Source organism: Mustela lutreola, chromosome X (assembly GCF_030435805.1).
Source record: "Mustela lutreola isolate mMusLut2 chromosome X, mMusLut2.pri, whole genome shotgun sequence".
In the NCBI taxonomy this organism is placed as follows: Eukaryota; Metazoa; Chordata; class Mammalia; order Carnivora; family Mustelidae; genus Mustela; species Mustela lutreola.
This window is the reverse complement of record NC_081308.1, coordinates 52,831,578-52,903,666: the sequence shown is the minus strand read 5'-3', so window position 1 is coordinate 52,903,666 and position 72,089 is coordinate 52,831,578. Positions and strand designations below refer to the sequence as shown.

General features: G+C 42.0%; 1 protein-coding gene across 2 annotated transcripts; it reads left to right on the top strand.

The window, feature by feature from the left end:
* The first annotated feature begins 32,725 nt into the window (after positions 1–32,725).
* LOC131820772 (conserved oligomeric Golgi complex subunit 2-like) lies at positions 32,726–68,100 on the top strand. 2 transcript variants are annotated; one of them, XM_059156491.1, is made up of 4 exons: positions 33,303–33,653; positions 64,303–64,464; positions 65,637–65,699; positions 67,908–68,100. In XM_059156491.1, exons 1-4 carry the CDS (start codon positions 33,582–33,584, stop codon positions 67,929–67,931), a joined length of 321 nt encoding a protein of 106 aa, XP_059012474.1. In that variant the 5' UTR covers positions 33,303–33,581; the 3' UTR covers positions 67,932–68,100. The 2 variants fall into 2 exon arrangements, with proteins under 2 accessions (XP_059012473.1, XP_059012474.1); XM_059156490.1 differs by lacking the exon at positions 67,908–68,100 and having other exon boundaries at positions 32,726–33,653; positions 65,637–65,976.
* Positions 68,101–72,089: the final 3,989 nt, after the last annotated feature.

The following is a 72,089-nucleotide window of genomic DNA, read 5'->3' as shown; positions in this document are numbered from 1 at the left end:
CTACTGATCTGCCGTTATGAATGAAATAACTATAATCATCTGTTTGCATATCCTGGTGAAAATATTCATTTAGTTCCATGTTGTATTTCTAGGAATGGACCAATTTTTTTTATTTTTATTGTTAAGTTTTCTAAATATTGTCCAACTTACCTCAAATGTTTTTATTATGGGCACTGTCATTCTTTCACATTCTTGCAAGACAGTTTTACTGTTGCCCAATATGGTAAGTGTGTAATAGTATGCCATTCTAGGTTTTAATTTAATTTTAATTTAATTTAATTTAATTCCAGATTCATAATAAAGATAAGCAGTTTTTATATATGAGCGGCCATTTGGATTACACTTTCTGTAAAGTACATGCTCAAATCTTTTGATATCTTAACATTGTGTCATACTGACTTCTTTAATAGCAGATTTTCTGAATGAACTTTTAGCGGTGTAGGTCTTCTCTATTTTATTTTGAACTTGTTTTCATTTCAAAATCTTTATATTTATTTCCATAATCTGCTTTTATTTTGCTTTGTCTATTATCTATATATTTATATATTTATGTATTGATTAGCAAGCAAGGGAGCGCGAGCGAACGAGCGAGAGCGCAGGGAGGGATAGAAAAAGAAGAGAAAAGAATCTTAAGCAGGCTCCAGGCTCAGCACAGAGCCCAACTCTGGGCTATATTTCACAACCCTGACATCATGATCTGAGCCAAAATGAAAGGAATAAAATAAAATTAAGGTGTTAAAAAAAAAGGAAAAAGAATTGGAGGTTTAATTAAGCGAACCACCTAGGCACCACTGTGGTATCTTAAATTAGCTGTCATATCTTTAATGTTCTAGAGTATTCATTTGGTTCATTTATAAAATCTTTCTCAATATCATTTTTAGTGTCAGTTTTTTGTTCAATTTGCTTCCCCTCTCATTTCTTTGAGCAGAGTAATCAAGCCATTTTACAATCTTTATTGATCATTTTAATATCATACTTAATCCCATTTTGTCTATCAAATCTTGTTAATGGTTTTTCTTTGCGTGCTTTGTTACATTTTGCTATGTTCAAGACATTATATTTGAAACTCTTATTGAGTAGGGATAATTAAGAGCTATCATAATGGTATGGTCCTCCTTGGCAGGATTTTCTCTTATATCTGAGACTCTACAAGACAATCATACTCCAAATTCAGTGGCTGACTTTCTCAGTTTACACAGAAGGCAAGGTAGGCTCTAGTCTTATTTCTGCTTCTCCTTGTGCTTTGGGGATCTCAACTTAAATTTGGGTTGTACCAAAGTCCTCAAACTTGATTGCTGCTGGATTTTGAATTTTGTTTTTCTAGTATCAAGAGTCTATTAAAAACACAGCTCAGTGTGTTTTAGCAGTTTCAAATGCTCTCATAGATAAAATGGCTTCAGGGCATATATCTCTAGACACTCATTGTATTTCGTATTTTGGCCCAGTAATCCCTCACTTATTTTTATAATCATTCTGATATTTTTAACTTTAAAAGCTATTTTGTCTGGATTTTTAGTTGTCTTAAGTAGGAGTTTTTAGATCACCATTACTAGAAGCAACAACAAATATACATGAAAATATCTGCAGAAGTTTATCACATCTTTATGGCAATGAACTTCCATAAGCTGAGGCATCCTTCTCTAATCACTTAGACAAACTCCAATTTACCTTTTAAAACAACACAAGAATTGCTTCATTTAAGAACATGTTCAGGGATGACTCTTCCCCACTGTTCTTACTAACATTCCCACACACTCTTTGCTACCCACACCTTGTTTATGATCTTTCATTAGGTATATCAGCCTCACCAGGATTTTGCTCTAGTGTATTTTTGTCCTTTAGAGCTTTAATTAAATATTAATTCCATAGAAAGTCTGTCCCTTTTCTTTCAAACCTGAGTTAGTTATTTCTTCTCATCCTTTGTCAGAAGTTACTTTATTAGAGAAACTTACAGCTGTATTGTGACTTTGGAGCCTTTACAGTTTTTTGACTGGAAAAATCACCCACCCCTGAGATCTTTATGCAGCTTCATAGCTGATATTATTCAGAAATCTGTTCTAAACAGACTTTTTAAGGGAGTCCTTTTTGGACCACTCAGTTAAAAAACCTCTTCTCAATCACTGCTCTTTTTAAAATGTGCTTATTTTGTTCAAATATGCATCACTATTAAAGAAAAAACCAGTACAATTTTTTTAAGTTGGCTTACCTATTATCTATCTCTCCCATTAAAATGATTCCTCTGTCGATGGGCATCTAGGTTCTTTCCATAGTTTGGCTATTGTGGATATTGCTGCTATAAACATTCGGGTGCACGTGCCCCTTTGGATCACTACGTCTGTATCTTTAGGGTAAATACCCAGTAGTGCTATTGCTGGGTCATAGGGCAGTTCTATTTTCACCATTTTGAGGAACCTCCATGCTGTTTTCCAGAGTGGCTGCACCAGCTTGCATTCCCACCAACAGTGTAGGAGGGTTCCCCTTTCTCCGCATCCTCGCCAGCATCTGTTATTTCCTGACTTGTTGATTTTAGCCATTCTGACTGGTGTGAGGTGATACCTCATTGCGGTTTTGATCTGTATTTCCCTGATGCCCAGTGATATGGAGCACTTTTTCATGTGTCTGTGGGCCATCTGGATGTCTTCTTTGCAGAAATGTCTGTTCATGTCCTCTGTCCATTTCTTGATTGGATTATTTGTTCTTTGGGTGTTGAGTTTGCTAAGTTCTTTATAGATTTTGGACACTAGTCCTTTATCTGATATGTCATTTGCAAATATCTTCTCCCATTCTGTCAGTTGTCTTTTGATTTTGTTAACAGTTTCCTTTGCTGTGCAAAAGCTTTTGATCTTGATGAAATCCCAAGAGTTCAATTTTGCCCTTGCTTCCCTTGCCTTTGGCGTTCTTCCTAGGAAGATGTTGCTGCGGCTGAGGTCGAAGAGGTTGCTGCCTGTGTTCTCCTCAAGGATTTTGATGGATTCCTTTCGCACGTTGAGGTCCTTCATCCATTTTGAGTCTATTTTCGTGTGTGGTGTAAGGAAATGGTCCAATTTCATTTTTCTGCATGTGGCTGTCCAATTTTCCCAGCACCATTTATTGAAGAGGCTGTCTTTTTCCATTGGACATTCTTTCCTGCTTTGTCGAAGATGAGTTGACCATAGAGTTGAGGGTCTATTTCTGGGCTCTGTATTCTGTTCCATTGATCTATGTGTCTGTTTTTGTGCCAGTACCATGCTGTCTTGATGATGACAGCTGTGTAATAGAGCTTGAAGTCCGGAATTGTGATGCCACCAACTTTGGCTTTCTTTTTCAATATCCCTTTGGCTATTCGAGGTCTTTTCTGGTTCCATATAAATTTTAGAATTATTTGCTCCATTTCTTTGAAAAAGATGGATGGTACTTTGATAGGAATTGCATTCTGTAGATTGCTTTAGGTAGCATATTCATTGATCAAGAAGATGTGGTATATATACACAATGTAATACTATGAAGCCATCAAAAGAAATGAAATCTTGCCATTTGGGACAACATGGATGGAACTAGAGCATATCATGCTTAGCGAAATAAGTCAATCAGAGAAAGACAACTATCATATGATCTCCCTGATATGAGGAAGTGGTGATGCAACATGGGGGTTTAAGTGGGTAGAAGAAGAATCAATGAAACAAGATGGAATTGGGAGGGAGACAAACCATAAGTGACTCTTAATCTCACAAAACAAACTGAGGGTTGCTGGGGGGAGGGAGGTTGGGAGAAGGGGGTGGGATTATGGACATTGGGGAGGGTATGTGCTTTGGTGAGTGCTGTGAAGTGTGTAAACCTGGTGATTCACAGACCTGTACCCCTGGGGATAAAAATATATGTTTATAAAAAAATAAAAAATTAAAATGATTCCTCTGGGCTGGGGTTTTGTTGTGCTCATCTTAGGCCAGGCACTCAATAAATTGTCTCTGAATGATTGAATTGTTTGACTCCCTTGCTAGATTCTCAACTTCATGAGGCCAAGGATTGTTCTATTCAGTCCTTCTTTATCCTCAATGTCTGTTATATTGCAGTCACTTACGTGACTAATGGGAAAAATCACAGAAAGAAAGAGTTAAAACTACAGAAAAACCCTGTAGGTTCAATAACACAAAGCTTTCTAAAATTATTTAGCCCAGGAATTGAATACTGGCTGCACTTTTGATTATTTTTTAAATGATATTGAATTTAATTTAAATGGAAATACTTGAATGGTAGAATAATAAAAAAATTATAAAAGGAACTTGTTCCTTAAAGTAAGAATTATATAGGACTTGCTTTCAGTAGCATACACATTTTCACAATATTTATTCTTCCAATCCAGGAGCATGGAACATTTTTCCATTTCTTTGTGTCTTCCTCGATTTCTTTCATGAGTACTTTATAGCTTTCTGAATATAGATTCTTAGCCTCTTTGGTTAGGTTTATTCCTAGGTATCTTATGGTTTGGGGTGCAATTGTAAATGGAATGGACTCCTTAATTTCTCTTTCTTCTGTCTTGTTGTTGGTGTAGAGAAATGCAACTGATTTCTGTGCATTGATTTTATATCCTGACACTTTACTGAATTCCTGTACAAGTTCTAGCAGTTTTGGATTGGAGTCTTTTGGGTTTTCCACATATAGTATCATATCATCTGCGAAGAGTGATAGTTTAACTTCTTCTTTGCCGATTTGGATGCTTTAATTTCCTTTTGTCTGATTGCTGAGGCTAGGACTTCTAGTACTATGTTGAATAGCAGTGGTGATAATGGACATTCCTGCCGTGTTCCTGACCTTAACGGAAAAGCTTTCAGTTTTTCTCCACATTGAGAATGATATTTGCGGTGTGTTTTTCTTAGATGGCTTTGATGATATTGAGGTATATGCCCTCTATCCCTACAATCTGAAGTGTTTTGATCAGGAAGGGGTGCTGTACTTTGTCAAATGCTTTTTCAGCATCTATTGAGAGTATCATATGGTTCTGGTTCTTTCTTTTATTGATGTGTTGTATCACATTGACTGATTTGCAGATGTGGAACCAACCTTGCAGCCCTGGAATAAATCCCACTTGGTCGTGGTGAAGAATCCTTTAAATGTACTGTTGAATCCGATTGGCTAGTATTTTGGTGAGAATTTTCGCATCTGTGTTCATCAAGGATATTGGTCTATAGCTCTCTTTTTTGATGGGATCCTTGTCTGGTTTGGGGATCAAGGTGATGCTGGCCTCATAAAATGAGTTTGGAAGTTTTCCTTCCATTTCTATTTTTTGGGAACAGTTTCAGCAGAATAGGAATTAGTTCTTCTTTAAATGTTTGGTAGGATTCCCTGGGAAGCCGTCTGGCCCTGGGCTTTGGTTTGTTTGGAGATTTTTAACGACTGTTTCAATCTCCTTACTGGTTATGGATCAGTTCAGGATTTCTATTTCTTCCCGGTTCAGTTGTGGTAGTTTATATGTTTCTAGGAATGCATCCATTTCTTCCAGATTGTCAAATTTGTTGGCGTAGGGTTGCTCATAGTATGTTCTTATAATAGTTTGTATTTCTTTGGTGTTAGTTGTGATCTCTCCTCTTTCATTCATGATTTTATTTGAGTCCTTTCTCTTTTCTTTTTGATAAGTCTGGACAGGGGCTTATCAATTTTATTAATTCTTTCAAAGAACCAGCTCCTAGCTTCGTTGATTGCTCTATTGTTTTTTTGGTTTCTATTTCATTGATTTCTGCTCTGATCTTTATTATTTCTCTTCTCCTGCTGGAGTTAAGGCTTCTTTGAAGTGTGTAAACCTGGAGATTCACATACCTGTACCCCTGGGGATAAAAATTATGTTTATAAAAAAATTTTTAAAAAAGAATTATATAGGGCATCTCTTCTAGAAGCAAAATTTTCAAATTTCAAACATCTGAAAGCATAGAAGGAGAAGTAAGAGTGTGAATTGTACTTCAATGCTCTTTTCTTTATATTCAGCAAACAGCTCCATTCACACCTTTCCAATTTTTTCAACTCTTTTGACAAAGCCTTCAGAGGAGTTACTGCTGATGACAATCATCACAGCCTAACAGGAGAAATTTTATAAAGAAAAATAATAGCATGTTTTTCCCAAATTGTTAAGCATATGGTGAAACTCTGTCGGATTCAAAGGAGGAATGTACAATTCCATGCTCTATATAATAATAACTTATCTTAATAGTGACTTTGCAATTTTTTAGATATATCCATTTACTGAAACCGCTAACAAATAATCAAAAATTTAAAAATTAACAGGGGTTCGAGACAGGAATTATCTAATCTAAAATAGCACATGTTCACAGAATACACAACACATATCCCAAGTACTACTATAGGTTTCAAGTAATAGTCAAAACAATAGTAAAAATGATTCAGACCCTACCAGTCAAATCATAAATGGGACCTTAATTGTATATCCTTATCTTTAGTTCAAAGCGAGTAATTGGGTGCTGAAGATACATTATAGAACTAATATGTTATAGAATTCCTCTGAAATGAGTCATTTATTCCATCACTTTTCCTTCACAGCTGCTGACCCATGTTTTGGTTCCTGGAAATAGCTGCTACCCTGTCATACTTCTTAAAAGCACATATATTGATAACTCTACTCATTCCTCCATCCTTCTGTGACTGTCACTGTGTTAAAATGTGGAGCCAGCTGACTCACTTGTGGTGGTAACTTGTAGAAATAATAAAGTAGATGAGTTTGCAAAGTATTTTGTTATTTCTAAAAATGCAAAAACCAAATTACATTGAAATCATAAGGGGTGTTTCAGGGAGAGCTGTAGGATGTTGCTTCTTGTGTAATCCACAGAGATTAGCTCCAACACATATTTAAACTCTCCTCTAGGAGCAACCTCAGCGGTAAAGCAAGAAGATAAACAGATGTATACACACCCTGGCTCAAAATTTTCACTTATGTTTGGCTTCCTAGTCTCCTCGTGTTACTTATTTATCTTAACTTCTCTCTGAAATCAGGGAACACAGAATCTCAATCAGTTGACATTTTTCTACTGAATTACCCAATAGTCTGATCATACCCCTAAGACTTTTTTAAATTAGTTAACTCATAATCCCAAATCTGCTTTGCCTCCTCAGCTCAGTACACTGTAATTTGATTTCAAAATGAGGACAGTTGTCAGTAATGCCACATTCCTTAATCTATTTTACAATTCCATGTACTTAGAACTATGAAAATATGTTAATAACATCCATTCCAATAAGCCACCCTAAATTTATTATCATGAAACAAGACCTCAAGAAAGAGAATTCAAAATCATCCATGTATTTGCAATGTATTGCAATAAAGCCTTTATCAATAGACTTCCCTGTGCACACGGTGGTCAAATTGCTGGTGAAAGCCAGCCAGATCTATTACAAGCTTTCTCATGGCTTCTAGGGAACCCAAGTGAGCCTTTATTGATACTGGGAAGGGATAAAGCAGGGTAGGGATAAACAGTGATGTAAGAATTGGCTAGACAAGGGTAATGACTCTCATTACAAAGTGAGTATTTTAAAGCAAAAGAGCCTGTTGGGAATATTGTTTTATAAAATAGTGGTATTTTTTTACTAACTTTTTAAAATTCAATTAGTTAACATATAGTGTACCATTAGTTTCAAATGTACATTTCAGTTATTCATCCATAGCATATAATAGCTAATGCTCAGTACTTACTGTTATAGCTTCTTGAAAGCAGAATTTTAACCCACTGAGCCACCCAGGCGCCCTTGAAAGCAGAATTTTAGATCATATTTTCTGATTACTTCCATGTAGTACAACACATTTCTGCTAGCAACCTTCAACACATACTGTTTGTTAGAGGAATTTCTTTAATAATAAATAAATAGGAATTTATTTAAATTCATAAATATATAAAATAAATAGGAATTTATTTAAATTGATTTAAATATTGCACGCTGTTTCATTGTTCATAAATAAGGTGATGATAGTATAGCCATTAGTTGGTAACACTGATATATCACTTTCTTTTTACTTCTCAGTGCATTCTCTTTACACAAAATAGATACATATTTTAAAAGAATCTGAATCTGTGGCAAACTTTTAAAAAAACCCTAAACAGTAAAGTTTATCATTTTAAGTAATCTCAATTATCGTCCTCAATTGTGCTAGTATATCCTTCTATCTAGGCCAGATATTGTATGAGGGATTTTAAGAGACATACTTTTCTAAATTTCACTTTTCTCATCTGCAAAATGCTGATCATTATCCTACAATAAAATACACTTACAATTTTTTGATGAGAATTTATTTATTTATTTATTTATTTTAAGATTTAATTTATTTATCAGAGAGAGTGGGCGAGAGCGCAAGCACAGGCAGACAGAATGGCAGGCAGAGGCAGAGGGAGAAGCAGGCTCCCGGCCGAGCAAGGAGCCCGATGCGGGACTCAGTCCCAGGACGCTGGGATCATGACCTGAGCCAAAGGCAGCTGCTTAACCAACTGAGCCACCCAGGCATCCCTTTTGATGAAAATTTAATCTGTATAAACAATATATTTGCTGTAATGCGTGGTTCATGGAAACCATCTTATTTAATTATAAGCAACAACAGTATTAGAAATTAAGTAAATGTGTCTATAATATTTCAAGTTTTAACACATAATTCCAGTGCTTTGCCTTATTTTCTCAAATCCCTTTACCATTTTCACTGACAGAGTCAAATGTACTTTTTCTACTAGTAGCCAGCTCTTTGTCTTTTGTCAGATAAATGCCCTTGTGAATTATTTATAATAGAGATATTAGCAATAATAATAATAATAATAATAATAAATAGCAATGAAAATGTTAAAAAAAGTATTCTTAACTAATTAGGGTTCTTAGGCATCAATTAGAGGAACCACCTCTGGCAAGCAAATTAATCTGCAAAACATTCCCAGAATTAACAATCAATCTGATACAGGGTTGTCCGTAGACTGAAAGTTGAAGCAAAAGGACTAGGTTTGGAAAATAGGTAGGACAGTGAAAAAAATGATCAAATTTTTGGGCAAAATAAATTCTTAGGTGTCCTTTCAATGGAGTCCTGGGCATTATGTAGCAGAAACTCTGGAGATTATCTCAATCCATTGGAGTCACACCGTTTATTAGCTTGCTATTGACAAAGTGCCCAGCCTGTGTCTGTTTTCCACTACTGTCAGGGTTCTAGAAGTTCACGCACTGCCCACCACTGACAGTAGGGGCATCTCTCTGTCCAGATTTTCCCTTTACATAAGGAGGTCAGTTACAGGAGATTAGGGCCCACTCTAACGACCTCATTGTAATGTGATTGCATCTGTAAGGACTCTAGTTCCAAATAAGTTCACGTTCTGTGGTACCAGAGATGAGGACAGCAGCAAGGTTTCTGGGGGAAATGCAGGTCAGCTCTTAACAGTCCACTCTCTGGCACCCCAAATTCGTGTCCTTCCCATGTGCAAAATGCCTTCACCCAATGCCCCCCAAAGCACTAATCATTCCAGAATCAACTCAAAATCTGAAATCTCATCCGTCCTCCTCCACTCAAAGACCCAGATCTCACCCAGGCCATGGGACCTGAGGACTGCATCCAAAAGCCACAATCTCCTTGTAAAGCTGCCCATCAGGTCCTGACATCACCCTCATTAGTCCCAGAAGCCGAGGGCCTAGAGTTCCCCGAGACAGTTTCTCAGAGGAAGTTTGAAGACCACCTCAGAGGACGTTCTTTGGGAGTGAATGAAGAGGGAAGGGGGTCAGAGCCTCCTGCCATTCCCAGGGCACCCAGAACCCAGAGAGTGAGGCCTCGGGTGCTTTCTAGTGACCGATTCAAGGCAATTCTTCGAATTTGGGACTTCAGAGTTAACTTAGTTTTCATTTGTGATTATTATTTTTGTGTGGGGGCCATAGCTTTTCTTTTGACCTATGGCTGTTTTCACTCCCGGTTCTGAAGAAGCCCCTAAATCCTAACCCTGTTGAGGACTCCGAAAGCTCTCAGAGCAGCAGTGCTGGGGGACAGTGTGGACACATGGTTTGGTTTCTCCTCTGGCCTGATTCTGCGGCAGCCCCGCTCTGTCCTCCTCAGACTTCAGAGCAATAGCTGAACAAGTGGAGAAAGGACCAGGGGGTCAGGAAGGTGGCCACCGAAGAGTGACTTCTCTGGAGTGTGGCTGAGCTAGCGAGTGAGCGTGTTATTCCAGCTCTGCCTGCAGTCGGGATGGAGCTGAACAGGGGCCAGGGAACGGGAGGAGGAGCAGAGAGCGGGGACAGTGGAACCAAAGAGGAGATTCAGACGAGTGAAAGTAATTGGGAGGACAGAGAAGAAAATCTAGAAGACAGGCATGTAAGAAAGGAAAAGGGAGGAAGTGGGCATTGGGAAAGGGCACCACCAGGGAAGGAGAGAGGGGAAGGGAAGAGGAAGGAAGAGAGGAAAGGGGAAAGGGAGAAGGGAAGGGTCAGCATGCCAGGGCTCCCCCTGCATCTGAAGAAGAGGTGGCTGGTCAAACAGGGTGCTCACTCCTTGGTCCCAGTTTCTGCTCCCAGTGCTACTGGGATTTGCAAGGAAGGCAGGCTGTCCCCTGGGACCCACTGGAGCCCACTGGAGCCCACAGGAGGGTGGGAGAGGTAAGATGCCACCGGGTCCTGTCCTGAGCTGCTCCCAGCTGCCAGCCTCACCACATGGTGCAAGAGGGACCCCAGAACAAAGGAAGGACACAGGCCCGCATGTCTGCCGGTGGCTCTGGGCACTTAGCTCATCGCAGTGAACCACACCGCCTCCTCCACCCAGGCTTCCAAAGCCTCCTTCTTCGTTCCTGGCTTTCATGTCTGTACGAACATGAGCCAGATCTAACTCATCTCTGACAGACAATTCTGACTCACCCCGTGTCAGATTTTTATTAGTGGCTGTGATAGAGTAAGACAGCAATGCTCCAACAAACGGACTATTTCCTCCCACGTGACCTCAACAGTCTTATACATTTTCTTAGCGAAAAACTCTTGTCTCCTTCCATTAAGCTCATAACGTGGTCTAATAGTATACATGTGCCTTCGTTACATGCAAAGCGATACAGAGGTCCTTTTTTAAAATTCTACAAGGTAAAGTCAATGAACACATCTAACTTGACGAATAAGTCTCTAAAATGTCAATCCAGGCAAAGCTTTTTCTGCCTACAGTTTGAAGCCTACGTGGTGACATTATTAAAACGCTTTCAGTCCCTCAGTGAGGTTCTTAGAAGCTAGCCAGGGCTTACTACATGCCAGGCACTGTGTTCAGGTGTTGGAGCTAAATGGATGGAGAGCTTGAAGGCTGGCAGGGGAGGGACATCCATGTCACAACCACAGCTAGAAACGGAGGCCAGTGGTAGAAAAGAGAGAGCAGGCTGCATGGAGAGTGTGTACCATGGGGCTTGTGAGCTCACGAATAAGTGGGAGTACCTGGAGTGGGGAGACAGGGGAGAGGAAGAGGGTCTTCCCATCAATGGGAATCACCTGTGCTTGGAGGCAGGTGCCATGAGGGGTCTTCACAGGAAGAGGGAGGCAGCGTGGTTGAAGGGCAGAGAGACAGGGCAGAACAGGCATCAGTCAGTTGGAGGGGTAGGAAGAGACGGATGGGAGGATTATGGATGCCTTTGGAGGACTGAGAATTTGTTAGAAGATCAGTGCAGATTTCTATGGAGACAAATGCCAGGAACTGATAGGTCTTTGAAAGGTCACTCTGGCTACCTTTTGGCAAAGCGGTTGGTAAAAGGCACGTGCAGGTGTGAACACACCAGGTGGGAGGTGAGTGCAGGGAATCAGGTGAGGGAGCATGGGAACTTGGTCCGGGGGTATATAAGGGAAAATAGCCTTTAACGAGTTCCGCAAATTGGCACCAGCTGTGGCTTCATTACAGCACTGGAAGGGGTAGGTGGGTGTGTCCTGGAGGTTACAGAAATTACATGAGAAAGGGAAGTCATTTTAGATCTTTTTTCCAACTAGAGGAACTCTCACCTCATTGATAGAATTCCAGAGTGGGAACGGATGGACATGAGGACAACTTTGAAATGTCTGAATATGTTCTTCAATATCTTTGCAAGTGACGAGGAGACCTTGACCTTAGGAGCCCTCGGCCCTCTTTGTAGCCAAAAAGATTTCACCTACAGATTTGGGTTCTCCCTTTTAAAGTCAAGGAGACAGTCCTTCCAAAGGACACCTCCTATCATTTTACCCTCTCATCATACCTCACGTGCTGGGATCTCCAAGACCCTCTGTTCCAGGTTGTCCATATGCACTTTGGTGGGGCCGGTCGTGCCAAGAACACCACCACAGGAAATCTAGAGCCTGTAGTGCTACTAATAACATCATCTAAGATTGTATTTGCTGCCCTCATGGCTTGTTCCCACCATGACTCACTGAAGCTTTTTACACGTTGTATCCATTAAGCTATAGTTCCCAAAGCTCATCATCTCTAGTGCCATTAATTTTTAGGGGACCAGGCCAGTCGCTTTTCTCCCCACCCCTCCCCTCTCAACCATTGTTTATTTCTGTGAAGGCTTTTCCTAGTTTGTTTCAGGGCAAGAGCACTCTTCATGGGGAAAGGGGAAAGGGCATGACCTGAAGAGAGACTTGTGGACTCTTCCCTGAGCCCAGAGCTAGCCTCAGGGATCAATCTCAATAGCCTGAGATCACCACATGAGCCAGAACCCAGAGTTGGGCACTTCACTGAGGGTGCCGCCCAGGTGCTCCTCAGCTGTTGTTGACCCGTTTCTGGAGATGGGCGCCTGTGTGGCTCGGTTAGTTCAGCGACTGCCTTGGGCTCAGGTCATGACCCCGGACTGGCAGGATCTTGTCCCGCCTCGGGCTCCCAGCTCCTGGGGGAGTCGGCTTCTCCCACTGACCTTCTCCTCTCTCATGCTCTCTCTCACTCATTCTCGCTCCATGAAAGAAAGACAAGCTTTCCAAAAAGTGTCTGGAGCCTTGTTGGATGGGCTTGAATGTGGTGGATCTCAGTGAGTTTTCTCATCGCATGCAGACACCTTGAGGATAGCCATGTCTTTCTAAAAGGATCCCTTGTTGTTGTTCTGCCATGGTTTCTTTCTCTGTTCACGGATCGGGTGTCTTTCCATTGTCTCTTCTCAAGACCTCAGAAAATCAGCCTTTGAGGATTCCTTTGGGTACGGTCTAGCCCTTTTCATCTTTTCTCTTTCCACAAAATCTATACTACACTCTGCATCCGCCTATGTAGAGTTTATTTTTCACTGACCTATCCAGGTCTTTTCTTTCAATAGAATTTCAGTCCTTCATTCTGCAGGTCATTGTTGAAAAGTTAAAGGTGAAGTCTACTAACTCGCTAGGCGTATTTTCTTTTTCCTATCTATTCCTTCCTACCTTTCTATCTATACACATAGATATATATAGTAATACATATACACACACACGTATGTGTGTGTGTGTGTATGTGTGTGTGTGTGTGTGTTTATGCATATAAACTATCCCAGTCCTAAACTCCAGCACCTGGGAACATGTCCTTTTTTGGAAATAGGGTCCCTGAAGATGTAACTATCTAGGATGAGGTCATATTTGAGTAGACTGGGCCCCTAATTCAGGAGGACTTGTGTGCTACTAAGAAGAGAGAGTGTGGATACACAGATATGCACTGAGGGAGAAGGCCTGGTGAAGACGTCCAAAGCCAGAGCAATACTTCAAGCTGGAAAAGGGGCCTGGAACAGATCCATACACAATACTTACAAAAGTAGCATGTCCTACCAACATTGTAGCCTCTAGAAATGTAACACTGTCCACTTCTGTGGTTTCAGCCTCCAGGCTTCTGGTATCTTGTAATAGCAGCCATAGAAAAACCATTATATATATATAGGTAAAAGAATGTATATTAGGTAATATTAGAATAAGAATAATATTAGGTAAAAGAATGTATAATATAATATATAATATATATATTATAAATATTATAAATATTATATATACATATATACATATACATATATATGTATATATAATATTTATAATATATATAATATATATAATATATATTTATATATATTTATAATATATATATAATATATATATTTACACATATGTATATATGTATATATATACATAATATATACATAATATATATATAATATATACATAATATATAATATATACATAATATATACATAATATATATGTATATATGTATATATAATATTTATAATATATATAATATATTATATATATTTGTAATATATATAATATATATATTACATATATGTATATATGTATATATATACATAATATATACATAATATATATGTATATATGTATATATGTATATATGTATATATGTATATATAATATTTATAATATATATAATATATATATATTATCCATTCTTTTACCTAATAAAACATTTTTGTTCAGAATCTCAGTCTTCCTTCCTCAGTCTTCCTTCCTTCCAGTAGAATGTTATTCTCATTCTTTTGGTGCCTCCTGAACAATTCGACCACGTCTACAACTTCAATTTGCATGAAAGTTATTCTTACCTAAAGTCTTCCGCCATTTCTTTAAAAACAGTTGGCATCTTTTTGCAGTTTCCAGTGTTTTTGGTTTGAGTATCTGTTTATAGGCTGATAAAGGTAACTTTCATCCTACTCTTTCCTTCTGAGTTTGTTTTTTTCTGGGAAAGTATATTTTCTACTCTTTAAAAAGAAGGACCTAGAAAAGTGAAATGGTTCTTCTTTGTAAGTCTACATTCCCTTTCCCCATTTTCTGTGTACTTTATGAGACCACAGATTTGGCAGCTGACAGCATGTATCAGCCTTTAAAAAAATTAAATTTAATTTAAATGAAGTTAAATTAAATATATTTAATTCAATTGAAACTTGAAAATACAAATGAAAATTTACAATTAAAAATATAAATTAAATGCATTGGAAGGGGAGGTGAGACTAAGACCTCTGAGAGACTAAGGACTCTGAAAATCAACATGAGGGCTTTGATGGGGCGAGGGGTGGGAGGTAGGGGGAACCAGGTGTGGTTATTAGAAAAGGCCCAGATTGCATCATGGAGCACTGGATTTGGTGTAAACCAAGGAATACTGGTATGCTGAAATAAAAATTAAAAACAAAAGAGAAAAATGAAAAAAAAACATATATAAAAACATTTAAAGAAAAAAACAGATTTTTAAAAAAAGATCTATGAGGGCTTTAAGTTGTGTAAACCTGGTGAATCACAGACCTGTACCCCTGGAGATAAAAATATAATCTATATTTATTTAAAAAAATAATTGAAATAAAATAATAAATAAATAAATGGGGATGTATGAAGGGATGAAGCAAAGAAAATGCGAGACCATGGGCATCATTTGAGGGGCTCAGTCGTTTCATGAAATGTCAATGGTTTTTCTACTCTAATGAAAAGATGAACTTGGTTAGATTGCATCAATACCCACATCCACACAGAACGCTGTGCTGCTTCGAGGAGGGACAGAATCAGCTCACGAAGGCAGAAACAAAATTCGGAAGTACTGAAAACCTAAAATTGAACAAGATTTCTACCAACCGAGAAGGGGACATCATAGCGAGTATAAGCAGGGACGGGGGAAACACTGAAGGTACAACAACTGGATAAAAAACAAAGAGTGAAATGTGTATAGAAACATATTCTAAGAGAATGGACAAAGTATGAGAATCAGGAAGTAAATTCCTCCACGTCATCAGATAGAAGTTAAAAATTCAGGAAAATTCAATGCACTCCTGGGACATACAAACAAAGCTTGAAAATCCTATTGATGAGAACAGCAAAAGGAGGACTGACCTGTTGTCAGGAACCTGTCTTTGATCTGTCTCAGGATGTCTGTGTTTAAACGCACAGTTAATGATTGGGTTGGTGGTTGGCATGAGGGGATGGTCACTGAACAAAGGCACCCCACCTATCCTCTGCTCTCTGACTTCCTCCCTCTTCTCCAGGATCCCTATAGCATGTGACAAGCAGAATTAGCTCACATAAAGCTATCAAAGAACTCTCTCATTAACTTAGCCCCCAGGTGTCAAAAGAAACAGCTTAAGTCCCTGAAACATAAAATGAAGATGTGTCCCCACCTTAACGATGTAACACCCCTTCCCTCACATGCTGCACACCATGGGAAGCTCTAATCACATCCATTAGGGACCTAGTTGCTTAGCATATATCAAAGGAATAGGACAGAAGTGAGGAAAGATAATTATGTTTAACAAATGAATTAAAACAATTATACAACCACCCACTGAGTACAGAGCTTTGAGCTCTGCTTCAAATAGGATATGAAAAGAATCAGCTGAGAAATTGTATTGCAATCAAAACTGGCCAGCACTTTCAGAGACCTTTTTTCTGCAGGATCAGAATGCAGACATTATTGGTTAGAGAAATCTAAAAGGTGCTCTCTTATGAGATATCTTATGAACCTACAGTAAATGATTCCCAGTAACATTAAAACCCAATAATAACTGTTTCAAGACATGAAAACCCCACTTCTGATGGTCAGTGGTATTGTTTGTCATGTTTGTTGTAATTTGCAACAGCCAGCATCCTTTGGACACTCTTCCTACCTCTGAGGAATTTTCCCATGTTGACTTTCTACCCCAAGAGAAGCCAGAAATTACTTTGCAAATGATACAAGGTCTGCCCATCAGATGCACCCACAGGAGGCTCTGATGGGAGAAGAAGAAGCAAGCACCAAGTAGGTAGGATCTGTTTCTAAGGATGTATGCAAAAGACTGGAGTTCTCTGAGCAGCCATGCCCACGGTTCCATCCAGGGGTCAACTGTTGGGGTATCACTGCACTATCTCCCCTGGGCAGTCCTACGGTGGTACAGCCCCAGAACCTGGCATTGGCACTCCAGGCATCTTCAAGGCCCTTGATAATGTTCAATAAAGTTCTTTTCTGTTCAAACTAATTACATCATTGACTGATACACATTTTGCTTTTCAGAAGTAAAGAATAGGGGAAGAACTCATAAGTGCTTTGAAAACTGTAAAAGACTGTACCAATCTATGGTAGCAACTACAGTGCTTGGCTTTTAAAGGCAAGAAGCAGCAACCTAAGCTTGCAAATAAATAGGCCACTCACAAGCTTGTTGAATGTTTGGAATTCTACAAAGTAAAACATGGGTCATGGGATTAATGTTGTAGACGTCCCTTCATAGCCAGATGGATGATGAGTTGGGTTTTCAGAAGTTTCCAAAGCTACTCTTAGAGTAGGAACTAACTGAGGCTATTTCTGTCCCCACGCTCCGACACTGGACACTTGTCCTTTGGGGGGCAGATATCAGGAAGCACCAAGTTGGTTGGACGATGCAGGTTTTCAGTCCAGTCCTGGCTTAGGTCCCAGCCAAGAGACAGCGTGGCCCACCAGGGACATCACCCACACTCCTTCCTTTGTTAAGCTGAATAATCTTCCATTGTAATTTATTTATTTATTGCATCGCAATTTTATTTATTTATTGCATTTCATTTATTGATATAATAATATAACATTATGATAATATTTCATATATTATATGTAGTATATCATATCATTGGCTCTCTCCCGTCTCTTCCCATAAGGGCACTAATCCCATTGTTAGGGCCCCACCACCATGACCTAATAATCTCTTAAAGGCCTTATCTGTAAATGTCATTACACTTGGATTAGGGTTCCAACATATGACTTTTTTTTTTAATATTTTATTTATTTATTTGACAGACAGAGATCACAAGTAGGGAGAGAGGCAAGCAGATAGAGGGAGGGAAGCAGGCTCCCTGCTGAGCAAAAAGCCTGATACAGTGCTCGATCCCAGGACCCTGGGATCATGACCTGAGCCAAAGGCAGAGGCTTAGCCCACTGAGCAACCCAGGCGTCCCTCCAACATATGACTTTTGAGAGGGGACACAAACATTCGGACTATAGAGGAGCTATATTTTTTAAATTATTTTTTAAGAAACAGGAATAATTAACCAAAAACCATTAATGTAAAAAAAATGATAAAAGTACATTGTATTACTGTAGATTTATTTTGTAACTGCTAATATTCACTTAATATAATCAATCACCTGGGATGATTAAAAAATGTGGATTCAACAGCCCTGCCTGACAATTTGAGTTGGCATCTAAACTGTATCTGTGTTTTATTTTGTGTGTACGTGTATTTTGTGTCTTGAGAATAATCTGATTACAGAGATAAGTAACTGTAGATAAAGGCTGGCTCGTGACAATTTGCCTTAAAATCTCAGAGCACCCCTTAATTTAACCCAAAGTCTTGAAGAAAAGATGAAAAAAGCCTTTGCTTCAAAGTTGAATCACTAAGAAGGTCAAATACGTGTTCAGATTCCTAAACAGAAACATGCACATTTTATTATGGCAGCAGAAATTTACACAGTGATGGGTTAGTCCCTCACTTGCTATTGTATAACACTATCCGGTCCCGGAGGAAATTCCAGGGAGGAACATGAATTGAGCTACGCCCATTGGGGCAAAATAGTGCACATTCAGCATCTTCGCCTGACGTTTTAAGGGTTACCAGAAGGAGACACTTTGGGCTAAAAACCAACCTGTGCTTTGCTCCCCAAGCAGTCTCCACAGCACACAGCTGCAACCATGCAAAGGAAGGTGCTTCTTTTCCTAATCCACACCCAAGCACCATACAAAGATAATAAGACACCATACATTCAGCAGTGGGAGGGGTCCTTGTGTAATCAGGCATATTGTTTTGATTTTCTATGCACGGATATTTACAAGCCTGAATTTCTTAAAAGAGCAGTCAGAGTTTAAATTTTCCTGGTTAATTGCGTATTTGGAAGGTCGAAGATAGGCACAATAATGCAGAGAAAAAAACGTATTCAATAATCAGTATGAGGATGAATGAACAATGGCTTTATAAGTGAATGTGATGGTGGAAATTCAGGATATATAGCACACCTCGAGTTTTGCTGTCATCATTTTAATAAAAAAATATGAATAAAAATATTTTTAAGACACGTGAGTAAAGACTAGAAGTGCAGTCCTTACAGGCTACCCACATCAAATGAGGTCACACATCCATTACATCGAAATTAAAATGGCTTCAAGTTCTCACCCTCTTCCCTCAAAGGAATCTGAAGGTTGAACATTGCTATGCTGTCACTTGGGATGCCATTGTTGGCGCTGTCACCTTGCAAGGACAGAAATATGCACTGGTTATTATGGGATCAGAAGGAAGAGTCACAGAAACCTGATTTAGGGGAAGAGGGTGAAAAAAATATCAGGGAAGAATAATTGAACTCTGCATTAGAAACTATTGATACAGTCTACGTTAACTCATTGAATTTAAATAAAAGAAGTTTAAAAAGAAAAAAAAATCAGGGAAGATGAGTAACCGTCCTTTATTTTCCATATTTTGATACTTTGACCATCATGAGTGCTTGCTGAAGCTGGAAGGACTGCCCCTCCAGGGTTGGTCAGCTCCTAGAGAGAGTTACCCCTCAGCTGGGAGTGAGGTTTTTAAATGCAAAGCAATGAATCTAGAGTCTGAATTCCTGACCACCTTCTCTGTGGAACTGTTACTCAGGGTCCGAATCACCCCAGGGCCAAGTACCAGACAACCAGGGACAGCCGTTATACCCCAGCTCCTGCTGAAAGTGTCCAAATCAGCCAGTCCCAACCTACCATCCCTACTTCCCCCATTCCTTCCTACAGAAACCACAATAAAGGCTCTTATCCTCAGTCCCATCCTGACGGAACCCGGTGCTCCCCTTTGTCCTCCCCCACCCCTCCCTGGTGGCTGCGCCAGCCCCCTCCTTCTGGGATTTGTGAGTAACCAATTGTCTTTTCAACAGCAGTGATCTCCTGGTCTGTTGGCCTTGCTATCCCTAAATGACAATAAAACCCCTAAGTCCAAACAAAGACTTCCTGGAGGAGGTGATGTATGAGGTGTATGATGTGTGAAGAATGTCTGGAAGTATTATCTTTGTATAACAAGCCAGAAAACAGGGTTTTAGGCACAGAGAGCAGCAGGTGTGGCCAGATGCAGGTAAGAGAGAGCCAAAGCCATCCACGAATTCACAGGGGCTCACTGTGGTTCAAGCACAGAACCTGCGGAAGGAGCAGGGAAAAGTGGAATCGAGGAGATCATGTAAATGGTGGAAACTGTGGGCTATGTGTTGTGCCTGACCGCTGTACTTTCTCATCTTCCTCTTTCTGGGTACACAACGCCGTTCACTCTGGATAATTTCCCCTGTGCTTCACAGTATGAAGGTTCCTCAAAGAGGTAAATAGAATTACCCTAGGACCCAGCAATCCCACTAGTGGGTATTTACCTAAAGATACAAATGTAGTGATCCAAAGGGGCATGTGAACCTGAATGTTTACAGCAGCAATGTCCACAATAGCCAAACTATGGAAAGAACCTAGATGTTCATCAACAGAGGAATGGATAAAGAAGATGTAATACACACACACACACACACACACACACACACACACACACACACACAGGAATACTATGCAGCCATCAAAAATGAAATCTTGCCATTTGCAATGACTTGGATGGAACTAGAGGGTATTATGCTAAGTGAAGTAAGTCAATCAGAGAAAGGCAATTATCATATGATCTCTCTGATATGAGGAATTTGAAATGCAGGGTAGGGGATCATGGGAGGTAGGGAAGGAAAAAATGAAACAAGATGGGATGGGGAGAGAGACAAACCATAACAGACTTAATCTCACAAAACAAACTGAGGTTTGCGGGGATGGAGGGGGTATGGAGAGGGTGGCTAGGTTATGAACATTGGGCAGGGTATATGATATGATGAGTTCTGTGAAATGTGTAACACAGATGAATCACGGACCTGTACCCTTGGGGGCAAATAATACATTATAAGTTAATTTAAAAAAATTTCACCTGTGCTTTATGCAGTCTGAGGGAGGATGGGCACACATATAAACCCATATAGTGATTGGTCCACCTGACACCAATAGGACCAATCTGAGTCTCCCTGGGATTGATATGTAAATGACAGGAAGACAAGGTTCTCTCTTTAGGCGAGTGACTGGCCTTGCTGGATGGGATTCAGGAGCTGGCAATGGCCATCTTCCTGGACACTTGAAGAGTCCGACCAGAGAAGAAAGCAGCCATATGGAGACAAGTAAACATGAGACATGGACAAAGAGAAAAGTGTTTTGCCGGTTTCCAGTCCCTAGTTCTTGATTCTGAAATTTTAGTTCTGCAGCTCTTCTTTTGACTTTTTAAAAAGATTTTTTCTTTATTTATCTGACAGAGATCACAAGTAGGCAGAGAGGCAGGCAGAGAGAGAGGAGGAAGCAGGCTACCTGCAGAGCAGAAAGCCCGATGTGGGGCTCGATCCCAGGACCCTGGGATCATGACCTGAGCCGAAGGCAGAGGCTTAACCCACTGAGCCACCCAGGTGCCCCGTCTTCTTTTGGATTTGTATGAACTTCTGTGGTATCCACCCCTACAGGAACCTGGACATTCCTTTGTTTTTTGTTTGTCTGCTTGCTTTTCCCTTTTGGTTCCTCCAGTTTTCTTTGGATTGCTGCCACTTGCAAGCAAAGGGTCTTGTAAAAATACCACACCAAGGAAATTCACACGTCCTTAGGAGCTATTGAGTAAGTTCCTGTAGGGGGAAGGACACAATGAGATGCACATTTTAGAGTGATCATCTTAGAATAAGTTTAGAGGATGAATTGGTGTGAGGAGGGGAGGGAAAGGGGCATATTCCTGAAGATGAGATGACAGGTTGGAAGGCCGTTATGGTCATTCTGGCAAAGTATGGTGAGTGCCTGAAACAGAAGAGAAAAGGGGGCTGAGGAAAGATTAAACTTACACAAGGTGAGAAGACTAATGAGACTTTATGAAATCTGAGTTTGTGAAATCGGATATTGCTAGGCTTTTAGCACACTTACTTTGGGACCTAATCTTCAAAAATATTTAAATATCTCTGGTGGTAACAACACCATCGTCTTTCCAGTGATTAAGAACTCTGAAATCTTAATCTGGCCTGGGCTGTAGAATGTCAGCTGCGGCTTGAGCACAACGAAAAGCCATTGAAGGGTTTTACACTGGCGGGTGGAGGGTGGTCATGGGATTCCTTTTGCATTTTTAAAATGTCATTTTTGGCTGCTGTGTAAAGAATGGATAGAGAAAAGGCAAAAATAGAAACAAATCATTCTCCAATATTTCCGGAACATCTACTATGTGTCAGGTACTGTTCTAAACCCTAAAGACAGAATGGTTAACAAGAGACAAAATAAATTTGATGTCCTCTTGGAGTTTTCATTTTAGTTGTTGAGTGAGAAATGAAGCAAATAAATATACATACATATCAGGGGTTGATGTGGGGTAGGAAGGAAACTAAGCTGAGTGAGTGGACATGGGGTGTGGGGGTTTAGGGGAGCAGGTTGGTATTTTCTATGGGACTGTGTCAGGGAAGTCTCCCTCATTTGAGGAAAGACCTGGAGGAAATTAAGGAACGAGCAGTTGTGCTGTTTGGAGAAGAGCATCCCACACAAAGCAAACAGTAAGCCCAAAGTGGGAGCACATCTAGTGTGTTAAAAGAATGACACGGCGACCAATAATGCTGGGCAAAAAATGAGCAAGATGGCAAGTGGTAGGAGGTAGGTAAGGAAGGTAGTGGGGTCAGATCACATAAAGTCTTGAAGGCCATTGTAAAGATTTGCCTTTAACTTTGTGCCAGATGAGAAGAGCTTGGATGGTTTTGAAGAGGTGAAAGACCCCTCTCCCCTTGCTAAAGGCTTGTTTAAGTAACCTGATGTCCCCAAAGCACCCCCTATCCCCTTGCTGAAGGCTTGATTGTTCCCATAGCCGGATGGCAACACATACCAGGATGTCTATTGTCTGTGATCACCTGGTCTGTCAAAAGAAAAGACAGATGAGGAATAGAGTATACCTGGGACTTTCCAGAGTGCTGAGCCAAGGCCCACCAGAGCAAACCGTTGTGTCCTTGCCTTAAACCCAGTGCCTGACAATGCTTGATTTAAGTTAACCAATCAGATCCCTGTAACCAAGCATCTGCTTCTGTAAGCACGCTTCCCGCCACCCCAACCTTGCCCTATATAATCTGCTCCCCAACTTAGCCCGGCGCGCTCAGCCCACAAAGGCTGATGCGTCCGCAGGCGCCTGTGTAACCAATAAACCTCTTGCAACTTGCATCCAGTGGAGGCTTGGTGTCTGCTTCTTGGGTGCGGATCGAGGGTCTTTCAGAGGCTTGACTTGATTTAGATTAGAAAAGGATCAGGGCGCCTGGGTGGCTCAGTGGGTTAAGCCTCTGTCTTCAGCTCAGGTCATTGTCTCGGGGTCCTGGCATCGAGCCCCGCATTAGGCTCTCTGATCATCAGGGAGCCTGATTCTCCCTTTCCCACTGCCTGCCTCTCTGCCTACATGGGTCTCTCTCGCACTCTGTCAAATAAATAAATAAAATCTTAAAGAGAAAAGAAAAGAATCACTCAGGCTGCTGTGTGCAGAACGGACTTGCGGGGTTGTGAAGTGGGGATGCTACTTGCATTAATGTAGACTGAGATTTCTATACTGCTGGCATTTGGGGCCATATTAATTTTTGCTATGGGGAGCTGTCCTGTGCACTGACCACTAGATCACAGGAGCGCCCTTTCCCAACTCCCAAGTTGTGACAACGAAAAGTGTGTCCAGACCCTGTCAAAATCCCCTGGGGGGGGGAGCAGGTGCACAAAACTCTCCTGGTTGAGGACCACTGATCTGGGTGAGAGGGGGTATTGGCCCAGACCAGAGTAGTAGATGCAGGGGTGGGGAGAAGGGGGGAGATTCTGGGTGTATATTGAAGACAAAACACGCAGGATTTATAAATATATTAAGTGTGGAGTGTGCGGAAAAGACAAGAGTTGGGATGATTTTACAATTTTGGGAGCCTGAGGCCCTGGAACAGTGACGTTACCACTTGCTAAGATGGGAAAGACGACGGGAGAAGCAAGTTTGATAGGCAACAGGTGTTTGGTTCTGGAGATGGTGGCTGAATCCACATGGGGATGCCCAACCAGCAGCTGAACACACGAGTGTGGCATTCATGGGTGAGGTCTAGGCTTGAGGCACAAATATGAGCACCGTTAGGACATAGGGTTCAAGCTCTGAGAAGAAGTGGGCTTACCTATGCAGTGAGTATGGACAGAGGTGTGTTTGGCAACATGATAAGGCAGCTTCATGATATCTGTCCCCTGGTATTTGTCCTGTGAGTATGGATTGGAGTGTGTATGGGACTTAGGACTTGCTTTTAACCAATAGAATTTGGCAAGGAAAGAAGATGTCACTATTATAATCTCATTATATTAAATCAGACTGTTTTACTGATTGGAGTGAGAGGCTGTCCTGGACTTGAAGAAGCAAAGAGCCAAGTTCAGAATCACCTGTGGAGAGAGTTATATGGCAGGAAACCGCAAGCAGCCTCTGGGGGCTGAGGATGGTTTCCAGTTAACAGCCTGGAGAATCTCCCTGGCCCGCCCCAGCATGGGTTGCCCCCCAAATCACACAGCTACAAGGAAATGAGTTCTGCCAACAACCCGAGTGACTTTGGAAGCAGAGCTTTCCCTAGTGGAACCTGCACGTGAGAACACAGCTTGGTGGGCGCCTTCTCTCCTCCTTTGAGTGAGACGCAGAGCCGAGGACCCTGGTTAAGCTGTGTCTGGCCTCCTGACAGCTAGAGATGGTAGGATAGTAAACTGAGCTGTTTAAAGTTACTAAACTTGTTATTATTTGTTATGAAGTAACTATTAAAAACAAAACAAGAGGCCCAAAATGGAGTTGCTTATGCTAAGCCCCATGTCCCCCAAACCAGACTTAATTATGATTTTAGCTGTCCCAGAAATGGAATCTGAGCCCAGGCAAGCAGACACCACCTGATCCCCACTCCCTCGGACACCTGCCATCCCCAGAAGCCAAGTCACCTGGACATAACCAACCTGCCTTGTTTGCCTGATGTGAATTCCTTGCTCCTCCTCTCTTCTGCCTATAAAAGTATTTCATTTTGTACTGCTCCTCCGAGCTCCTTTCAGTCTGCAAGCAGGATGCTGCCCATTTCGTGAATCATTGAATAAAGGCAATAGGTTCTTTAAAATGTACTCAGCTGAATTTTTATTTTTTTTAACACAACAGAAAACTCAAGCAGAAGGTCCGAGTCCCAGAGCACAGGACTGATGTCTAAAGGTCAGGAAGCTCAAAAAAACCCAGCCAGGAAAGGAGCCATCATCACTGACCAGTGTGGAAGAGGAAGGGAGAGCCAACATCACGATGAAAAAGATAGAATATTTCCAGAGAAGTGGAGGGACTTCTATGTCTATAGGACTGACAGGTTGAGTCATTTGGATCTGAGGGTTAACCATTGGGTTTGGCAACTTGGTGGTGATTAGGTATCTTGTAAAATATCTGTGTAGGTGTAGTCGTGGGACCAATGACTGTTAACAGTGTCTGAAGTGCAAAAAAAATTTCAGGGTTTGGATTCAAATGGGAGCAGTGGATATAAAGAGCAGTGAGCAAGTCTGACTTCTGTTTTGGAGGTCAAATCAGTTGGTTTTGCTGATGGATTAGATACGAGAAAAGGGAAAGGGGGAATTTATCCCAGGGGCTGAGGCTTTAGCCAGTAGGTGGTGGGGATGCTGTTTACTAAGATGGGGAGACTGGGACAGGATCAGGTTGAGGAGGGAGCAGGATAGAAATCATGGTGAAAATAAGACTCCTGTTACATATTCATGGAGAAATATGCTGCAGGCAGCTGGCCATGTGATTCTCAGCTCCAAGGGCGGGTTAGAATTAAAGACGTTAACTTCAGAGCCTTCAGCTTCTACAAAGAACTTAAATCAATGATGCTGAATGGAATCGGCTAAAGCAGTGGTTTTTAAACTGGGGCTGGGAGGCAAGGAGTTTTGCTCCCAGGGCCGATTGAACAATATCTGGCGACATTTTTGGTGGTCACCACTTGGCGGGGGGGTGCTGCTGGCATCTAGTAGCTAGAAACCAGAGATGCTGCTAACTGTCCTGCAGGGCACAGGACAGCCCCACAGCAGAGAATCACCCACCAGGTATCAATAGTGCTAGGTTGAGAAAGCCTGATCGAGGGAGAGAGAGAGAGAGAGAGTGAACTCATAGCTACAGAAGACCCAGAATCAAGCTCTTCAAAGGGGCGGAGATGAAATAGAAAAGCAAATTGAGAATACAGATCCAGGATGGTAGGAAGAGAAACCATGTGATTAAGAGGGCACTAAGGAAGCGGGAACCTGGAGACACTGAGTACATCCACGTTTGCTAGTAATAGGCGTGTATGGTGCATGGACCGCCTATGAGAATTCACACACCTTGCACATTTTTAAGTGGACATCTGAAACTTTTTAATCATAAAATTTTCATCACAATATATGTATATTTTATTAACTAGGTGTTGAAAATATTAAACATTTAAAAAATGAGATAGAGGGAATCTGGGTGGCTCAGTCACTAAGCAGCTGCCTTTGGCTCAGGTCATGATCCCAGGGGAAAGGCCCACATTCCTGATCAGCAGGAAGCCTCCTTCTCCCTCCCCTGCTCTCCCTACTTGTGTTCTGTGTGTGTGTGTGTCTCTACCAAATAAATAAATAAATCTTGAAAAAGAAAATGAGATAGGAAAGGATCGACTTCATTGGAATAACATTTGCTGCTCCAAGTTGATTTTATTTTTTTAAAGCAGAACAGTCTCATTTTCTGTTATTTTATTTCCCAAACCACACTGGAATGGAATGAAACCATTAAAATCCTTACTTGTGCTTTTTCCTATTATGTCCCTAAAAATATGTTGTTTAATTTAAATATGAAGGAATGAGTGTCATTAACCAAAACTGATTGTTATTCTGATGTCAGAGCACTTCCAACATCTGCCCAAATCCCCTTTCCGATGTTAACCTTTACCCTAATAAGGAGAGGAAGCCCTAAAGGCAGAGCCCCAGGACTGCCCACAGAAGGGCATTATTTGAAACAAAACTGGTATTTCAACTTTGGTATCAGCCCAAGTCCTACACTCTAATAAGATCTGAGAGGAGTGTCTTGATCTTCCAGGAAGGAGAGGAGTATCCTGATATCAGACCCAAGAATGGGCATATCACCTATCCTACAGAGCATACATGGAGTTTGGATCTGGAAATGGACTCCCTTAAAATGATCTGCACATAAGGATTCTTTATAGAGATTTTTCAACTACCCTTGGGGACATGGTACCCTACACCCACAGGTGTAGACAAATATTTTACAAGCTATGCTGGGAATGAGGTGGGGAGAGAAATATGGAGGTTGTTATAGGAAGATAGAAGGTTAAAGGAAGTCTTTGTTTTGCGTTTTTTCCTTTTGTTTTTAAGAAAAAGGTCATTTGTCTTCTGACTGGAAGGATCCATTGGAACAAGAACTTGATATTGACCCTGGAGTGAAGTCCTGGAGAGGGCTGGAGGGAACAAATCCCAGGCATAAGGAAGAACAAACCCCAGCTGGGGATGTCTGCTCTTCTCAATAAACCTGCTCTGTCTTCAAATCTTTCTGTGTTTCTTGTACACTTCTCCAATTACCATGTAAATTCCATGATGCCAGGGACTTTTTTGTGTCGTTCACCACAGATTTACAAACACTCAGGGCAGTGTGTAGCACACAGTAGGTACTGACTAAATATTTGTTGAGTAAATGTCTAAAAAAAATTAAAAATGGATACAAATGTAGGTATAGATTTGATTGGGTGGTGGTAAGATAAGGGAATTCCTGCACAAGGGGCTTTTATTTTCTTGAAGTGTGACACTAGTGATGAAGTTTTGGAACACAGGTGAGGTTTGGTGGGGTGAGGTCCAGAGCCGATGACCAAGAAAGGATTCTTGAGACGTCTTAGGTGCAAATGGTGGTTTTATTAAAACACAGGGACAGGACCCAGGGGCAGAAAGAGCTACTCAGACAGAGGCATGGTTGACTGGGAGCTGAGGAAGGTGAGGACAAAGTGGGTGTCCAGAAGGACTGTCATATGCTAAAGAAGAATTTCAGGATGAGTGAGACCTGGTTATTGTCAAGTCAAGGCTGTTTTTGCCTCCAATGAGGGAAAGCATGAAGACAGTTGAGAGTTTCCTGGAGATATGTTACATTCCTCCTATCACACATCCTTGTCAGTGGGCTTTGGGCTTAGAAGAAATTCAGTTTTATTACACTTCCCTTCCCCTTAGCCTCCCTCAATTTTATGGAGGGGAGGGTGATGTTAGGGCTTCCGGAAACTGAGGTATGCGTCTCTGGAAGTCAGGCTATTGATGAGAAAGCTTCTTCCTTCCTTGTAAGTCGCTAGGACATTTGTAGATGGAGGGAGACTCCTGTCCTGCAGGACTGGGATCTCTATCAGTTAAGCATCGTTTTTCCTTTAGGGCCGCCGGGAGTGCATGAGGAATGTTACACATATGGCATGGGGAGAGGGTGTAGGCTGCCAGTTTCTGCTTTGTCCTCAGTTTGCCTTCTGCTCCCTCATCCATAGGACAGGAGCTGAGAGTGAGGTGACATAGTTCAGAAGAGGTGGGGGTAGGGATTGTTGAGGCAAGTCTTGAAGGTGTGAAACGGTCATCCATTAGAGGGAAAGCAAACTCACCGGAGAGACAAGGGAGTTTGAAGCCAGAGTTGAGTATCCACTGGAGAATTGTGGTCAAGTGTTTTAAAGGACAGCAGGTTGGCTCAGCTGTATGATTCCTTCCTGGTTTCTGGTGCATGCCGCTGGCATTGGTAGAATCATTTCTAAAGAAACAAAACAAAAGAGGATAAGCCGTTCTTTCAGAAACGATGATGAATCAAGTTTTGAACATGCTGGGTTTTGAGGCACAGGTGGGACATCAATGAAATAGCATGAGTAGGTAGTCAGTTACACGGGCCTGGTGGGTAGGAAAGAAACAGATGGTCGTGTATCAGTGGGAGAGATGTTGGCTAGGGAATGGGAGCTGAAACCAAGGGCACAGTTGATATCACTACAAGAGCGGGTAGCTTGGAAGAGAAAGGTTAACTGAACCCCTGGGGAAACCCTGATGGGAAAGTCACATGCATTTCTCAGGCATGCCAATGTTGACACAGATTATTGTAACTCCTGGGGGCCAGAAGCCATGTCTTTGAGATTCATTCATTCTCTGCCTCTGGCATAGCCTGGGCCACATTGATGGTAATTTTAAAATTCATTCCGATTTGATTTCATTGCACTTTTCATTTACCAGAATCTTGTCATGGTTTGCTAGTGTATCATTTTCTCGAAAAGATTAAATAAGGACCATTTTACAAATATGAGATGAACGCCTGAGGGATTTTGTTTAATTCATTCATTAGCTCGAGAACCACTAAGAGGTTACCACCACTTCAAGCAAGAATCTCAAGGCAGACACATATACAATCAGTAATACTTAAACGAATTTGCTTTGATAGATGCAAATAGATATGCAAGTAGAATGCAAATGGATGCAAAACTGCCTTCTACCAAAAGAAAGGGGGTCAACTGTACTTCCAGTGGACAAAATTCATTTACATATAGCTAGACAAGATCATCTGCATCCACATCAATTATGTACAGTCTATAGAATTACAAAATAGCTCAAAGACAAGAAAGGCACAGAATATCCCATAGAATTGGTCAGCCCAGAAGGGTACATGAGACAACACCTGTTTTCCCTTGGAAGACACTATAATCTTTTAGGTTCATTTCAATGTCTTTCGTGATTTTGCCTATGCTTTAAAAGAAAAAAAAGTTACCCTTATCATTCTTATTAGTTTGAAAAAAACTAATAAAATACTAGTCTGTTATAAAATACACATGGAAGAATGTTCTGGCACTATCATACCCAATTTGGGGTACTAACTGATTAGGAAGATGAGGCAGAATTTGGGAGCCCCTAGGATGAGTCTGTTTCTGGTTGGAATGGGAAACATTTAAGAATCAAACTAAATGATCTCAAATCCACTCTGGAATGAAACGGGTTATAAGGAAAATACAGAAGATGTTGAAATGGACCTGTTGGCTCATTGTGAGCTTTCCTGGTTGAATGGAGACCTCTACCATGATGCTTGTCCTCTATGTCCCACCCGTCCCATACCTGCTATCCTGGCACCACAGGGGCACCACACTTTAGGCTCAGTCTGCAGTTCCAAATGGAAACCCTCTGTTCCCACAGTGGTGAACAGGATGACTCTGGTTTCTGGTGGAAGCGTCAGCTGCTTTAGTCCAACAGTTCAAGAGAGGATCAGAAGAGCATAAGGACGATATTGGGAAAAAATGCTCGGACGAATTTCCAGAACACAATATTTCTCTTTGCAATTTTTGAGTTTTCTGTAGCCAACCTGCCAAAAAAATGTGAAAACTATAAATATAGAGGAGTAGGAAGGAGAAATGAGGACCTGTCACAGTGTCAGCGAAAATAGGGAACTGAGAAACTTCCAGAGATTCAGAGTCAAAGGGTTTAATATTTACTTAGAAAAGAAGTCATGGGCACAAGCTCTAGGATGAAATGAAGGAAAGAGAGGCAAGATAGGGAATCGAGAGAGAGAGAGAGACTTGAAGATAAAAAGAAGTCAACTTAAAGTCTCATTCCTCATTAAGGAAAGTACAGATCAGAGAAGAGGGGAGAGACTGGGATATAGTTGATCGCCAATTGTGTCTGGCTCTGATTTGTATCCACTTTTTCATTTCATCTTGCAGCCTGTTTCCTGGATTCCAGCTTCTATTTCCTATGAAATAGGTACCATCACCAAAGACGAGAGTCAAACATGTAACAGTAGTCAAATCTTTAACAGCGCGGACAACTAACTAACCAAAACCTGGCCCGGGGACCCCTGCAGAGTCAAGTGTTACACGCCCAGTGCCTGGATCGCGAGGCCATGGTAGGGATCTTGGGAAGGGTTCAGGGTAGGGAGACATACAGCAGGTTCTGGCCAGAGGCTAGTCACCAAACTTTGTGTGGCTGAAGGGGTGTGTGTACCAGCTGAATGTCAGCTCCCAGATGAAACTGAGGGAAATGTCCTTTGGGAAGGTTTCCGCTGACTCTCTGCCTTTCCTTCGTCTTCCCCAGGGTGTTCCATTAGCATTTGGGGTCTGGGGTCTTGCCTGTTGCTCCTGGCTTTGGTGGGCCACGCCACTGCCACAGCCAGGGCTCCAAGTGGCAGTGCACTGTATGGGGTCTTGACTGTTCCCTCCTGACTCTCGGAAGGAGAGCAGGCAGCAGGGATTTTCATTCTTTGTTGGCACCTACTCTCTTCAGCAACCCCAAGATCAGTACCCCAGGCTGCACAAGCTCAGGTTCATGTCTTTACCAAAGGCCGGCAATAATTTCAGAAAGGAATGACAATGAAGGTAAAAAACAGTTCAACTACTCGCTCATCTGGACTTCTAGGGCAGGTGGGGTTCCCAGACAACTTTGTTCCGTCGGTCTGGCACCCTTGCCCCCCCTCTCGGTGCCTTGGTGATGAGTGTGGGCCTTGCTGTTTGTGCTGCTTGAATTTGCCCTTGTTGCTTATTAGCACTGTGGCCCTGGGCTAAAAGTCATGCCTCTCAGAGCCAATCGGAATAGCTTATTAGAACTATTGATTCTGACATAGTGGGCCTGTGCAGAAATCTCTCTTCTTCATCCCTCCTCCTTCTCAGTCTTCCCCTCCTCCACCTCTTCCTCCTCCTTCTTTGATGTGTAAACCAAGGTATTTGGGGAGCAGGGAATGATGTGATGTTTGGGATTTACTTTAAAATATATTCCAGACCTCCCCCCTCCCCCCAAAACAAAAATACAGGCACTTCGGGGGCAGTAGAAGGAGGAGGGCCTAAGAAACAGTTGGGGAAGCAGAGTGATAAGTACTGGGAAGGGCTGCGATCCTTCTGCTCTACACACTTTGGTGTATGCTTGAGAATTTTCATAATAAGAGTAAACAAACAAAGACCAAATAATGAGGCTTTCATTCCCTATATCCAAATGACCACAACAGGGCATAGAATGCACTTTCATAGTTGCTCCCCTGGCAATTTATTCTGATTCTCCAAATAAGATTCCAACTCTCGTCCTACCTGTCATAGTCTCTGGATATTGACTGGCAACGTTTTCCTCAACAAGGCCTTGCCAGGCCCACTGCTAGGGAATGTATTGTTTCAGATTCTGTACTCACGTTTTAAAGATTCTTTTTAATTTATTTATCAGAGAGAGAGAGGGGGAGAGAGCGAGCACAGGCAGACAGAATGGCAGGCAGAGGCAGAGGAAGAAACAGGCTCCCTGCTGAGCAAGGAGCCCGATGTGGGACTCGATCCGAGGACGCTGGTATCATGACCTGAGCAGAAGGCAGCTGCTTAACCAAGTGAGCCACCCAGGCGTCCCTGTACTCACGTCCTAAAAAAAAAAAAAGTGACCAGTTTTCCGTTTGGAGTGACTCGAATGCAAGACTCACTCTAAGCCCTTGTCTTGCTGTGTCCCACCCCTTTCTAAGGACTGCTTGTGCTATCTCTGTGAGATCACAGCATTGGGAGGGGCAGCCCAGGCCTGGGCTATTACAGCTAAGCTGCAGCCTGAAGGGCGCGCGTGAGATCTGTGGTTTGAGCTGTCAGAGTCTCACGGAGAAAAAAAAAGAGAAATGAATCATCATTTGACCATGACATTCCCACTAAAGGGGAGGACAGTGGGAGAAAGAGCAAGGGAAGAGGAAAGAAAAATCTCAAAATAAATATGGGGTGGATGGCAGGAGGAGGAGGGGGTCTCGGAAATTGGGGACAGGTGTGGCGATCGAACCAACGCTAGTCACAAACACACGATTCCGCCCATTCTAGAGTGGACTGGACATAAACATGCTCGCACATCTACTTGTCGGCTGCGTTTTGTCTGCCGGTAGCGAGGTGATTCTTTAAGAGCTCTGAGAACCCAAACTTGTGGCCGCCCCGCAGCTGAGCCGAAGTGGAGCTGGGAGCTGCCCAGACGACCTGAGGCTGCCAGCTGACCACCTTCCTCCCTACAGATCGCTGGAGCCAAGCTCAGCGGGGGAGAAGCCACGCTCGCGGGTGGGTGCCGGGGCTAAGGGCGGAAGCCGGGTTCCCACAGAGGCCTCCGCGCCCAGGCGGCTGCAGCGGCGGCGCCGGGGGACCGGAGGCCTGACACCGGGATGCGCCCCCCACTCTGGACAACCGGCCGCAGAAGTAAAGGGCCAGCATCCCGCCACAGCTATGCTTCCCGCGGGACAATCTCGGGAGAAGGTCCTGGAAGAGGCTCGCAGGCCGGTTTTCCGAGGGAAACGGCGAGGTGGGGAGGGAGCGCCCATGACCCTCCCCGCCCTCCCCTCTCCCGCTCACCCGGCCGCACAGGCGACAGGACTGTTCCGAAGAAACGTACTCGGGGTTGTAGTGTCGCCCTCCGCCACACGGGGCTGGATCACCTGCTGGCTCGGCGGCATCGGTCCGGGCTCCTCTCTTGGTGGAGGCAGGCGGAGGCGCGCCTGCGGCGTCCTCTTTCATTGGCCGCGGCGAGGGCGCTGCCATGTTGGAGGAAGCGGTGCCTTCTGTGAGGTGGAAACGCCGTGGCTTCACCCATAGCGTTGGGGAGCGCAGCCTCCTACCTTTCCTTCTCGCTGGAGTGTTGGTGCTGAGAGGCGGCGGCCGGCGGGATGGAGAGAAGTAGGATGAACCTGCCCAAGGGGCCGGACACGCTCTGCTTCGACAAGGACGAGTTCATGAAGGTGCGCGCCTGGTCTCTGCTCCCCGGAGCCGGGCCGTGTGTGGCCTGCCCTCCTTGGCCCTCCGGGGCCTCTCCTCGGGCTTCTCCTGCGGGCTTCCTGGGCCGTCCCCGCCCCGGAGGGGTCCTCGGCCGGGACCTCACTGCACTTCGCAGTGAGTCTCTTGGCCTCGGGTGGGCTAGGTGCAGCCTGAAGAAAGCACTCCTGTGAAATCGTACACATTGAATGAAAAGGCCTGAAAGTTCAGGGCAAGTGGTTTTGAGCTAAACGTAAAAGCCCCGGACCCGTAGGATCCGCCTCTGGTACCGTGCGGCACAGTCAGACCGCCGCTCCCCCGGCCTGACAGAAGTCTCCCAGTGCCTTGTGCCTAGAAGCTCAGCGACTGTGCGTTGAACACATCTCTGAACGCACGTACTTACCAGAAATCGGGTCAAAAAGGCACTTAACCTAACGTTTATGCCTGACTTTCGTCTTAAGCTCCCGGAATGAGAAATCTGAAAGACTGTACTGTCCTTACTGGTTCTGGTCCAGTACTACAAAGCATACCAAGCTCCTTTTCTAAAGTTGCCCTACTTCTCTTGGTGAGGTCAGCCTGAAGCTGGCAGCAGATAACTGTAGGACATAAACTTACAGAATAGAAATTTAAACTGAAAAGACTTTACTGACAGGAAAGGTTCATCAGACATAGCCTTGAAAATGTCCCAAGGTTTGAATCAGAGCCAGGAGGAGCTTTATCTGTTTTCTGTATCCCTCTGGGTCTGTACTTAAACTATCAAAACGTATATGTTTAATTTCTAAGGATTGGGATTTAGTAGCTGGGTTCAGTGTTAAAAAGTTTTGGCTCTGCCGGTACCTAAAATTCTGAAAAGAGTTTGAATTTCTTACTTTTTTATGGCTTCAAGTCATAATATGTTTTTTTCTTTTTTGGGTTAACCAGCTAGTTCCTTTTTGATACTTGCATTCAGATCACATCTCCCAAACTCTGGTTTTAAAAGTGCTTATGTCTGGATCCTCTGCGGTGTGGCCATATCATTTTTAATATGTAGGGATGTCTAGATGAAGGTATATTGTACTCTTGTTCTTGTATGGTGATGTTAAGCCACTGTAATAAAAGGTGTAAATTGAATGGAGTGTCTGAAGGAGAGCACAGAGTGAATTCTCTGATCCAGAAACCTTTTTTTAACGAAGGACACGTGATGAGGAGAGAGGTCATTGGAAGAAGAAAAGCACACACACAGACTTAAAGAATCTCAAAGCACGGAAGTCTCTTTAGCTTGTCTGTCTTTGGACTTCGTCAGGCTTTCTTTGGGCCTAACACTAGCATTTTCTCACACTTCCTCGCCCCGCCATCTTTCTCACTCTGAGCTGACAGAATGCCTTTGGTCAAAGCAGCTTCGGAAAATAGAAATCTCAAAATAGCAGTTCTAAAGTAGGACTTAGAGGTAGGGAGAGAGCAAACTGGGAAAGTGGCTAGAATGCCAGCAATTCCATATTCTTTCAAGGCTCTGAAATTTCTGAATATAATGTACAATTTGTAGTGTTAATGAACGTGACCCCTTCATACATAGAAGAAAAATACATGGAACAGCTGTTCTGTGTAAAGTGGTATTGATCTTCTATGTGGGAGCTGGAGATAAAGGTTATTTGCAATCTGTGTTTCCGTCAGAGAGATGTTTTGTTAAGTTACAGTTCCGAGGCAGAAATGAGTGGAGAGCTTGCTGTCGGGGTTGTATTTCTACATAGGTGTCTTGTTTGGCACATTTTGGAATGAGACTGGGATGGTAGAAAGGGAGATGGGGTGGGGCTGCGGGTTGCACCTTGGACACTGCATACATTGAGGGGTCCACATTGATGCAGTCTTCACGGTAGAGCTGCAGTCAGGTTTACAGCAGGAAGTTGCATGGTCATATCTGTTGAGTTCGAGTGGACTGGTGGCAGGAGACTACTTAAAAAGTCATGTTTAGGGGCGCCTGGGTGGCTCAGTGGGTTAAGCCGCTGCCTTCGGCTCAGGTCATGATCTCAGGGTCCTGGGATCGAGTTCCGCATCGGGCTCTCTGCTCAGCAGGGAGCCTGCTTCCCTCTCTCTCTCTCTCTCTCTCTCTCTGCCTGCCTCTCCATCTACTTGTGATTTCTCTCTGTCAAATAAATAAATAAAATCTTTAAAAAAAAGTCATGTTTATGAGATCTAATGAGAAATAGAACGGGAAAGGTATGCAAAAGAGGTAGGTGATCAAAGTGCAGGAATGGCAGATGGGGAAGGGTCACCTGGGGCAGAGGCACTGGCAACATCATACTTTGTCGGCTTAGAAATACGAAAATCCTTTGGGTTGACAGCCAACTAATAGATGAGCAGGACATAAGGTATTGGTAGTAGGGGGAGAAAGTGGCATAACAGATAAATTAGACCATTTACATGGGTGTGCTATTGACATCACATGTAGCCTTCCTCTTCCATCTCAACATATGACTTCATCTCCAGTCGTACAGAAAAATTAGCAGCCATCCCACGGGACCTCCTCCATCCTGCTGATCATGATCCCATTCTTGTATTTGTCCCCTTCTCCTCCTCGCCTGGTACGGGAAGGGGCTCTCCTTCCTCCTCGGGTTCAGTCTCCACTCTGGCTCGGAGTCCATGCCCTCCCGCCCTTCCAGGAGCCTGCGAGGATCCTCTCCCCTGCACTCCTTCCCATCACGTGCTCCTGTTTGATCCTCTCCCACTTGAATGCCCCACCTCTAGGTATTGCCCTGTCAGTGTCGCACATCACAGCCAGTGCTCAGGGGTTGACTTGACTTTCCCACCTTCCACCCTTCAGGCCCTGTCATTCCACTAAAGAGTTCTTACCAAAACTGTTTCTAAGTCAGCGCACCTGACCTTTCTCTGTCTCCTTACTCGACATCGCAGTAGACCAAATGCTCTGCATTGCTTCCTGTCTTTCTTCGACCTCTCTTATGTGTCTCCTGTGCAAAGTCATGCTCCTGGTAGCCACTGAATGCTCATTATGGGCTCAGCCCCGTGTTGCTTTCTTTCCCTAGATGACCTTTTGTGCAGCTTCATGACCACCTATCAGCAGGTAAGGTAGATTCCTGTCTCTGGCCCACACGCCTCCTGAGCACCAGTTCTGTGTATCGGACTTGCTGACCTTTCTTCTCGGATGTGTCTGTGGCCCCTCAGACTCATCAGGTTCAAGACGGAATTCATGAGCACCTCCTCCACTAAAAGCCACCTTTCTTATTCTATTGCCTCTCTCGGTAAACACTTCATCCGTTTAGCCTGGAGTCGGGAAACCAGAAGTCAACTCCTACTCTGTCACCTTTCCAAAATCTAGTCTGTCACACCAAGTCCTGTGGATTTCGCTTCCTAAACCTCTTGAACCCATATACTTCTTTCCATCTCTTCTCATACCTTTGCAGTGCGCCCTTGCCATCACACCGTAGAAGCTTCTCACCCAGTCTCCATGCGCCTTCCTTGTCTTTCTGACCCCTGGTCTACACTGCAGGCTAGCCACTCTTGTCAGAATGCGGATGTGATCTTGTATGTACCAGGTGACTGGTCAGTCCACCGGCTCTTGAAAAACCATTTTCCCACGCACTCGAACGTATTTCAAAGAGAATCAGTCCCCCATGGGGTAGTTTTCCTTGGTAGACAGTTTGTTTCTGCGCTGTGCCAGTCTGCCTCCTTCGAACTTCTCTGTGTCAGTTCCTCTATGGAACCTGTGGCTTCGTTGGCACCCCGGGTAGGCAGATGATGACCTTTTCCATGAGAAGTAAAGGCAGGAGCCCTCTGGATGGTGAATGTATGTACCCTCATGTTCCATAGGTAAAAGAACCGTGTATGTGGGTGGGGGGGATAAGTCCTTGAGGCTCCTCCCCATTCTAATTGGGTGAACTGGGAATTTTGAGACAGGAAGCAGGTCATGTGTGTCCTTGTTTGCAGGGAGCATGCATTCTGATGGACAAAACGGAAAAGGGGAAGAATGAGCAGCTGCTCAGATCTGTTTTTACTGTGCTGGCTGATTAGCTGTGACCTGCAGATGTGGGTCCCATCCTCGGCTCTGCTCTCTGCCTGCTTATGTCTGACTTGGGGCAAATCACTCGCCTCCGGCCTTCTGTTTGCTTGTTAGTATAATGAGGTGGTGCTTATCTATTTGATCTTTGCCAGATCCTCTGAAAAGACTCGTCCAACCTGGCTTGCAGATAAGGAAACTGAGGCCTGAGGTGTGATGACTTCCTTTAAAGCCACACAGCTAGTTGGGGCCAATCACAGGCCAGATCTCCTGACCCCCACACATCAGTCCTTGGAAATCCTACTGTAATATGTTCCTTTCCAGAGGCCACAGGTGGGAACTGAGGGAAGTGGGACAATCAGAACATTAAGAATAGCGCAGAAGATGGCACAATGTCCGCATGCCTTGGCACCTGCATTTCACCAATAGGGCCACCTCTTACCTTAGAAGAAGTTCCCACAGGGCTGGTGATCTGGATGCCTGGCCTGGAGCTTAGCTACGGTAAACGGGACCAGAGGGAAGTGATGGCTGTTTGAGGTGGACTTTGAGGTGGCTGGGGATAGCAGCTGACAGAGGAGGAAGAGGGAAGAGTGACAGACAGCAGATAGCCGCAGGCCCGCAGGTCAGCCACTGTTGCCCAGGCTCGCCCATCCCCAGGAGCCGTCTTCGTATCACAGGAGCTGAGTCCTTACCCTGTGGGTTCTTAGTTCGATGTCACGGCTTGATGACAAGATTCCATTCTCTTCCGCATCAGTTTGAGACAGATATCTTAATGAAATTCTAATTAGCCAAATATGGAATGTAAGCCTGCAACTCATTTTATAGAGAAATTTTCTTATGTGAACTACTTTCCCTGATGATAGAGGAGTTGTGACGATGTAACATCAGATAAAGTTTATCTGATTGGCACTTGTAAGAAGGGTTCCCGGCAAAAAAGAACTGTTTTTTCTGTTGTTGTTGTCCTCCCTTTTGATCTTTCCTTTCCATTATTATTATTATTATTTTTTTTTTGTCTTGTGAGCGGTCATCTGATTTATAAAAAGATGCAACAAAAAGTAAAATGGTACAAGATAATCAGTTTCAAAACATAAAAAAGTGAGTGTCTTCAGCCATAGCTCAGAACAGAGGAACTGGGTAAGGAGAATTGCTTGTATGAACTGGCAACAGGAAAAGTTGGTAAAGGAGAGCTGAGGAACTCTATTAAGACATAGGAGTGAGGGGCTCTGTCATCATCTGACATTCGCTCAGTGTCGTCTATATGGTTAGAGATGTCCATGATGGGAACTCCAGCAATCTTCTGGGTCTGGGTCAGCTGATGCCACAGTGTAACACTCTGAATTGCTTCCGTACTGAGCAGTCATCTGCATAGTTTGTCTTTTGTGTACGTGGTAATTGTTTGAATCTTGGCTCTTTCGCAATCCTTAGAGCCTCTTGATACTTTCACCCCGGTTTCAGCCATTACACAGTCAGTTGTACAACTGGTACACTTGGCACACAGCCCGTCCATCATTGACCGGTCAAGTTTGGCCTAAATAGAAAAGTTGATAAAGTCGGTACCAACCAGGATGTGGTAAGTCGGCCCAGCTGTGTGTTTATATTGGAAAAAGCAGGAGGGGTGTTGGGGGACTTCTCTTTCCTTGAGTGCATGGGATCCTTCTTTTCTTTCTTTTTAGGTTTTAATCTGTCCTTCTCTCGGAGAAGGATCTCAGAGCTAAGCATTCGCTTCCCGGTCACATACTTGCTTGCTTTCTCTTGCTTCCCCATGTTCACACCATGCCCATTTCTCCTTGCTTTTGATTTTATAATTCATTCTGTGTAGTACCATAAAACTTATTTAAATAAAATGTTGGCCTACTAAGTTATTGATTATTAGTAAGTTCTTTGTTCAAAATTTGAGAGCAAGAAGTATTATGTAAATATATCTTTTTGTTATTTAACTAGTTTTACAACATTTAGCATCAAATTTCTTGAAACATTTAAACAAATTAATCACAAACTTGGGCTTGGGCTTTTTCTTTTTTTTTTTTTAAAGTAATCTCTACACCCAACAGGGGACTTGAACCCACAACCCTGAGATCAAGACCTGCACGCTCCAGTGACTGAACGAGCCAGGTGCCCTTTGGGCTTTTTGTTTTTAAGTTCCTCAGGTGAGGGGGTGCCTTAGTGGCTCAGAGAGTTAAGCTTCTGCCTTCAGCTCAGGTCATGGTCTCAGGGTCCTGGGATCGAGCCCTGCATGGGACACTCTGCTCAGCATGGAGCATGATTCCCTCCCTCTCTGCCTACTTGTGATCTCTCTCTCTGTGTCAAATAAATAAATAAAATCTTAAAAAAAAAAAGTTCCTTAAGTGATTGTAATGTGTGACCAGTGTTGAGAACTCTAGCACTGGATAATTCCTTTAAATAGCTCAAGAAATTAATTTTGAAAAGCGAACTAAAAGCCTACATAATTTATGATTGGTGTTAAATTGAGGGGAAAAAAGAGATAAAGAGAAGAAATCAGCTGGAACAGAGTGTAATTAGGTACTCGAATATTTGTTAGATGGATAAATACATTTACGGAATGTAGGGTTTTTTTTTTTTGTCTCTTCATAAATATGTCAAATGGGTATATAAATTCAACAAAGGAGTTTGATATAAAATTGATTAAAATGTTAGAACAGAAGTTTTTTAGAATTTTAGTGTTACTATTTCATGATGCTTTTAAGATGATCTCTCTGTAGATGGTGGGAAGATCTTGTTAGCATATGTTTTTAATTTCTCAAGCTTGAATAATTTAGTCACTGAACAAACATTTAGAATGAGTTTTGGGAGACACAAGTCCTAGATTATGTCCCCACCTAGCTGGGGCAGAGATTTGAGAGCAGGGGCTGGAGGGAGGAGCTCCAAGGACATTTTTGTATACATGCTGATACCTTGGGCGGGAACACTCTTCCCACACTTCCTGTGGCTAGCTCCTTTGTGTCATTTGGATCTCAACTCATTGTTCTATATTTCCGGGTTCATCCAAGTTTAAATACATCCCATTTGTCACTCAGACCTTTACTGTGTCCTCATTTCTTTTTAGCTGTGATCACTATTCATTAATCACTATTTGATCACTGTTCATTAATATAATGTTTGTTTACATATTTATTTTCTCATTTCTGCATTAGAATATCTGCTCCTTAAAAGCAGAGACCTTGTCTTTTCTTTTCATGACTGTGTCCCCAGGTCTTAGAGCAGAGCTGGAGTTGCATGATAAATATTTGAGGAATATTTATGGGATATACAGGGACATTTATTCATCTCTGTTGTCCATTGTTTTCAAGAATGGTTGGAAATACACACATACGTGAGCTCACACAAACTTTCTATGTCTTTCAACCCCTATGTAGTGTGCAGATTAGTGCTTAACTATTTTGGTTTTTTGTCTCGATGAAATGGGACATGTTTCAGGGCAGAGCTCATAAATTTCATATGCCCTCTTAGTACTTCTCATCATTACAGAGTGATGGTTCTGGGGGATTCTGCTTCTCGTGGAGATAGTATATAGTGATTTTATAAGTCCATGTATCTGGGAAGGAGTGTTTTACTTCTTGGCAGCTTAGAGAACTTCAATCTTTCCACATTCCATGTAATTTTCATAGCATTAAAGCTACTAATTTCAGATTATTGGTAAGTTTTAAATGATTAATTCCCAGGTTACTTTGAATTAGTCTTTGTTTGCCATCCCTGATTGCAGCTAGTTAGTAAAGTAGCTAAACTTTTAAACTCTACTTGGTTTTAATTTTGAGTGATGTCACTGCTTCTCTTATGGTTAATGGTTCTTAATTACCTGCAGCTTGTCTGGTTTGCTCATTTATTTTCCTGTGTTCCAACACCTCTTGTGATCTCCCAACTTCTGGCCTTTTGGGGGATTTGTACTTTAACTGGGTTCAGATAGGAAATACCCCTGAGTACAAAGAGAAGTTATTTTTCTTCTAACTTCACTATCTCCTATTATTAATGTATTACATTGTTGTGGTACATGTGTTACAACTGATGAACCACCAGCATTGATACAGTATTAATTAAAATCCATGGTTTACATTAAGGTTCACTCCTCTTTCTATAGTTCTGTGGGTTTTGAAAAATGTATAATGTTATTTACCTACTGTTGGTATCTTACAGCCTAGTTTCATTGCCTTGAAAACCCCTGTTCCTCATCTTTTTGTTTCTTCTCCTCTCTCTGCACCCTCCTCCCTCACCCCTCAGCCCAGGATCTTTTTACTGTCTAGGCTTTTACCTTTTCAGAGTTGAAAGACCCCCCCCCCCCCCCCCGTCGTTAACTAATTAACTGCTCTTTTGTTGTGTGGAAGTGCCCCTCCTCCCCTTGCAGTGAAGGGACCCTTCCCCCAGGGTTGAATTCAGTGTGGCTGCTCTTTTGCCTTTCTGTGGCTGCTTGGCTTTTGGGGCATGACACTTGTCTCCTGTTTGAACAAGATACCTTCTCCTAATAGCCGAGGCATGGTCACATAGGCAAGGGGGCTGCATGGTCACGTAGGTCACGTAGACGGGGGGGGGGGCTGCATAGTCACGTAGACAGGATGTCTTTCTGCTGAGTAATAAGGTCAAACTTCCCCTCTTTGTTTCCCCTTCCAGCCTTTCTCTTCGCGCGAGGGGGTCTTCCAAGGCCAATCCGCTAACACCAAGTATGCCTTTTTTCAAATGTTCAAATTGTCAGCCAATCGGCCCCGTCCCATCCGGGACTTGTTTGTACCTGTCTATAAAAATCCTGCACCACCCCAGCCAGGTGTGCTCAGCTAGCAGGAGCTGCTGACCACCCGCAGGCGCCTGCGCTACAATAAAGAACCTCTTGCTGTTTGCATCCTGTGGCAGTGTTGAATTCTTGGGTAAGGGGATCCGCGGGTCTTTCATTTGGAGGTCCCACCGAGATCATCGGACTCCTGCCCAAGGATCCAACTGACTCCCACTGGGAGGTAAGCTGGCCAGCATTTAAATTTTAATAACTGTGTTCTTGTCTCCTGTCTCGTGTTCTTGTTTGTCCTCTGTCCTGCCTATACGCCTGTATAGGACTGTACTACTACGCGTAGTAGCTCTGTATTCTGGGCAGCTTGAGAAGGAGTTGACGAACTCGGACTTCTCCCCTGCCACCCTGGGGGACGCCCCAGGGATCAGAGGGGCCCGGTTTATTGGGACCCCACAAGTATCCGAGGGATACGTCTGTCTGTAGGCCTCAGAGGAAACTTGCAGTTCCTCGCGGCCTTCTGAATCTGTACTTTCGGTGTTGCACCGAAATCACGCAGCGTTTTCCTTTGCCGGCTTGTTAATTGTTTTATGTGTCTTTCTCGTCGCCCTTTGTGTTTCCCTTGATTAAGGTTAACTGGAGCCAACTGGGGTTAGTCTAACTCAAGACAGAGACTATAAGGAATATTCCCAAGCAGCTGCCGAAACTCTCTTTGTTTCGGGGAAGTTTCCCTGTGTTCTCTGGCCTGACTTGGACTGCCTAACCCCTCCCCCCTGGCTGAGGGGAAAACATGGTGTCTGCTCCTCTGTTGGGCTTTATGAGCTCTAAAACCAGGAATCTTTTCTCTGCCTCCTGGCGGCACTTTGTGTCTTCTGTTTCCCCCTTACGTGTTTCTGTACCAACGTGTGTGCAGCCTGCATGACTGGCCTCTAGATCATGCACCACAGCTCCTTCTCTCTTCACTGTCAAAGAGCAAGAACAACACCTCCTGGACCTAACACCTCCCCACTCCAGATCTTCCCACACATGTCTCAGGTAAACGTAAACATTCAAAGTGGAGTGGGTCCAGGTGGAACATAAATCAGAGTTGGAACTAAGTTGAGTTTGTTGGTTTAATTAAGATAAGATGTGTCTTTGAAGTTACAGCAGTAAATGTGAAACTTTTATTCTATCAAAGTTTACTGAAGGTCAGATAAGCTTGTGTTATTAAAATATGTTAGCAAAGAAATGACTAAACTGATGGTTAATTGTCTCAAAGTTCTAATGGGTAATTGCTGAAGTAACTTTAAAAGTCTTTGGTAACCTGAAAGTTTTAAAGTTTTGCTTGGATGACAATGGAATTAAATTGTGGACATCTATATCTTAACCAAACAGCATATAAAGCTAAGTCGTTAATTACTGGATGTAGGTTTGTGCTTTTGACTTCTTACTGCAAGGAAACTAAGAGTATTTAAATCTGTTGGTAAACTTGTTTGCCACTTAACTGATTGATAAATTGCCACCTGAAGAATTCTGTTGTAACAGTTCACAATTGGTTAATAACTAAAGGTGTTTCTAAGAATACAAAGTTCTGCTTAGTGTAACTAAGACTGATGGAAATAAAGGGAAACTGTATGTAGGAAAGTAGGAGATATGTAAGAAAGATTTAAGGAATAGTAATACATTTTGTTGAAGGTAAGGGAAAATAATTTTGTCCTAAATGAGATGGTTGTTTGGAAGGAAATGGCTTGGGACAAAACCTGAATGCAAAGGAAAGTTGTAGAAGGTTTGTGAAGGGAAATCTGAAGAAAAGGAATTTTAGCTATGATCAAGAATGAACTAAGATTGAAATGAATGGGTTTTAAAGGTACATTGGTACAAGACTGAAATTGTCTCTGTTCAAAAGGACAATGTTTACTTAGATCAATTGATCTGCTGTTAAGAAAATGTAAATGGTTTTCTCTTTGCCTGCCCAGAAAAACCAGTTTCTATGTTTTGTTTATCAGGTGTTTAACATCCCTAGTTATATTTAGGCATGTGCTTCAACACTTTCTAAGATTTTAGGAAATGTTGACAGGATTTAAATTGTAAATCTCTTTAACTCAGGCTTTTCCTTGGTATATGAAGTTGCTCATGAAGTACTACTGAACCAATGATAAACCTTGGATTACATTTGGGAAAATGCTATAACTATTCTAGAGATTCTATGCACTTCTTAAAGTTTTAATGTTTTGAGAGATCATTGCTTGATACTGTAATTATGGAAATGTTATGTATCACAGAAATAACCTGATTTCCTTGCAGCTAAATTGTAAACTCCCGTGTCTCTTTAGCTCTAACCATATCCATTCTGAGTTTTTGTCATTTATAATTGTTTTAATTTTCTTGTAAAATGAGTTTTATCTTCAAGGAGATTCCTATAAAGGACTTTCAGGACAAATACAGATATTTGATATACTTGAAAATCCTAAAACTGAAATGGGTAAGAATTTCCAAAACTGACTAAAGCCGCATTCACCAGATTTAGTAACATGGGACTAAATGAACTAAAAGATTATAATGTTGTGTCTCTTAATGTTTTGTCTTACTTTAAACATTGCTGGTTCTCTATAATGTTCGCTCTTCCAGACTAGGGATACTTCCTCCTAGTTATCTGTAACTTATAGAGTTGTATAAGTGCTCATTTGTAAAAGTGCTCAAAGCATTCAAGCTTTTCTCTCTATATGAACCCTCTGAAACCAAAAGGTCTCAGGAAGCATTCTTCCATGGCAATCAGTCATTTGCATAAGTTCAATAAGAATCTGTTCTCCTTGTAACAGGACACCATTGGAAACTGATTATTTTACAAAGGCTTTGACTGGGATGTCATATTTGAAAAGACTCAGATATGACCAGACAGTTTAAAGGAACTAAGGTTGACTTTATGAAACCTGGAGCCATAAAGCCCCTTGGGACTGTTGGCCTGATACCTTGCTTACAGAGTTCCCAGCAGCCTCACCAGGTGAGTAAAGAATGTCACTCCTTGGTAGGTGCAGTCTCAGAAGAGGAATTCGCCCAAATCAACAGGTATTGCAGGCATGCCTGATGGCAAGTACAGGGCTTGGCTTCTGGCCCGGAGAGGCTACTAAAAGTTTAACCTAGAGATTCCTTATAAAAAGTTCCAGCAAAGCAGATGCTAAAAGATCTATTGATCACACTCAATGGTTCTTGCTGAGCTTATCTAAATAATTAGGCCAAGTTTGTTAAAACTGGACTTGTTTCACAAGTGAATTAGTCCTGATTTGGCTATCTCTGTAATTGAGGGTTATTTTAGAGAGAAAAATTATGTTTTAGTAACACACCTTTATGGATGTTAAATTCTAGATTTGATTGTCTTTAAATGTTTGTTTACCTAAGCTAAACAATTTGAGGTAAACTTCAGAGAAGTTGTACAATAGCTCCTTTCGTCGATCTTACTGTTTTGTGGGGATATTCGCAGACCCCACGGCACATGATTAAACAACTGGAAAATGGGATTAATTCCCTACAATTATTTAACTTAACTAACACCTTGTGTGTGGCGGGGATAATGAAATTGCCTAAAAGCCAACCTGTCACACTCCATAGGATTAACTATGGACTTGGAGGCACCGTGGATGACCCCATTTTCTTTATGAGTGGATTGAATGATGCATGGGGAACTCCCCTTATCTCTTGACAAGTTTTCTCACTTGCCAATGATCCTCTGTAATCAGGATATTGTTAAGGCTGGACCACTCAAAGGTCTTCTTATTGGTTTCATCCCTTAGTCATATTTATCCTAGAGGCCACCTCTGTTGAGGTGCAATTGCAAATAGATGCTTTAGCTAAGCATAGAACAGCCCTCATAAAAGGAGCCTCAAAGCTCACTATGGGACAGTCCCTGACTGTAATGACTTCACATCAGGTCCAGATTTGTCTTAGAATTCAAAGGCAATCAGTGGATGATAGAAACCAACTAATTAAGTATTGGACTATACTTATAGATATGCCAGAATTAATACTTAAAACTTGTCAAACTTTAAACTTAGTTACCTGTATGCCTGAACCTGACCACTGTACTTCTTTCTCTATAGAGCAAAAATGTTCAGAGGTTATTGATCTTGCTTACTCTATTGGTCCAGATTTAAGATGCCCCTGTTAAAAATACGAATGACAGTTGGATTTCTGTTAACAGTAGTTTTCATAGAAAAAATAAGATAAGCTAGGTATGCCATAGTGCTCACTAGCACTTTGCAATTGCCAAAGCCTAAGAATTAACATTTATACTGACTCCAAATATGCCTTCCTGGTACTACATGCCCATGGAGCTATTTGGAAGGAAAGGGGATTGCTATCAAGCCATAACTCCCCAATCAAATATGGTCCTGAGATCATAGCCCTTCTTGAGGCTGTACACTTGCCTAAGGAGGTAGCGGTGATTCACATCAAAGGACATCAGAAGGATATGACCTTGGAATCTAAAGGAAACAATCTAGCAGACCATGCAGCCAAAGAGGCAGCAAAGGGTAAGCAGATATTAAGCCTTATACCAGTCTTGACTCCAATGGAGTCCATGACTCCAGTCTATTCAGAGCAAGAAATTCATATTGCTCAGGAGCGAGGGTATACTAAAAATGCACAAGACTGGCTTGTTAACGATGAGGGAAAATTCTTTATGCCTAAGATTAGTCAATGGAAAATAATACAGGGCTTGCACCAGGCTACTCATTTGGGCAAAGACGCCTTAAAACATTTAATCAAAAATATATTTGATGGAGTGAATTTAACAACCACAATAAAACAAGTGTGTCGATCCTGTAGCATCTGTGCCCAAGTAAATCCGGAGGGTGCGGCTCGCCCCCCACCTCTCTTAAAACCAGTCCAGAGGCGTGGATCCTATCCAGGAGAGGACTGGCAACTTGATTTCACACAAATGCCACCTTGCAAAGGCTATAAATATCTATTAGTATTTGTTGATACCTTCACCGGATGGGTTGAAGCCTTTCCATGTAAAACTGAAAGGGCCGTAGAAGTAACTAAGGTTTTGTTGCGAGAAATTATCCCTAGATTTGGCCTTCCTCAATCTCTTCAAAGTGATAATGGTCCTTCTTTTACTGCTCAGATAACTCAGCAGATAGCTCAAGCCTTAAAAATTAAATATTTCTTACATTCAGCCTGGCATCCACAGTCCTCCGGGAAGGTGGAGAAAGCTAATCATACTTTAAAACGTCATCTTACTAAACTTAGTCTAGAAACCCAGGAAAATTGGGTTACTCTCCTACCAATAGGACTTCTTAGGATGAGAACTGCTTCAAAACAACCTATAGGACTCAGCCCTTTTGAGTTAATATATGGAAGACCATTTCTTTCTGTAGATCTGCTATTAGATGGAGATTATAATGCATTACTAAATTATTCGCTGGAAGCTGGGTTAATTCATAAGTCACTTAATGAGTATACTAATCGTATTCTTCCCAAACCTGATTTAACTATAACTGAAAGCCCACCCCATGTAAATCCCGGAGATATGGTTTACTTAAAAAATTGGAAGTCAGATATAACTGAAAACTTACATCCAAGATGGAAAGGTCCATATCGGCATAATCAGACAGATTGCTGGATCTGCGGAAGTTTGCCTATTTCAAGTACATCTGGATTACCCTGGTGGGTTTTTCCTTTACAGGGCACTGATTGGCATTCTCTACAAAATTATATCTCAGAGATGGTAGATGGAGGCAGCACATTCCGGGAGAAATCTATTACTAATCAAAATGTTTCTTCCTGGCCCATGATCAGTAAAACATGGGATTCACCAGGACATAATCAAAGTTTTTCATATTCTCAAACTATTAAAATTCTAACTGGCTTTACAGGCTCACAAGATGATACTCACCGGCTAGGGCCTAAGTTACAAAACCCTCCTTATCGCTATACTAAGGATGGCATATATCAAATCTGGGATACATATCTGTGGCTTACACACACGATTGGATGGCTCAGTCAGAAGACAGTTTTATGCTGGGAACAAAGAAATCATATGTATGATACTTGGGCAAATAACACACGACATCTAGGATGGCTGTCTTTAGAAATGTGTTCCCAAGTAATAGTACTCCAGGCTACTGACTGGTTTGCTACTGATTGGGCAAGGCGACCTGGCATCAGATGGCCAGCTCCAAACGGAACCCACTGGATATGTGGAACCAACCTGTGGCCCTGGCTTCCTCCAGGGTGGATAGGTCGCTGTACTTTAGGATTTGCCTGGATCCATGGGCGCATTACTAAAACCATTACAACTCCACCTAATCTCCCCAACTTGAAACAAAGATGGACGCAATCTGTTTTTAAATGGTATGATCACTTAGCATCCATCTTTGTTCCATCTGCGGGACTAGAGGATGTCAGGTGGCATGTAGAAGCCCTTAATAAATATACTACAAAGGCACTCAATGATTCACTAAATAGCATCTCCCAGCTTAATACCGAAGTGTCACAGATATGCAAGGCAGTCCTACAAAATAGGATGGCCTTGGATGTCCTGACAGCAGCCCAGGGTGGCACATGTGCAATTATCAAGACAGAATGTTGTGTATATATCCCAGACTATCACAAAAGTATCACAGAACTAATAAAGGATATAAATGCACAGATTAAGGCCCTACAAGATCCTTCTCTCTCTCAGTAAATGGTTAAGTTCCTAATTTGAAGGAGGACTATGGCCGAATCTCCCTTTCGGGCTTCTCATTCTTATTGCCTTATTAATTTTAATATGTTGCTTTGTTCACTGTTTCCCTACTTGGTGCCGAGACTCCATTGCTACAATGACTACACCACGACAGACGATCCTTGTCGCGCGAGAGGACGCCTCTTCACTGTCAGCGCTGGATTCAGCTGCCTCCACCTTTCCTAACTCCCTTATACATTCCTACCCTGATCAATATTGACCCCAGTAGGTAGGGACAGCTCTGCACCCCTATTCAGCACGAAGAAGTTACAGAAGATGAGACCTTCCACCTTCAACCCCCTTAAAGATTTCAGGGTCAAGATTGTTCAGGGGGAAATGAAGGAGCAGGAGGCTGGCTGAGGAGAAAGCAAAACCTGGCGCCTTGCACCCCACTTAGTGCAAGAAAAGGACAAATGGATATAAGATTCTATCCATGATGAAGAAAAAGGGGGGAATGAAAGACCCCCCCCTCGTTAACTAATTAACTGCTCTTTTGTTGTGTGGGAGTGCCCCTCCTCCCCTTGCAGTGAAGGGACCCTTCCCCCAGGGTTGAATTCAGTGTGGCTGCTCTTTTGCCTTTCTGTGGCTGCTTGGCTTTTGGGGCATGACACTTGTCTCCTGTTTGAACAAGATACCTTCTCCTAATAGCCGAGGCATGGTCACATAGGCAAGGGGGCTGCATGGTCACGTAGGTCACGTAGACGGGGGGGGGGGGGCTGCATAGTCACGTAGACAGGATGTCTTTCTGCTGAGCAATAAGGTCAAACTTCCCCTCTTTGTTTCCCCTTCCCGCCTTTCTCTTCGCGTGAGGGGTTCTTCCAAGGCCAATCCGCTAACACCAAGTATGCCTTTTTTCAAATGTTCAAATTGTCAGCCAATCGGCCCCGTCCCATCCGGGACTTGTTTGTACCTGTCTATAAAAATCCTGCACCACCCCAGCCAGGTGTGCTCAGCTAGCAGGAGCTGCTGACCACCCACAGGTGCGCGCTGACCACCCGCAGGTGCCTGCGTAACAATAAAGAACCTCTTGCTGTTTGCATCCTGTGGCAGTGTTGAATTCTTGGGTAAGGGGATCCGCGGGTCTTTCATTGGCACCTGGCTGGCTTAGTTGCTAGGGCATCTGACTCTTGATCTCGGGGTTGTGAGTTCTAGCCACCACATTGGGTATAGAGATGACCTAAAAAATAAATAAAAATTAAAATGTTGGTTAATTTTTACCTTTTCCAGAATGCCATAGAGTTGGAATCATATAGTATTTAGCCTTTGAGACTGGTCTTTCACTTAGCAATATGCATTTAAGGTTCTTCGAAGTCTTGTAGCTTAATAATTCATCTTTTAATTGTTGAATAATCCATTGTGTGGGTGTGGCACAGTGTACCTGTTCACCTACTGAAGGAGATTTGGATTGCTTCCAAGTTTTGGCACTTCAGAGAATAAAGCTGCTGTAAACATCCGTGTGCAGGTTTTTGTGTGGACACTAGTTTTAAGCTCTTTTGGGTAAATACAAAGGAGCACAATTACTGATCTTACAGTGAGAATGTGTGTAGTTCTGTGAGAAACTGCCAAGCTGTCTCACACAGTGCCTCCCATTTTGCATTCTGACCAAACAGTGAATGAGAGTTCAGTTGTCCCACATCCTTGCTAGCATTTGGTATTACTAGTGCTTTGGATTTTTTATATTCTACGTGATATGTAATAGTACCTTGTTTAAATTTGCAATTTCTTAGTGACATACAAAGTTGAGCATCTTTTCAGATCCTTTTTTTTCTTTTTTAAAGATTCTATTTATTTATTAACAGCACAAGCACAGGAAGAGGTAGCAGCAGGCAGCGGGAGAGGGAAAAAAGCAGGCTCCTCGCTGAGCTGGGGGCCCAGTGTGGGGTTCAGTCCCAGGACCTGAGCTAAAGGCAGATGCTTAACTGACTGGGTTTCCCAGCCACCGCTCTTTTCACATTTTTAAATTAGGTTTGATTTCTTGTTGCTACTAAGACATCTTTATATTATATTTCTTTTTTTTTTTATAAATTTTTATTTTTTATAAACATATATTTTTATCCCCAGGGGTACAGGTCTGTGAATCACCAGGTTTACACACTTCACAGCACTCACCAAAGCACATACCCTCCCCAATGTCCATAGTCCCACCCCCTTCTCCCTAACCCCCTCCCCCCAGCAACCCTCAGTTTGTTTTGTGAGATTAAGAGTCACTTATGGTTTGTCTCCCTCCCAATCCCATCTTGTTTCATTGATTCTTCTCCTACCCACTTAAGCCCCCATGTTGCATCACCACTTCCTCATATCAGGGAGATCATATGATAGTTGTCTTTCTCTGCTTGACTTATTTCGCTAAGCATGATACGCTCTAGTTCCATCCATGTTGTCGCAAATGGCAAGATTTCATTTCTTTTGATGGCTGCATAGTATTCCATTGTGTATATATACCACATCTTCTTGATCCATTCATCTGTTGATGGCCATCTAGGTTCTTTCCATAGTTTGGCTATTGTGGACATTGCTGCTATAAACATTCGGGTGCACGTGCCCCTTTGGATCACTACGTTTGTATCTTTAGGGTAAATACCCAATAGTGCAATTGCTGGGTCATACGGCAGTTCTATTTTCAACATTTTGAGGAACCTCCATACTGTTTTCCAGAGTGGCTGCACCAGCTTGCATTCCCACCAACAGTGTAGGAGGGTTCCCCTTTCTCCGCATCCTCGCCAGCATCTGTCATTTCCTGACTTGTTGATTTTAGCCATTCTGACTGGTGTGAGGTGATATCTCATTGTGGTTTTGATTTGTATTTCCCTGATGCCGAGTGATATGGAGCACTTTTTCATGTGTCTGTTGGCCATCTGGATGTCTTCTTTGCAGAAATGTCTGTTCATGTCCTCTGCCCATTTCTTGATTGGATTATTTATTCTTTGGGTGTTGAGTTTGCTAAGTTCTTTATAGATTCTGGACACTAGTCCTTTATCTGATATGTTGTTTGCAAATATCTTCTCCCATTCTGTCAGTTGTCTTTTGATTTTGTTAACTGTTTCCTTTGCTGTGCAAAAGCTTTTGATCTTGATGAAATCCCAGTAGTTCATTTTTGCCCTTGCTTCCCTTGCCTTTTGCGTTGTTCCTAGGAAGATGTTGCTGCGGCAGAGGTCGAAGAGGTTGCTGCCCGTGTTCTCCTCAAGGATTTTGATGGATTCCTTTCGCACATTGAGGTCCTTCATCCATTTTGAGTCTATTTTTGTGTGTGGTGTAAGGAAATGGTCCAATTTCATTTTTCTGCATGTGGCTGTCCAATTTTCCCAGCACCATTTATTGAAGAGGCTGTCTTTTTTCCATTGGACATTCTTTCCTGCTTTGTCGAAGATTAGTTGACCATAGATTTGAGGGTCTATTTCTGGGCTCTCTATTCTGTTCCATTGATCTATGTGTCTGTTTTTGTGCCAGTACCATGCTGTCTTGATGATGACAGCTTTGTAATAGAGCTTGAAATCCGGAATTGTGATGCCACCAACGTTGGCTTTCTTTTTCAATATCCCTTTGGCTATTCGAGGTCTTTTCTGGTTCCATATAAATTTTAGCATTATTTGTTCCATTTCTTTGAAAAAGATGGATGGTACTTTGATAGGAATTGCATTAAATGTGTAGATTGCTTTAGGTAGCATAGACATTTTCACAATATTTATTCTTCCAATCCAGGAGCATGGAACATTTTTCCATTTCTTTGTGTCTTCCTCAATTTCTTTCATGAGTACTTTATAGTTTTCTGAGTATAGATTCTGTGTCTCTTTGGTTAGGTTTATTCCTAGGTATCTTATGGTTTTGGATGCAATTGTAAATGGGATTGACTCCTTAATATCTCTTTCTTCTGTCTTGCTGTTGGTGTAGAGAAATGCAACTGATTTCTGTGCATTGATTTTATATCCTGACACTTTACTGAATTCCTGTATAAGTTCTAGCAGTTTTGGAGTGGAGTCTTTTGGGTTTTCCACATAGAGTATCATATCATCTGCGAAGAGTGATAATTTGACTTCTTCTTTGCCGATTTGGATGCCTTTAATTTCCTTTTGTTGTCTGATTGCTGAGGCTAGGACCTCTAGTACTATGTTGAATAGCAGTGGTGATAATGGACATCCCTGCCGTGTTCCTGACCTTAGCGGAAAAGCTTTCAGTTTTTCTCCATTGAGAATGATATTTGCGGTGGGTTTTTCATAGATGGCTTTGATGATATTGAGGTATGTGCCCTCTATCCCTACACTTTGAAGAGTTTTGATCAGGAAGGGATGCTGTACTTTGTCAAATGCTTTTTCAGCATCTATTGAGAGTATCATATGGTTCTGGTTCTTTCTTTTATTGATGTGTTGTATCACATTGACTGATTTGCGGATGTTGAACCAACCTTGCAGCCCTGGAATAAATCCCACTTGGTCGTGGTGAATGATCTTTTTAATGTACTGTTGAATCCTATTGGCTAGTATTTTGTTGAGTATTTTCGCATCTGTGTTCATCAAGGATATCGGTCTATAGCTCTCTTTTTTGGTGGGATCCTTGTCTGGTTTTGGGATCAAGGTGATGCTGGCCTCATAAAATGAGTTTGGAAGTTTTCCTTCCATTTCTATTTTTTGGAACAGTTTCAGGAGAATAGGAATTAGTTCTTCTTTATATTATATTTCTTATTTTAAGTCCTTTACCATGGATGTGTTTTGCAGATATTTACTCTGTGACTGGTCTTTTCATTCTCTCTCTCTATTTTTTTTTTAAGATTTTATTTATTTATTTGTCAGAGAGCGAGCGAGCGAGAGCGAGCACAGGCAGTCAGAGTGTAAGGCAGAGTCAGAGGGAGAAGCAGGCTCCCTGCGGAGCAAGGATCCCGATGTGGGACTCGATCCCAGGACGCTGGGATCATGACCTGAGCCGAAGGCAGCTGCTTAACCAACTGAGCCACCCAGGTGTCCCGTCTTTTCATTCTCTTAACAGTGTCTTACAGAGAAGTTTAATTTTAGCAAAGTCCCTCTCATCAATTTTTTCTTTCGTAGATCATGCTTTTGGTTTTATATCTGAAAAATCATTGCCAAATCCAAGGATCCCTACATTTTTCTTATGTCATCTTTAAGAAGTTTTGCATTTTACGTTTAGGTTTTGTGAAAGGTGTGAAAAGTTTGTTTTTATTCTTTTCATTTGTTTGTTTTTTCTTATCAATGTGCCATTGTTCGGTTCCATTTGTTGAAGACTGTCCTTGCCATTGAGTTGCCTTTGCCTGTGTGTGTGGATGTTTTTCTGGGCTCTCCACTCTGTTCCAAGCACCTGTCTCTTTTGCCAGGCACCTTCTGTCTTAATCACTATAGCTTGAATAATAAGTCTAGAGATGGGTGGTGGCAATCCTCAATTTCCTTTTTTTCCCCGCTCTTTAATATTTTGTTGACTACTCTGGGACTCTTGGTTTTCCAGTTTTCCATCCAAATTTTAGAGTCAACATGTTGGTATCCACAGAATAACTTCCTGGCATTTTGATTGGGATTGCATTGAGTCTGTCGATCAGTTTGGGAAGAACTGACCTCTTAACAGTATTGAATGTTCTTCCTCAAGATTATGGACTTTCTTTCCACTTCACATCTTACCTTGCTTGTTGTCTTTCATCAGAATTTTATACTTTTTCTCACATAGATCTTGTGCATATTTCATTAGATTTGCACCTAAGTATTAATTTTTTTTTGGTATGCTAATGTAAATGGTCTTGTGTTTTTAACTTCAAATTCCACTTGTACATTGCTGGTATATACGAAAGCAATTGACTTTTTAAATTTTTTAATTAAAATTCAATCTCGTTAACATATAGTGTACTTTTAGTTTCATGGTTAGAATTTCGTGATTCATTGGTTGCATACAACACCCAGAACTCATCGCAACAAGTGCCCTCTTTAATACCCCTCACCCAGTTACCCCAACTTTCCCCTCTCCAGTAACCCTCAGTTTGTTTCCTGTAGTTAACTTTCTTGTGATTTGCCTCCCTGTCTGTTTCTATTTTTCCTTCTCTTCCCCTATATTCATCTGTTGTTTCTTAAGTTCCACATGTGACTGAAACTATATGGTATTTGTCTTCCTCTAGTTCCATCCATTTCCTTGCAAATGGCAAGATTTTGTTCTTTTTGATGGCTGAGTAATGTGTGTGTGTGTGTACACCACATCTTCTTTATCCATTCATCTGTTGATGGACATCTGGGCTCTTATAGTTTGACTATAAACATTGGGGTGCTTTTGCCCCTTCAAATCACTTTGTGTACTTTGGATAAACATCTAATAGGGCAATTGCTAAGTCGTTTGGTTGTTACATTTTTAACTTTTTGAGGAGCATCCATACTGTTTTCCAGAGTTGCGTTCCCACCAACAGTGTAGGAGGATTCCCCTTTCTTCACATCCTTGCCAACATCTGTTGTTTCCTGACTTGTTAATTTTAGCCATTTTGACTGATGTAAGGTGGTGTCTCATTGTGGTTTTATTTATTTATTTATTTATTTGACAGAAAGAAATCACAGGTAGATGGAGAGGCAGGCAGAGAGAGAGAGAGAGGGAAGCAGGCTCCCTGCCGAGCAGAGAGCCCGATGCGGGACTCGATCCCAGGACCCTGAGATCATAACCCGAGCTGAAGGCAGCGGCCTAACCCACTGAGCCACCCAGGCGCCCCTCATTGTGGTTTTGATTTGTATTTCCCTGATGCTGAGTGATGTGGAGCCCTTTTTCATGTGTCTGTTGGCCATTTGGATGTCTTCTTTGGTCTGTTCATATCTTCTGTCCATTTCTTGACTGGATTTTTTTGTTTTTTGGATGTTGAGTTTAATAAATTCTTTATAAATTTTGAATACTGGCCCTTTGTCTGATACATCATTGGAAAGCAATTGACTTCTGTATTTTAACTGTGTATCATGCAATCTTGCTATAATCACTTGACTAGTTTCAGGACGGTGTGGGTGTGGGGTGGGAAGTCTTTGTAATTTCTGTAGACAGTCATGTCATCTGTGAACAAAGTTTTATTCTTTCCCAGGTTGTATACCTTTTGTTTCCTTTTCTTACCTTATTTCATTAGTTTGGCCTTCCAGTATAGTATTGAATAGTAGTAGTAGGAGGGACATCCTTGCCTTGATTCCCTGTCTTCTATTTTCTCAGTATTAATATCATGTTAGCTGTGGATTTTTGGAGACATTCTTATCAAGTTGAGGAAGTCCTCCTATTCCTAGTTCCCTGAGGGTTAATAATGAAGAGGTGTGGATTTTGTTAAATGCTTTTTTTCCTCCCTTCATTGATATGATCATGTGATTTTTTTTCTGTTGATATGATGGATCACATTGATTTTCTAATGTTGAACATTTTCTAACGTTGCATACCTGGAATAAATCCTACATGATCCTGGTGTATAATTTTTTAATATAGTGTTTGCTTTTATTTGCTAATTTTTGTTGAAGATTTTTGTGTCTGTGTTCATGAGAGATACTAGTTTGTAGTTTCTTTTCTTGTAGTATTGGTTTTGGTGTCAGGGTAATAATGATCTCCTAGAATGATTTAGAAAGTATTCCGTGTAGTTTTACTTTCTGGAAGAGATTTTAGAGAATTGTGTAGTATTCCATAAATGTTTGGTTGAATTTACAGTGATTGAGATTGTTAGCAGTGGCCCTCCCTTCTTTCATCTGATATTAGTAATTTATGTCTTCTACCTTTTTTTCTTTGTTTGCCTGGCTAAGGGTGTATCTGTTTTATTGATGTTTTAAAAGAAACAGACTTGGGGTTTATTGATTTAAAAAAAAAATTCCTGGTTTTAATTACATTGATTTCTGCTCTAATTTTTATTTTTTTCTACTTCCTTTAGGGTTTATTTTTTATGATATTATTTGACACAGAGAGAGTCAGTGAGAGAGGGAATACAGACAGGAGGAATCAGAGAGGGAGAAGCAGCCTCCCTGAGCAGGAAGCTCTGATGCAGGGCTCTGTCCCAGGACCCTAGGACCATGTCCTGAGCCAAAGGCAGATGATTAACCAACTGAACCACCCAGGAGCCCCTCCTTACCTTAGATTTGATATTTGTCATTGTTGCCTAAAATGGAAGCTTAGATTATTAACTTTAATCTTTTTTTTTCTAATATTTGCATTCAGTACTGTATTTTCCCTTTAAGCAGCATTCCACACATTTTGCTACATTGTATTTTGTTGAGACTGGTCTCCTGTCATTTAGAAGTGTGTCATTTAATCTCCATGTATTTTGGACTTTTTCAGCTATCTTCTGTTACTGATTTTTAATACCATTGCGGTCTGAGAACATACTTGGTATAATTTTTAGTTTTAAAAATTTGTTGTGTTTTGTGGCCCAGAATTATTCTGTCTTGATGAGTGTTCCATATGAGCTTAAGAATGTGTGTTGCACTATTACTGGGCGAAATTGTCTGTGTACGTCTATTGTATGGTAATTGATGGTGGTGTTGAGTGTGCCATGTCTGGACTGAATGTCCACATCTGTCAGATCCTTGTTGCCCTGCTGCTGGATCGGCCCAATACTGATGGAGAAGTGTTGAAGTCACCAGCTGAGAAAATGGAATTGTTTATTTCTCCCTACAGTTCTGTTAGGTTGTGTCTCACCTGTGTTGATCAGGCACACATACGTTAAGGATAATTGTGTCTTCTTGGTCAGTCGATTTCTTTATCATTATGTAATGCTGCTCTTTATGCCGGATAGTTTTCCTTCTCTGAAATCTGCTTTGTCTGAAATTCATGTAGCTACTCCATTGTTCCTGTGATTAGTGTTACTTTGGATTTTTTTTAATGTATTCTAGCATTTAACTTGTTGATATTTAAGTTGTTTCATTTTTCATCAAAATATAATTCACAAAGCATAATAGTTGCCATTTGAAAGTGTACTCTTCTCTGGTTTTTAGTATATTTACTGTGTATATGGTACATACGTCACTTCTGTCTAATTCCAGAATGCTTCCATCACCCGAAAAATAAACCTCTTGGTTCCAATTCTCCCCTCCCCTTATTCCCTGGCAATCATGAATCTACTTTCTGTTTTTATGGATTTGCCTTTTCTGGAACATCTCCTATCAGTGGAATTGTATAACACGTGACCTTTTGTGTCTGGCTTCCTTTAACCTGAGAGTAGAATGTTTTCAGACTTCACTCGTGTTGTAGCATGTAACAGTTTATTCCTTTTTGTGGTTGTGTAAGAGGCTCTTTCACCTTTTATGTATCCATTCATCAGTTGATGGACGTTGGGTATATACTCATTTGGCTGTTACGAGCAGCGCTGCTGTGCACATTCATGTACAGGTTGTGGCAGGAACATCTGTTGTCAGTTCTGTCGGTGTCATACCCCTAGACGTAGAACTGCTGGGTAATTGTACGTGTGTAACTTCTTGAGGAGCTACCGAGCTGTTTGCTGCCTTAGCCACACTATTTTACATTCTCACCGACAATACAGGAGGGTTCCAGCTTCTCCGCCTTCTTGCCAGCACTTTTCTTCTTCTTTTTTTTTCTTTTTCTTTTTCTTATTTTACCATAGTTGTCCTAGTGGGTGTGACGTGGCATCTGCATGTGCTTTTGGTTCGCATTTCCCCAATGACTAAGGATGTCGAACATCCCGACATGTGCTCTTGACCGTCTGTGTATCATCTTTGGAGAAATGTCTATTCAAAAGTCTTTGGCTTGTTTTTAAATTAGGTTATTTGTCTTTTTGTTGTTGAGTTCTAAGAGTATATTTGCATATTCTGGTTATTAGGTCCTTGTCAGACAAATGATTTGCAGATACTCTCTCCCATTCTGTGGGTTGTCTTTTCACGTTCTCCGTAGTGTCCTTTGACACACGAAAGTTTTTATTTTGATCAAGTTCAGCTTATCTAATATTTCTTATTGCTTTGTGTATCATGTCTAAAAAAGCTTTGCCCGATCCCAAGTCATACAGATTTTCACCTGTTTTCTCTGAGTGTTACAGTTTTTACTCTTACATTTAAATCTTTGATCCATTTTGAGTTATATTTTTGTGTATGTGTGACGTTGCTGTTCCAAGTTCATCCTTTTGCATGTAGATATTCATTTGTCCCAGTAGTAGGCACTCAAAAAGACTGTTTTTCCCCCCATTAAATGGTCTTGGCATCCTTGTGAAAAATCAGTTGACCATAAATGTATGGGTTGTAAATACTTTCTTTTTGAATACTTGGGAAATCTACACTATAAAGTAAAACCATTCCTAAAGTAGTAAAACCATTCTTGGTTAAGTGAAATGGGTCTCTATTATGGCACTGTGAGTTTGGGTGTGCTTTTCACAGCAAACGCTGCCTAACCCAGTATTCACAGATGTTCTGAGTTATTTAGTCATGTGTTATGCAACTTTTGTTTATCTGAGAACAAATGCATAAATGGTAAGTTGAGTACTAATATTACCTAATAGCATTTGTTCACTGAGGCTAAGTTATATGAATTATTTATTTATTTAAGATTTTATTTGAGAGTGAGAGAGTGCGGGAGCAGGAGGAAGGGACAGAGGGAGAAGCAGGCTCCTTGCTCAGCAGAGCGCCTGATGTGGAACTCAAACCCAAGAGACTGGGATCATGACCTGAGCCAAAGGCAGATGCTTAACCAACTGAGCCACATAGGCACCCCAGTTATACAATTTAGAATGCCATCATGAAGTTCAAGAACTTCAACAATGTGTAACTGAGGCAGGGAAAGTGATCGCCCTAAAGGTATACAGTTGGTGAGTAGGATGGCCAGGATTATGAACCGAGACCCCCTCCCGTGATGTACTACATAACTATGATGTAAGGTCTGAGATGGTCTCAGGAGAGAAAGGTCCAGGCTAATTTGGTCACCAGTGTAAGAAGCAGGTGGCTTTCTGTAGATGACTGTGAAATTACGGTTTGGTATGAAGTCCTTCTCTTCGACACTAGCAGGGTCAGTCTTTGGTTGATTAACTAAGAAAGTCAGTTTAAACAAGTACTCTTAGGGAATGGTATATACAGTTTTTAGCATTTTATTTGGAAAAAATATATGTACATTTATTCTCCATTAAAACAGTGCCAGGTCTTTTCTTTGGAAACTGGCCTGCAGATTAGATTTCTGAGTTATCACAGCACTTGGGTCGCTCAATAGGTTAGGCATCTACCTTCGGTTCAGGTCATGACCTCAGGGTCCTGGGATAGAGTCCCGCATTGGGCTCCCTGTTCAGCAGGGAATCTCCTTCTCCCATTGCCCCTTTCCCTGCTCATACTGTCTGTCTGTGTCTCAAATAAATAAAAAGAATCTTTTTTAAAAAAGCTTTCTATGTTGTCTTTTTTTGCATTCAGTTTCAGTTTCTTTAACTGAATTGAGTGAGAATCCTGTGATCACTCCCTCCCTGCCTGGCATGTGGTCATCTCACCCATACCTAACTTAGCAAAAATTTTCTTATTGATTTCTTTGTATCAAATCTTTCCAAAGTAGCTGTGTTAGTTTTCAAAAGAACAGTGATTTTTTTTGCAGTCATATTTTGTTGGTTTACATAGTGTTTAATGAAGCTATATAATTACGAAGTAAGTGTAGGTGTCCTTAACTAGTTTGGGAATCATCACATTTGATTCTTGCTGACTAAACAGGTCATGGAGTAGCAGAGTCACAGGGGAAGTAGATAGTAATTTATTGCCTCTAAGCATATAAGCCTACCGGGGTATCACAGTATTGTAAAGGGGAAACAGGATAGCTAATCCTGTGAGACCAATACTTGGAAATAGGTTATGAAAGATTTGGAACATCTGTTCAATGGGACACTCAGCATGCACATAAAATATTAATAGAAATGTATGTGTTTTACGTAAAGACATTCAAGTTATATTTTTAGATGGGAAATTTTTTTTATAGAATGGTTTTTTGTTTTTTATTTTTTAATTTTTTTAAGATTTTATTTATTTATTTGACAGAGAGAGAGAGAGGTCAGGCAGAGAGAGGGGGAAAAGTAGGGGAAAAGTAGGCTCCCGGCGGAGCAGAGAGCCTGATGTGAGGCTTAATCTCAGGGCCCTGAGATATGACCTGAGCCGAAGGCAGAGGCTTAACCCACTGAGCCACCCAGGTGCCCGTAGATGGGAAATAGTTTAGAAGAGCATGAATATTTGTGTGTGTGTGTATGTTTACACACATACATAGAGAAGGTCTGGGGTTTCCATTCAAGATGGTGGCATAGGAGGATCTTGAACTCATCTCTTCTATGAAATACACACTGAATCTATAGCTCCATATGGAAAAATTTCCTGTGGAAAAAACCCTACAACTAGCTGAGTGACTCCTACACATTAGGTGAGTAAGGAAAAAAACCTATGTTGAATTAAGAATCACTCTTGCCATAAACCCCACCCCTGGTACAGCGACCTGGGATTGAGAGGGTACTCACAACCCCAGGCTTCTCCCTGAGGAGCAAAGGGTTTGAGCCCCACTTCTGGCACCCCAACTTTCAAGATGTACATCTAAGAGACAAGACTCCAAAACATCCAGCTTTGAAAGCCATCAGAGCTTGCACCCATGAGACCCACAAGGCTATAGCAAACTGAGAAAGAGTTCTTAAAGCAGTCGCGGGAGTAGACTGACCCACCCTGGAACTCAGCACAGAAGCAGCAGACTGAAATGCGTTCAGATTTCTGTGAAAGAGGCCCATTTGCTTATCTTAAAGCCCTGAGGGGCAGGCATCTCATTTAACATGGATCTAGGAGCCTAGTAAGGTATTCTCCAAAGATGGAGCTGATGGGTACCATCTTTGCGCTGTCCCTCTGCCTCGCTTCTGCTTTCTGGTATCTCCTGGAAAGGAGCTTGAATGCTCGTATGATGCCCCGAGGTTTGCAGTTGCTACCCAGGGTATACCTCTAGATCACCTGGCTCTAGCGGCCAGCAAGACTCATACTCACAGTAGTGAGTATTACAGTATTTACAACAACCAAGACTTGGAAATAACTAAAGTGTCCACCAACGGGGTGAATGGATAAAGAAAATGTGTGTGTATACGATGGAATATTACTCAACCATAAAAAGAAGGAAGTCTTGCCATTTGCAGCAACATGGATGGACCTTGAGGATATTGTGCTGAGTGAAATAAGTCAGACAGAGAAAGAGAAATACTGTATGATCTCCCTCACATGTGGAATCTAAAAAACAAAACAAAATGAAGTCATAGAGAACAGATTGGTGGTTGCCAGAGGTGAGGTTGTGGAGGAAATAGATGAGGGGTCCAGTGTTATAAACTTCCAGTTAATAATATAAGCCCTGGGGATGTAATGTACATCATAGTGACTGTAGTAAATAATACTGTGTATTATTGTATATTTATTTTATTATTTTTTATTAGAAATATGTGTTATTAGCCCCAGGGTTACAGGTCTGTGGATTGTCAGGCTTACACACTTCCCAGCACTCATCATAGTACATACCTTCCCCAATGTCCACAACCCCACCACGCTCTCCCTACACCCCTCCCCCCAGCAACCCTCAGTTTGTTTTGTGAGATTAAGAGTCTCTTATGGTTTGTCTCCCTCCCAATCCAATCTTTTTTTTTTAAAGATTTTATTTATTTATTGGACAGACAGATCACAAGTAGGCAGAGAGGCAGGCAGAGAGAGAGGAGGAAGCAGGCTCCCCGCTGAGCAGAGAGCCCGATGTGGGGCTCGATCCCAGGGCCCTGGGATCATGACCTGAGCCGAAGGCAGAGGCTTTAACCCACTGATACACCCAGGTGCCCCCCTCCCAATCCAATCTTGTTTCATTTTTTTTCCTTCCCTACCCCCACACCCCCCACTTTGCCTCTCAAATTCCTCATATCAGGGAGATGGTATGATAATTGTCTTTCTCTGATTATTTCACTCAGCATACTCTCTAGTTCCATCCACATCACTGCACATGGCAAGATTTCATTTCTTTTGATGGCTGCATAGTATATTATATATATATATATATATATATATATATATATATGTATATTTTAAGATTTTATTTATTTATTTGACAGAGATCACAAGTAGGAAGAGAGGCAGGCAGAGAGAGAGGAGGAAACAGGCTCCCTGCTGAGGAGAGAACCTGATGTGGGGCTCGATCCCAGGACCCTGGAATCATGAACTGAGCCGAAGGCAGAGGCATTAACTCACTGAGATACCCAGGTGCCCTATATTATTATATATTTAAAGTTGCTAAAGCTTAAGAGTTCTTAGCACAAGAAAAAAATGTGTATGTTTGGTGATGGATGTTAACTAGTCTTAGGGTGATCATTTCACAACAGATAAAAATATGGAATTTTTATGTTGTACGCCTGAAACTAACATGTGTCCATTATATGTCAGTTTCTTTAAAAAGTAATTGATATTTATTTTTTAAAAAATTATTTACTTATTTGACAGAGATCACAAGTAGGCAGAGAGGCAGGCAGAGAGAGAGACAGGGAAGCAGGCTCTCTGCTGAGCAGAAAGCCCAATGCGGGGTTTGAACCCATAACCCTGGGATCACGACCTGAGCTAAAGACAGAGGCCTTAACCCACTGAACCAGCCAGGCACCCCAAAAGTAATTTATATTTTAAAGAGAAAGACTAGGGCACCTGGGTGGCTCAGTCAGTTAAGCGTCTGCCTTCGGTTGAGGTCTTGATTTCAGGGTCTTGGAATGAACCCTGGCATCAGGCTCCCAGCTCAGCAGAGAGCCGGCTTCTCCCTCTGCCCCTTCTCCCACTTGTTCTCTCAGTCTCTCTCTCTCAAATAAATAAAATCTTAAAAAAAAAAAGTAAAGAGAAAGACCAAAACAAAGTCTGGAAGAATGTGAATCGCTGTGTTAAATAGTGAAGAAAAATAAACATTAACAGTGCTTAACTGCAGAGCATTAGAGAGTGGGTGATTTTTTTTTTCTCTCTTACATAAGTATTTCTTGGTTGGTTGAAAGTTTGACAGTGAACATTTGTTACTTTTAAAATTAAGAAGAAAAAGCTGTTTCTATTTTAAGAAGAGCCTCTTTGAAATGTATAATTAAAAGAAATAAAATACCTGTAGAGTTAGGCAATAGGAGAGAATGGTCTTGGTGAGGGGCCCCCTTTCCCATAATCTTAGGAAGTGAGCAGACCCCCTGATGTCCCTGTGTGTGTTCCCATGCAGTAATACGGCCTCTTATTCTTTCTCTGATCTTATTTTTCTATGTAAAATGTGGTATCATTGCAATCATTTTTTTCTTTCTGGTTTGATTTTCAGGAAGATTTTGACGTCGATCACTTTGTGTCTGACTATAGGAAGCATGTCCAGCTGGAGGAACTAAGAGGAGATCTGGAACTCTACTATAAACATCTTAAAATAGCCATGGTCGAGCTCATCAATAAGGATTATGCAGATTTTGTCAACCTTTCCACAAACTTGGTAAACCTGAAATTCACAAGTCCTACAAACACACACACACACACACACACACACACACACACACACACACACACTTTCTCTCTCCTTCATATTTATTAAAAGGGCAGAGTTTTTAGAAACCTTTCAGTTGATTACCCCACCAACCCCACCAGAAACTTGAAGAAATTACCAATTTCATTAATAAAAGAACTAAACTTTTGGGAATACATTTTTTTGTTTGTTTTAGTTTTTATTCATTTATGGTTGCTCTAGTTAGATTATGTTTCAAATTCATTAGTCAACAGTGAAAAGTAAAGGATGATAATACCCAAGGGGTTGTTTTATTAGTTGCTAAGTGATTACCCTGAAGTCTTCCTTGATTTAGACTAATTTTTAGGAGCAAATGTCCACCACTCTTACAATGTTTAATTTACTCCCAGGTATATGTTAGCCAGAGCTAGGTTGAGGGAACATTGGCCAATATTGATATTTTAAAAGTTTGGTTTTATAACAATATAAGAATGATTTGCAGTGAGCTTATCAATTGTTTGTAAAAGCCTTTTAGAAATGTTGAATTTTGTTACTTGGCAGAAAAGTCTCCTTGTTGATGCTTCATTTTGTTTTAAATCTGTTTGTGCAGAGAAGCACAGAAAGTTGCAGCTCCGTGGGAATTTCAAGAAGCATTAAAATTAATGGTGCACATTTGCTTTTGGGAAATATACCACTAAGATAAATATCCCAATAGGATTAAAAACCTAGAAAATTTTACTTCTGTTTAATTTCTATTTTTCTCAAGGCTTATAATAATGTTTAAGAGAGACGTAGCCCGTCTCTCAGCCCGATACTCAGCTGGCTGAGTATCATCAGTTACAGACAGAGAAGTGTTCACCTTCTCTGAAAATTTTTCACATTCATTTAAAATGTCATCTAAAGGCAAATTGTTCTTAAGGAAACTTTCATTTCTCATGACTTCCCTTATTTTTATAGTTTCATGTATTTCAACAGATTTTTTTCATATACTATGAACAACATTAATGGCCAAATAACACTTCTGTTGTTTAGCTAGTTATTTAGCAAAATACGGTTGTGCCAAAAAACATAATTTAAATCTGGTACTGCTTTGATTGTTAAATAGATACGTCACTATTACTCCTTATCGTGATGTGTTTGTGCCAACCTGGTTTTGCCTTTAGGTTGGCATGGACAAAGCCCTCAATCAACTTTCTGTGCCTTTGGGACAGTTACGAGAAGTTCTGGTAAGTCCCAAATTAATGAAAACAGTCTGCTGTGATGCCTGTTGTCCTCGTCGGCTTTTCTCTAAGAATTCTTTTCATCTGTTAGTTTGGTGGTACTGGTGGTTGTATTTTAACGGTTCATGATTATAATATTCACCTTCAGAAGAGTTGTAAATGATTTTGTTTTTGCATATGCTAAAAACCTAAAAAAACATGTTCGATTTGAAGAAGACATATTCTCAGATTAGACAACCTTAAAATGTCAGGGGAGAGGAAGCATATTTCCAAATTCAACGTATTAATGCCCCTTTGGTCATATGTAAGTGGTTTCTAACTTACGAATGACTTGTATTTTAACAGTTTGTAATCTTGTAAATATCCCCCCCTGCCCACGTAATCTACATGTGGTTAGGTTCCTGGGCTGATCTACAAAAACTGTGTAATCCCTAATGGAACTGAAGGATAATATAAATAAAATGTAATACTTAATAAATGTTACATTTGCATGTTCTCTCAGAAAAATCTCTGTTGTGGGAATGGGACTCCCGACCTCTAAACCATTGGGAATAGGAACTCCACCTGGGTGAACAGTGGAGGGGGAGTTGTGGCATCACTTCTAACAGAAAACTGTGCTGCCCTGTCTCCCCCCCCCCCCGTCTGTGTTTGGTGCCCTGACTTCCGGCCTCTGTCCGTTCTGATGCCCTGTCATAAACTTGTCATAAACGACACCATCCTTCCTTGTGTGTCTCCTCTAGCTTGAGTGGCCTCGTGCATCCCTCCCCTAAGACAGTGCCTGCATCCTAGAGAGAATATAAGGAGAACATAATTTAAGGGAGGACACAGTACATGGTTAGAACCAAGAAAAATGCAGAGTAACGGAAATATCAGTGCTGAGAAGCCTAGGGGAGGGGCAGGCAGGAAAGAGTTCGTGAAAGAGGTAAAAATCTTGAGTTGTGCCTTGAGGTAGCCAATACTTTCCATGGTTTATGTCTCATTTGAATTTTACAAAATCTTGTTAAAGGTACTTTTCCTTGCAATGGAAGGAATTTTCTTGGTCCGCTGTTGGATTCCACACCAGCCGCTGTGGGGCTCTCCCACTGCCTCCTTGGTGTGCCTCTTCCTCCCAGGGCCTCATAGTGGTGTTGTTTCCCAAGCCTAGCCTTCCTTTGGCCTCCCACTCTTCTCTCGAACCCCTCCCCGGAGGCAGATTTGCTCTACTCACACAGGTTCCCGTCCTGCCTCACCCCCTGCCATCACCGTATCCCCTCCCTTTTCCATGGCCTGTCTTTATGGCCACTTTGGTCCTGCTCAGCCACAGGCCTGACCTGCCTTTGTGGTCCCAACTCTGAAGCTGTTCTGTGAGATTCTCAGACCACTGAGGGATACGACTATATCTGTCTTCATTGTATCCCTGTGAGGTGCCACAATACTGACATCCAGGAGGTGTTTCATAATGTTGATGGAGTGAATTAATTCACCTTCCTGTGGAATTTTTGTGATATGCCTACTTCATTCTAGTTGTTTCTGTTAACCTTTGTTTTGGCCCTAATTCCTAATTATCTCTTTATTCATTAGCTTCTGGACATGTTTCTCCACCTCTGCGTTCTGCCTTTTTCTGGTCTTCTGTTCTTCATTCTTGATTCCTGGTATTTCCATACCCACATTTCATCATCATGCATCAGTGCTTTGACATTCTCCCGTTCTCCAAAATATGAAGAATCTAAAGACCTCATCTCAGTGAAGTTGGCCCTCCATTCCTATTTCTGCTTCTCTCCAGAAGGAAGCCTGCAGTGCACATGGCTGTGTGCCTGTCTGCCCCTGCCCCTGAGTGTGTCTGCACTTATATCTGCTCCCCATCCCCTCCCCACCTCGGCAGCTGTGTACACATGGCTTTCAGAGTCCGATTCGAGCCCCGTCACATTTCCAGACTCTCCTGTACTTTGCTTCATATTATCTGTTCTCCATTCTAAGCCCCCTCATCCCCATAACTTTCACTGTATATGTGTCATTCTTCTTCTGGCCATGCGACCCTGCCTTCGTGTCATTATGCCCCCAGATCATGAGTCCCCTCAACAGTAACTGTGTCTGGTATATATATATTTTTTTTGTCAATACCTGCATAGTACTGGTGCACAGGTATTAAGTTCTCTGGAATTGAATGAGATGTAGGAACTTGATAATGTGACAAAACAATGTCTGTAATACGTTTTCTTTATTATTCTTTTAAAGAGTCTCAGGTCATCTGTCAGTTAAGGAATTCGGGCAGTAGATGAACGAATGTGTAAACAAGAGGACATAAGGAAGAAAAACGTACCCTCCAGTAGTTTTCTTATGCTGCATGCCAGTTGAAGCCTTCTCCTCTTGTCTCTGCGAACTTGTCAGCACTATTCAGCTTTTTTTCAAAGCTCTCACGCATGTGCATTTTATGCATTATGTCACCTTATCTACCTGAAATAATAAGACAGAATTTTAGAGGTACCCACACGATCTCAAGATCACCCACTTTTTCCAGAACAAGAAACAGTGATAACTGTTGTCGGTGCAGCGCTTGACAGTTAACGACTGTATAAATTGTCAGTGGCCCTGTAAAGAAAATAGGCCTATATTAGAGACTAGGGGAGAAGTGGGTTTTCCAAAGCAAACTCAGGATTCTGCCATAGGTTTGTTGTTATTTTCTGATCCTGTGTTCTTTATGTTCTGGTGTTCACTTTAATTTTTTCGATTCCCAGTAGTTAGCATGCAGTGTTGGCTTAGTTTCAGGTGTGTGAGACAGGCAACGGCTCTGTACATCTGAGGGCTCACCCCGGGAGTGTGCCCCTTAGTGCTATCTCCAGTTTCAAGTGTCCCCGATGTCATTCATGATCATAACGATGTAGGGGCACAGCGGGCATTGGGAGTCTGGGCTTCTGACTCTCGCCTGCTGCTCTGTACAATGTTTTCTATGTGTATTATTAGCATATTTGTTAAAATCTCAGTGGGGAGAAAGCCTGTTTGAGGGACCTTCTGTTTAATTCGCCTCTGGATCTCCTCACAGCTTTTATCCAAAGAATGCTTGTCATGCGCTTCCAGACAAAACAGTAAGCTTTATGAGAGCAGGGTGTATTTCTTGCTTTATTTTCTCGTGTCCCCCCTCCTCCCCCACCCCCCGTCGGAATGAATGTCGAGCTCCCAGCGGTGTTCAGTAACTATTTATTGAATGGATGACTTTGTATTTTTTGTTCTTTTAGGATGAGAGTTTTCATAATGTTCCTCAACCTCTTTGATAATATTTGTAGTGTAAAAGGTCTTTAATTATTTGGTGCTTGGGTATATAGGTATATGCACATGTAAACTGAGAGGGTCAGTATGATCGGAAGCCAAAGTTAAAACATGAATAAAGGGCCATAAGAAAACAAATGGAGGGGTGCCTGGTGGCTCAGTTGGTTAAACGTCCGACTCTTGATTTTGGCTCAGGTCATGATCTCAGGGTCATGAGATTGAGCCCTGCATTGAGCTCTGTGCTCAGCAGGATGTCTGCTCGCGATTCTCTCTCTCCCTCTGCCCCTCCCCTGCATGTGCACATGCAGTTTCTCTCTCTCTCAAATAAACAAATCTTTTTTAAAAAAATAGGAAAGAAATGCCCATAGAAAGATTCAGGATGGGGAAAAGAAGAAATAAGAGTATAGAATATGAGAAAGCAAAGTCGGGTTTTTTTTTTTTTCTCTATAAACTTGCAATAGAATATGGAAGTATGCTTATTCTAGAACTAAGATTTGAATTCTTGAGAATTCTGTGTTTCATAGAAATATTCAAAATATAGCATGCCCTATATATTTGAAGTTAACTTTTGGGCTTATATTTTCCTGCATTTAGCATGGGAAATAAAGATGATTAAGAGTAAAGATGGTGATGTTTTTTGTTTGCTTAATTTTTATTTTTATAGATGTGTGTGTTGAGGCTTATACAAGTTATTTGATCAGTTGAAAAGATTGAAAAAATCTTAAATTCACAAAGTTCTAAAGAAACCTCTGCACTAGAAGCAAGCAGGTAAGCATTTTTTTTTAACTAAGTAGCACATAAATTAATACTTCACATCCAGTCTAATTAGGTGGGGACAGCTTAGTTAGAATTCATTTATGAACAAGAAGAAAATCCAGGTTTGTGGCTAGAATGTAGCTCCAGGAGAGTGGAGAGCATGAAATGGTGAAATCTATAACACGTTCCTATAAACCCTTTGGTTATAGACCACAGTTCCAACACGTCATTATGCTTGCAGTGGAAAAGTATATTTGGAATCACCTTCCCTGAGGACTAGCAAAGACTTGTTGATCTTTAAGGCATACCTACCATTCATCTTGGTTTTTCTCCATCTCATTTTTTTTTTTTCCTAGACATGCCCAGAGTATTACCATTGATGTATTTTGCACCAGCATTATATTATTATGAAACAGTATAGGACACATCCAGTTGAAATTTACAAACAGGAAAAAAAAAGCTTATGAAATAGGAAAAAGATGATGGCTCTCTTTGTTATACTGTGATTGTCTTGTTCCCTTCCTGGTGTGAATTTTCAGTCAGCCAGGGTAGATGAGTGACTCAGAAAATGAGTAGTTAGGTCCTGTCAGCACCGTGAGACGCACAGTGCTGCAGTGGGAGTAGCCCGGGCTGGTCCTGCACATGCCAGCTGGGCTGCCTGCGTCAAGTTCGCCTGGTGCCCTGCGTGCTCTGTTGTGTGAGGCTAACAGTCCCTCCCCCTGCAGGCGGAGTTAGGTTTCTAAATTTTAGGAATTAAGGTTTTAGATTTGGAAGGAACTTGAGAGACCATATGCTCCACATGTCTCATGATGGACATTAAGAACGGACACATCCCAAAGGAAGCGATTCTCTGGTCCTAGGTGTCTGCCCCCTTTCACATCAAGGCGTTCAACTAAGTGGTCAGCCTCCACTGTGCTTGTGTCTCTAGCCCGTAGCACTCGTGCTTCTGCCCCTGTTCGTCCACACTTAGCAGACAGTGTGTACACGGCCCTTCTGCAGCCCGTGTGTCTCCAGCGGCTCTGCTTCGCTGCGGCCCTTGGCAGCGCCTGCAGCCCCTCCAGCCATGTCCACGTTCGGCCCCTGGGGAGCTGGCCCTCCAGTGTTCTTCCCGTCTTTGCTGTTGCTGCTGTGCTCCTCGGATAGAAACACCTCGGTGAGCTCTGTGTCTACAATCCTGTCCCTTTGCAACACTGTCCTTGATAAACAGACATTGTGCGCTTTCTTGCTCAGAATTACCTTGGAGGACTTTTTTCTCCAGAAGAGCAGCTCTGAGCTCTAGAGTCAGGAAAGCCAGAGCAGCGTCAGCGCACGGCAAATCCATCATGCTCTGCCAGGCCCAGAAATGCTGAGATAAGGATAAATAGGAAATGCGCATGGGATCAATCAGTAGAGGTTGGGATTAGGCTTCGGCATTGGTCGTGCCGAGCGCTTGCCTTCCCTCCACACCAGTTCTGATGCTCTGGGACGGGGCACAACGTGGCAGGTCTCCAGACATTTTGGGTTTCCTTACAGTGTGTTTCCTCACTACCTGACTGCCCATCCTCAGATGTGGGATGCCTCATAGAGCCCAGCAGGGGCTTTGGGTCTTTGTTGTGTTTTGTTTTTTTTTTTTTTTTTCTTTCACTGTTCAGCTTCTTTTTGAATGGGGTTGACGCTTTCTAATGTGGGGGGCAAGAGGGAAGTGTATCCAGTTCACTTGATGGCAGATGCACTGTGAGTGATTTCTCACCAGCTCCCAGAGCACCGAGCTTGCTCTTTCTCCCATTGGGTAAATGTAAACTTGGAGTCCGCTGCTCTGAGCGATTTCCCAGGTTGCTGCTAGGCGGTCAGTTTTAGCTGATTGAGGAGACAGCAGTAGTTAGTACTGGGGAGGTACTTGGGAGGGAGAATGAGGCAGGCGGAGAAGAAGAGGGGGATGCGGGTATGAACGGTAGGACAGGGAAAGAGAGAGGAGGGGGTTAGAGAATGGGAAAAGAAGGGAGAAGAAGGGCACGAATGGGAGAGCCCGAGGAACGTGATGGAAACTTGCAGTTGTACCCACACTGACCTAAAATAGCTCCATCCCCTTGCCTGGGCCCTGTGGCCTGGGCCAGGCTGCGTCAGTGGCTTCTACGACCTCCCCGCTCCTCACCCCTCGCACCTGGGGCCTGCTGCACAGACAGTTTGTCCTGAAAATTGATGGCATGCAGGTGCAGGTGGCATGGGGGGCGGTGGGGGTGGCAGGTTTTAACTTTGGGAATTACACTTCTCTAATTGTCTCTACTAGCCCTCTCTGGACTAGAGAGATTTTGGAGAGAATTGCCACAGAATTTAACCAGTTACAGTTTCATGCTGTTCAGAGCAAAGGCCTGCCTCTTCTGGACAAAGTAAGACCAGTAAGTGTTGGTTTCGATTTTC

Bases quoted from the DNA above. Each gene is read 5' to 3' on its own strand.
- LOC131820772 (XM_059156490.1), top strand. From the start codon at position 33,582: ATGGAGAGAAGTAGGATGAACCTGCCCAAGGGGCCGGACACGCTCTGC. The intron at 33,654-64,302 runs GTGCGCGCCTGG...TTTGATTTTCAG, and splicing joins ACAAGGACGAGTTCATGAAG to GAAGATTTTGACGTCGATCA. The intron at 64,465-65,636 runs GTAAACCTGAAA...TTTTGCCTTTAG, and splicing joins TCAACCTTTCCACAAACTTG to GTTGGCATGGACAAAGCCCT.